Source organism: Wolffia australiana, chromosome 3 (assembly GCF_029677425.1).
Source record: "Wolffia australiana isolate 7733 chromosome 3, ASM2967742v1".
NCBI classification, from domain to species: domain Eukaryota; kingdom Viridiplantae; phylum Streptophyta; class Magnoliopsida; order Alismatales; family Araceae; genus Wolffia; species Wolffia australiana.
In genome coordinates, this window is record NC_135837.1 from 9,741,283 (window position 1) to 9,813,012 (window position 71,730).

General features: G+C 42.1%; 5 protein-coding genes and 1 long non-coding RNA gene across 12 annotated transcripts; 3 read left to right on the plus strand and 3 right to left on the minus strand.

Moving 5' to 3' along the window:
* The first annotated feature begins 10,256 nt into the window (after positions 1 to 10,256).
* EMB1923 (embryo defective 1923) lies at positions 10,257 to 12,032 on the plus strand. Its single transcript, XM_078572454.1, has 2 exons — positions 10,257 to 10,702; positions 11,278 to 12,032. Exons 1-2 carry the CDS (start codon positions 10,357 to 10,359, stop codon positions 11,970 to 11,972), a joined length of 1,041 nt encoding a protein of 346 aa, XP_078428580.1. The 5' UTR covers positions 10,257 to 10,356; the 3' UTR covers positions 11,973 to 12,032.
* An 11,504-nt stretch (positions 12,033 to 23,536) lies between these two features.
* LOC144700888 (Transcription initiation factor TFIIE, beta subunit) lies at positions 23,537 to 28,062 on the plus strand. 7 transcript variants are annotated; one of them, XM_078572456.1, is made up of 6 exons: positions 23,537 to 23,667; positions 23,792 to 23,904; positions 24,067 to 24,330; positions 24,960 to 25,091; positions 25,214 to 25,330; positions 26,446 to 28,062. In XM_078572456.1, the coding sequence occupies exons 3-6, from the start codon at positions 24,076 to 24,078 to the stop codon at positions 26,791 to 26,793; spliced, it is 852 nt and encodes a 283-aa protein (XP_078428582.1). In that variant the 5' UTR covers positions 23,537 to 23,667; positions 23,792 to 23,904; positions 24,067 to 24,075; the 3' UTR covers positions 26,794 to 28,062. The 7 variants fall into 7 exon arrangements, with proteins under 7 accessions (XP_078428582.1, XP_078428588.1, XP_078428584.1 ...); XM_078572462.1 differs by having other exon boundaries at positions 23,815 to 23,904; XM_078572458.1 differs by having other exon boundaries at positions 23,537 to 23,663; positions 23,748 to 23,904.
* Positions 28,063 to 41,974: 13,912 nt separating this feature from the next.
* LOC144700889 (uncharacterized) lies at positions 41,975 to 42,872 on the minus strand. The gene is made up of 2 exons (XR_013580890.1): positions 42,597 to 42,872; positions 41,975 to 42,512 (listed from the first exon to the last, which is right to left on the minus strand). It is a non-coding gene; the product is annotated as an uncharacterized LOC144700889 (long non-coding RNA).
* A 5,066-nt stretch (positions 42,873 to 47,938) lies between these two features.
* Positions 47,939 to 50,504, minus strand: LOC144700891 (pentatricopeptide repeat-containing protein At2g33760-like). The gene has a single exon (XM_078572464.1). The coding sequence runs from the start codon at positions 50,384 to 50,386 to the stop codon at positions 48,647 to 48,649; it is 1,740 nt and encodes a 579-aa protein (XP_078428590.1). The 5' UTR covers positions 50,387 to 50,504; the 3' UTR covers positions 47,939 to 48,646.
* LOC144700893 (putative pentatricopeptide repeat-containing protein At1g03510) lies at positions 50,491 to 52,749 on the plus strand. Its single transcript, XM_078572465.1, has one exon. It carries the CDS (start codon positions 50,492 to 50,494, stop codon positions 51,740 to 51,742), a length of 1,251 nt encoding a protein of 416 aa, XP_078428591.1. The 5' UTR covers position 50,491; the 3' UTR covers positions 51,743 to 52,749.
* On the minus strand, positions 51,740 to 59,910 carry MOS1 (modifier of snc1). Its single transcript, XM_078572463.1, has 9 exons — positions 59,774 to 59,910; positions 58,890 to 58,968; positions 56,273 to 56,347; positions 56,160 to 56,204; positions 55,738 to 56,080; positions 54,982 to 55,078; positions 54,757 to 54,831; positions 53,478 to 54,637; positions 51,740 to 53,348 (listed from the first exon to the last, which is right to left on the minus strand). Exons 2-9 carry the CDS (start codon positions 58,916 to 58,918, stop codon positions 51,846 to 51,848), a joined length of 3,327 nt encoding a protein of 1,108 aa, XP_078428589.1. The 5' UTR covers positions 58,919 to 58,968; positions 59,774 to 59,910; the 3' UTR covers positions 51,740 to 51,845.
* Between the last annotated feature and the right edge of the window lie 11,820 nt (positions 59,911 to 71,730).

Here is a 71,730-nt window from a genome sequence, read left to right on the forward strand (position 1 = left end):
AAAAAGGTCGTCGTTTGGGTCGGGAATCTGTAATACCGGTTCCTTCGAAGGAGCGACCGCCAGATGGGGCCTCGGGTAACATTCTGTTGTACTACTACACCAGTACTAAATCAATCAGTAGCGCCTTTGTTTTATGTGAAAATATAACATAACATTATCCAACAGACGGTGTGACTTTAGGAGCAAAGAACGTGATGCTAATATAATAAGTAAGAAATCACTTTTTTTTGGTAATTCGGGAAGTCCTCGGAGGGACTTCCCGAATTACCGTACCGGGGAATTCTACCGTACTCTGTGCAGCTATGGTTATTGATCCTGTGAAGCCTACCCAAAGGTTTAGGCCAGATTGTAGGAAGTGGGTGATACGTTTTTGTGTTCCTATGAGAAGCTCGCCAGACAGAGAGTCAACCCTGCCCTTCCCATTCTTCGTGTGTAAAGTTGAATAAGCAGCTTCATTCTACGCGGGAGCAAGAGTTCTTCAATAAGTAATCAATAAAGGTGCGAGGGAGCAGAAGCGACGGCGGTACAAAGTAATGAAACGAAGGCGTGAAAGCAGTTCATATATGAGGCGTGAGGAGCCTTCAGATTAAGATGAAGACGAGCGAGGGGGTTACGAAGTGAAGATGAAGATGCTAAGAAGTCAATGAAGATGAAGATGAAGAAGGCGCGGAGCATTCTCGCTGATAAGAAAACTGAATTTGATGTCGATTCATCCACATTTCCATTCCTTGAAAGCTAATTTTGAGGAGATGTGTCCCAGAAGATGAACATCGAAATATCTTAGAGTTATGTCGTTCATCTTTTTGTGGTGGACATTTTGCATCAGAAATTATAGCTTCAAAAATTCTTCAATGCAGTTTTTTCTGGCCTATGTTATTTCAAGATTCATACGAGTTTTGTAAAAGTTGTTTAAAATGTCAATCCATGATCAATCTAAGAAAGACTGATGCCATGCCATTAAAACCAATTATAGAAATTGAGATCTTTGAGGGGTATAGATTTTATGGGACCCTCTCCACCATCCTTTGGACATGAGTATATGTTGATGGATGTGGATTATGCGTCCAAGTGGGTTGAGGCAATACCCACAAGGACAATCAATCATAAAGTAGTACTGAAAATTTTAACTCAATACATATTCTCTAGATTCGCATGTCCAAGAGCAATAATTAGTGATGGTGGATCCCATTTTAAGAATTGTCCATTCAGATATCTACTTAAGAAATATTGAGTAGATCACAAGATGACCGCTCCATATCATCCTCAAGCTAATGGCCAAATTGAAGTAAGTAATCAAGAAATAAAGAAGATCATAAAGAAGATAATATGGCCTGATGGTAAAGATTAGAGTGAGAGATTACCCGATGCTTTGTGGGCATATAGAACAGCCTATAAGGGACCCATTGAGTGTTCCCCTTATGGACTCGTATTTGGTAAAGCATGTCATCTTCATGTTCAGATTCATCATCGAGTTTATTGGACAATTAATGGTAGGAGCTATGATTCTAGAACTATGATCTATTCCTAAGTGGTTAGGATATCTGGTAGGGTGAGGAACAGACATGAAAATAAAAAGGGTTGAAGTACTATTTTCTAGGTTGAGTGCCAAGTGAACCACCCATCATATCACTTTCCACTAGCTTAATCTCTCAAATGAAAGGGATCTTTGTTAACAAGAATCTTTCTTGGGTTAGGGGGGATCATTTTTTCAAGGCTTAGAGCACAAAATTACTTTTTTTGATCCACCTTAAGCCATATTTGAAATATGTCAACTTCACCCAATTGCCTACCCTACCTTGAGCAATTACTGGTTATTGTTATCCCTATAGGAACTGATAATCTCAATTTTAGGGTTAAAATTCGTCGTTGGTGATTCAGATTATTCAACAAAATATATTTAACCGTACTTTAAAAAACTTATTTAGTGATGAGTGTGGATCATCTCCACAGGGAACGATGATTAAGGAATTACATTCTTATACTAATGATGATGGACGAGAGGATCGACGAAAGTAAGATTTGAGGACGTGAGCTAGTGATATCGATAAAAGATATGTAATTATAAGCTAATTTAACTTAAAGAAAAGAGTAAGTGATTGTGATGGATATGACGATGAACGACGGTATGAACGAGGATAGTGGTTGGATATGGAGTGGTACGATGGCAAGGATGGAGAGATGAGAGAATGGGGGATGTAAGTAAGTGAAGTGATAAATGAAACGTTGACAAAAAACTATAACTATGATAACGATGATGTTGGGAGAGAAACAATGTAAGGCAAAGACACTTACCTTAGATACTTACGTTCCACCATGATCACGGTGATTTGCGAGTGCCGGTAAGCTCCGCCTCTTCTCTTTCGTCTCTTCCCATACACCCAAGACACCGAGAACAATCTTGATGGATCTCAAAACTCACTATCTTTCAATAAGACCACAAGAGTAGGAAGCAAGTTCAAGATGATTTTTACAATGATCCAGGCCTCTATTTATAGATCAGAGGGTATGGATATAAAGAGGAGGGGAAGATCAAAAGTTATGGCCGTTGGAAGTTGAAGCAATCCTAGCCTTTAATTTCTTCTCTATCCTCATCAATGTCATCGATTTCGTGCATATTAAGAAGTCAAAGCGCTTGGTATTCTGTGGCTTTTCATATCATGTGGCTTTTCGTATTCTGTGGCCTTTCATATTCCGTGGCTTTTTGTATTCCGTGGCTATTTGTATTCTGTGGCTTTTTGTATTCCGTGTCTTTTCGCATTCCGTGGCTTTTCGCATTCCGTGCTACATGCACATGACAAAAGGGCAAAAAACAAAGACAAAATCTCTTTCTCGATGCTGACGTGGCGGCGCATTGGCGCGCCACATCACCCTATGCCATAAAAAAACCAAAATACTTAAAATTTCATATTAAATAAAATAAAAACCCAAAAACTACGTATAAATATATATATATTGACTCAGAAAAATCATATCTTTCCAAATTTAATATCACACAATTCCAGAAAAATCATATTTATTGTCAAAACTTATATTCTTTTAGAATATATTGTTATAAAATCCTAAAAAATACATAAAATTCAAAAGTTTGTTCTAAAAATAGATTTAATCATTTTAAGCTTTATAACATACAAATATGAGTAATTTAATGCATAAAAACACGTTAATATGATAATATAAGGCACTAGAAATGCATGCTATCAAAAACTCATCTATGCCATAAGACCGTATTACTTCTGATATGCTTTACTCCCATACATTTCTCCTCTTCCCTTTGTGATATCATTCTATCACTGTTATCCTTCTCTGTGTCTTCATCTACGTCATCTCATCTCATCATTGTCATTAGTAGCATGAAAGTAGTTTTCTTTGAGATTACTTGATCAAATACCTCTTTTTTTATAAAGCTTCCAAATTTTGCACCCCTTTACAAAAAAAAATAGAAAGACAAAAAAAGAGAGAGAAAATGGGGTTTGTTCCGGAAGCTATAGTTAGAGGAATTTATTGATCACTACACACATCATCTTATACTTACGAGACAAACACTTATGTAGTCCACACTTATGAAGATTGTCCTCCACCATCATCATCATCATTCTCTACTTCGTTCTAGTGTATTCCACTCATTCATCTGTTATTGGGAGTAAGCTATCTAAGTATTACTTATCCACCTGACATCCCTTACCTGTCCTTACCCATTCTTTTGAGCCTTCCACCATTCGTTTCTTTCTTTTCCCTTAGGTAGATAAGACTTCCACTAGCCATGATTTGTTGATACACAGTTGATATTCTATGCTCAAAGAAGAGGAGAAGAATGTTCACCTTTTAACTTCAAGTGGGAGGAAGGTTAATAGGGAATCCCAACAGTCAACATAACTGTCACAAGTGAGAGAGTGCCCTAGACTGGAAGGAAAGGGAGAGCACCACCTTGATTATAGTACCATAACCTGCGAGAAGTAAGCTTCCTTCTTCATGACCACCAGCTCTTTCAAAAACCATGAGGGACTTCATCATTTGTGGTCCAGCAATGCATAGAAACATTCTTACTTAGACTAGGGGACTACCAATGATTTAAGTTGGGGGGTCTAATAACATGCATTTTTAGCACCTTAATCTGATCATATTTACATTAAATTACTGATATTTTCATGTTATCAAGTTCAATATGATAAATTCTAATTTTAGAATGATGTTCTGAATTTTATGCATTTTTAGGTATTTTTGGGGATTTTATGATAATAGACTCTAAAAGAATATAATTTTTTGAGACAGAATATGATTTTTCCAGAATTTTTAGACATTAAATTTGAAATATATGAATTTTCTAAGTTTAAATATATATTTATTTGTATTTTTTGGGATTTTATTTTATTTAATATGAATTTTAGAAGATTTTATATGCTTTATTTTATCTCGCTCCGCACGTGTCGTCGTTCGATTCGTCAAACGATGACGAATTACAGCTATCAGTGATGATTAGCGACAGCCAATTATTTAGCCGTGCAATCATGGATTCGCGATTCGCGAAGAAATGATTGCATTTATGACTAACACCAGTTTTTGGACTTTTCTGACATAAGGGCAACATGGACGAATGAAAAAAAGAATTCATTTTTTGCAATAAATACGTGCATGGGCCAAGACACAGAATGACAAAATATAACTTTTCTTCTCCTTTCTATTTTTTCCTTTTGAAATAGCGGTGGGCGACGTGATCGCACCACATAGCGCCACGTGTACACATGGCCCACGCAAGTATACATGGCACACAGTTGTCAAATTCTGAGTGGATAAAAGGAAGAAAGTGATGATGTGGCATGCGCTAACGCGATGCCATGTCAGCTGAGAAGAATATTAAAATATAATCTTTTTAAAATGTTCTAATTAATCTTCTCTTTTGTCTTTTTCTTCCTACAGGTACACGTGGCGACTCCAGAAAAGTGCACACGCGGAAGACGAGAAGACAGAATTTCAAGTGATGTGACAGTTCAACCGAAATGGAAAACGAGGAAGCACTAGAGACGATGATGAGGAGAGAGAAAAAATAAGGGCTAGGATTGCTCTAACTTCAAACGGCCATACCTTACAATCTACAAATCCAACTGAGCTGAAGTTTTCACCACTGCTTCGTCCCCTCCTCTTTCCATCCATACCCTCTGATCTATAAAGAGCTTTCTGGATCTCTGTGAATGTCATTTTGAACTTGCTTCCTACTTGTGTGGGCTGATTGAAAGATAGTGACTTTTGAGATCCATCAAGTGTGTTCTTGGTGTCCATGGTGTGTGGGAAGAAGCATAAGAGAAGAGGGGGAGCTTACCGGCACTAGCAAATTGTCGTGATCCTGGTGGAACATAAGGATCTAAGGTAAGCATCTTTGCCTTATGCTGCTCTTTTTTCAACATCATTGTTAGCTTAATTAGAGTTTATATTTATCTTTTCACTATCATTTCACTCCCTTATGTACCCATTATCTCGTCTTCCCGCTCTACCATCACATTTTTCACGCATTTGATCACTATCATATCTGTCATGTCTTCTTCCTTATTCTCGTAACACGTCTCATAATTCTACTTTTATTTCCTCTTTTCTTTACTAATTTAAATTGAATTATAACCATTACATCCATTTACTGGACATCACTAGCTCGCCTATTTTATTATCGTCTTTATCTCTTCTCGTACTGATAATCACTATAGTACGAGAATTAAATCCTTAATCATCATTCCCTGTGGATATGGTCCGTACTCATCAATAGCTAAATATTCTGAAGTAAGGTTAAATATATTTTTATTGAATAATCTCAATTACCAACGATGAAGTAAAACCCCTAAATTTAAGATTATCACTTAGAATGAATTAACTTTACAAAGTGATTTGGTTTTATGGACTTGGTTGATTGTCCAAAAATAATATGCAGTATAACTAATACCAATCAAGTTCGATTAAAACAATAAAATGAGATCCTGGAATCATCTTTTGTGAAAACCATTCCACTCTCACTTTGATACCTAGAAGAGTACATCAAAGTTTTTCATATGTCCAACCACTAAAAGTATATACGTGATTGCTTGAACAATTGATCTCCTCTTAAAGTGACAAAATCCTCCATGACGGTTCAGTTGATCCTCTCATCATCCAGTCTCATAGAAGAGGGAATTTTGAGAAAGGGAGAAGATAAGAGGGGCAGCTAGATCTGGATGGCATGGGCATCTAAACTGGGTGCCCCCTGATAAAACACTAATTATTACATTATAATCATGGATTAAAATGATAATATTTGCATTTTACCAAGACTAAATTGATAAGATGTATTTTTATAAGGATATTCTGATGTTTTGGTATTTTTTACAGATTTCCCCATCATCATAGCGGCCAATCATTTGATGATGAATAATTATTTATTTAATCAAGATGACAATGTGGACCAATTAAAAAGAATTTGTTACAATTGCAATAAATGCAATCGTGGAGAATGAGGAAAAAGTAAATGAGTGAGAGGTATGAAAAACTCATTGAGTTTAAGGCAATGAAAGCTAAATATGCCAAAAGTAACAGTTGGTTACATGGTGCTATCAGATTGTCTGAGATGGGAAAACAAGTATCCATGGTGTCGGAAACCACATCACCACATTTACTATTTAATTCAATCATTAGATGCACTTTATTTTTATGTGACCCTATTTTAATGGGAAAAGTACATAAGGCATAAATGTAGCACGTGTTGATGTGTTGCCACCTCACATGTAAAATCATCGACTTATTTTATTTCCATTTTCATATTATTCCACATGGGGACACGTGGTACTATCAAAGCCATCGATAACGATGATGTTGAAAATCATGACCAAGGGTTGGAGAGAATAATTTCAATCTGAAACAATAGAGGCCCTAGAAAGGAGACAGAAAACCTTGTCTTAAACTTACTTCCATCAAGCTTGTTCTTGGGCCCTAGATGTTTGAAGAGAGCCAATAGAGAACATAAAGATTAAGATTGATTTAATCAAACCAACAACCAATATTACTCAAACTTCAAACCTTGATATCTAATGATTCAAAAGGCCGATTGAGTTGAAATTTTTGGTGCACATTTGCCTTTGTCCCCTCTTTCCATCTATTACCTTGGTTTATAAATTTATTGTGCCAATTTTTGTAAAAATCAATCTTAAACTTAATTCCATCAAGCTTGTTCTTGGGGCCCTAGGTGTTTGGGGGAGCTTACATATACTCACAAGTCCCTGGTGTCCCTATATGACATAAAGACCTAGGATAAGTGTCTTTGCATCACAATATTTTCTCATCATCATCATCATTGTTAGGTTAAAACCATAATCCATATCATTACACCACATCCATCCACTTTCTATCACATCTTGCACCTTTCAGATCACTGTGTCTTCATCATCCCACTCACCTAAATTGTTGTATCATCACATAATTATCTATCTTTCTGTACATCTTATTAACTCATCATTGTCATTTCATATTTTAACTCACTCATATCACTCTATCCTATCTACTATCCTTTATATTAATCATCTTGATATGATTAAAAATTAGGTATCACCTATTACCTCACATTTTTAACATCTTTCTACCTCTTATTTTATAAGTATCTTTTCTCATATTTTAATCACCATTTTAATAATTTAAAGCACTAGGTTTTTTCTTATACTCATAACTACCTAGATTATTTCAAGGACTATAGGCTTTTATAAGTTTTTAACTAAACTCAAATAAAACATCAACATTAATCAGCTGCCTATTTATAAGTGTTCTAGATATTTTTCAAAAAAGTCCAAATAACTTAATTTTATCCACCAACGTTCATCTGTCATGTGTGTGATACTTTAGGCCTAGATATCAGCCTTGTTAATAAGTTTAATGGCATAATAACATTAGTTGACCAAAATTATTAATTAAAAATATCAATGTGTAGATTAATTAATCAAGGATTTATTGAACACAATTGATAAGTTCAGTTTGTAGCCCTTACGATGCCAAGCTACGCATCGTTCTCTAGAAGATATATAGTGATTGAACACTCTAATGGAACCATAATTATCTTCAGTTTCCTGTAAATAAAATCCTTCATCTACACGAGAGTCCCTTATAGCTTACGGTATGCTTGACTGTAAAACCTTACTCTGTCATTCTAGTTAGTGTTGAAGTGCAACTGATATCATTGGAGAATGTCTAACCCAATATCTGCCTACCCTAGCCAAGGAATTTGATGCATCTTCTTCCTTGACTCAATCTCTTCCTATAATGAGGGCGATGATCCCATCTTTATATACCCAAGCTAATACTCCTTTGAATCATGTGATATGAGACTCGTAAGTTGAAGTCAAAATATAGTCATACATTCACAATATATCTTTGGTAACTCAATTTCTAGGATCACTTATACGACCATGGCATGAATCAACCTGATTGTCATTTATGTATAATACCATTTAGGGATTTATACTGATCAAGGGGAACTCTTTTTTAAATTGCAACCATCATTCATCCTTAGTCTCTCTAAACTAATGCCTACATGCCATGGAGTGTTTTTCATTCTTATCACATAAGTAGGGTCATATAGTGTTATTCTTTCGTAAGATTCTGATGTATATCTTAATTTTCTTTTGGATAGAACTATTTGGAATACACGTTTAAATACGACTGATAAATGTATTATGATATTATCATAATTCACTTAGTTATTATTTGTATTCAAGAAATTCATTATACACGTCACTTGAGAATAATAATGAATAAGCATTTATTTGAATGAACTTAAGCATGACATAGAAGTGTGATTGGCTTGATGTCTACATAATATATATCAATATCTAATGACATAAAAGAGTCTTGGGTGAAAACTTTAGTGGCAGATTCATCTCTCTCTCTCATGTCCTTCCGTAAAATTGGTTCGATGAATAGATTTTGAATCCATGTAAAATTTATCTCGTAATGGCACCTACATAGGTAAGCCAATTGAAATAAAGTAATTTTGAGATCCATCAAATGTTATTGGTGCAAGTTGTCGGTAGAAATTAAAACACAAAATATAAGTGGATGGAATCTCTTGTCAATGCAAATTGCCTTGATCCTGGTAGAATATAAGGATTTATGGAGAGTTCCTTGCACTTATGGGGTCTTCTTCACAATATCCATCCATCATATCCATTCATACATCCGTATCCATTCATACATCCATATCTAATTTCTATCATTCGTCATCATCATACACCGTGCCCCCTTATTCCATTTTTATAAACATTTATACACATTAATTATTACATATATATCCTTACTTATTAGCTTTTCACCTCACTGTATTTCTTTTCTAATAAAGTATCTCTTCTTATCCCCTAAGTACTATTAAAAAATGCATTGAGAGAACTCTTGATCATCTCTAGCTAATCACATTTTTTAGAGTCAATGTATTATATTAATCATAATTATTAACATAATTATCATGGACAAATTATCACCAAAAATTGTGTTCACCAACGAGCGAGAAAGAGATAGAGTGGAACAAAGAGTAGGGAAAAAAGGATGAAGAGTGATAATAGATTATTTTTATTTTCAAGAGTATAATTCATGATACTTAAAAAAGTGCAGTCATTTAATATGATAACAAATTGTATATAGTATTCATTAAAATGGTTAAGTGGAATGAATCTTGATCATTATTTTATATCGAAATGTTCATAATGGGAAGTAATTCGGAAATTCCACTCCTCGATTTTTTAATAATCCTTAATGAATCATCCAAAATGAATGTACTTTCAGATTTTTAGTTTCTAGGATCCCATATAACATTAAGACATTAGGAAAATTCAGAGTCATGAGCTGTAGATAAATTGTAAATCAATTTTATTTCCTACGCTATTTAAATAAGATATCATTCACGTTATCTGGTATCCATTCCATTATCGATATCGTCATCATTATCAATATCAGCTAAATGATGTCATTATCTTGTCCTTTTTTCATGGTTTTCAGTATCCATTATCTTATCCAATTCCATCTGTAATTAATATCCAACATTAATATAAATTTCGATACCGCAGCATGTTTTTTTTTAGGATAAGATACAGATATCATTTAGTAGCACCCATTTCTCTCAGAGAAAGAAGCTCTCAACATTTGGATACCCATAGTTCCAAAGTTTTCTGATGCATTCACAGAATGTCTTCTGAAACTTTACCTTAATGAGTAAAGTTTAAAATGAACATAAGTTGGGCAAAACTCATTCAAATGTTTTCTTTATAGAATTATCTGAAGTCCCTCTCCAAACTCCTCCCCGGCAACGACGCCGCTTGAAACCCTTACCTGCAAATCTCTTCTCTTCTCTTCTCTTCTCTCTCTATGTCGCACTCTCTCTCTCTTCTGCTCTCTTCAAGCTGGAGCCCCAATTGGGGGCGACGCCACCTTCCTCGGCAGCGCCTAGCCTCGTCCGGCGCTCTTCCTTCTTCCGTCGCATCCTTTGCGTCTCTGAATTCTCCGGGGAAACAATTTTCGTCGAATTTCCCATCTTCCAGGTTTCTAGGGTTTCCTCTGAGGGCCTCCAATGATGAAGAAATCCAGCCGGAAGACTCCTCCGCTGCTAAAATCGATGTCCCAGATGCGAGAGGATTGAGCACTCTGCCGGAAAGATTCCGCGGTCTGACCAGGGAAGCTCCCGATCGCCCTTTGAGGTGGCCTTGGCTTGTGGGTATGTGATTAAATGGGCAAATGTGGTTTTTTTTTTGCGTTCTCTGGTTGGTTTGATTTTATTTCCTGTAATATTTTTATCAATTCTATGAAGAATTTGTCAGATTGATCTATGGGTTTCGATGTGGGCTCGTTCAAATTGATCTTCGTAAAGTATGCGATGAATAAGGATTTTTTTCGGTTATTCTGTTCTTTAGACCTTAGTGGATTATGCTGATCTTTTTCGCTGCCTACAAACATGATCTTGTTCATCACAGGCAACCGTAATGCCGAATGATTTTCCCAAGAAACGTGTAGTTCAGCGACATCCGAATGTTGGCTGGCACCATTTCAAGTTTCGAATTCCGTGGTAATCAGTTTCTCAGGAACATGCAGACGAACTGAATCTTTTTGTGGTTTTTATAAACATTCCAGTCTAATTAAATCCAAATTTAAGGGCCATTAGAGATCTCTGAATTGTTTGTTCATCTATTTTTTTTGCAATTCTAGTAAATATTTCATTGGCCGCATGCAGATGAATTGAATCTGGTTAGAGTTGTGAACAAAACTGACCCTTCTCTGATGAACTGGATGCAGCTTTGGGCTTTGCGGTTTACACATGGCGAGCAGTACTTTGGGAACTTGGCAATTGGAAGACTGCCGCCGCCGCCATTGGCGGTGCTGTGTTCTACCTATTTAAGCTCTTCCTTGCCCTCCTCTACCGAATCATCGGCCCTCCAATCACAGCCATCCTATGGTGCGTTGACTTTGCGGTCAACTTCTCGATTTCCATCTATTCCTCCATTGTAGCCGCCACCCCCGTGCCAGAGCTGCTCTGGGTCATCGTCCTTGCTGCAGCTGTAATGGCTGCCGCCGAGGCTGCCTCGCCGGGCTCGGTCAACTCTCAGCAGCATATTCTCACAGCCGCCGGTGTGTTGGGATACGTGGCTGTCGGAGGAGCACTCAATGGGCTGGTCTTTTGGCTGCTCGTCGGCGCATCTTTCGTCTTCTCGAGGTTTGTCCAGAAGAGAGACATTGTGACGGCGGTGTTGCCGCCGGCGGCACTGCTGGTTTCAATTGGGGAGCCATGGGTGAGGGTGTTGACCTTTGCTGCCTTCCTCGGAGTAGCCGTTGACCTGAAGTCAACATCTTCAGCTGATGTCGATGCCACCGGCGGGACAGCAGTGGGAGTGGCGCCACCTGTCCCGTTGCAGTTGGTGGCGATTGCAATCTGTGTTCATGTGGCGGCAAAGTGGCTTCGTCATCGCCACTTGACTTGGATGATTGTCTGATGTAAAAGAAATCATTTTCCCTTGGCATGGCAGGATCTCTTAGAGAGTTTGATTGCGTGATGATGATTTTTTGGGAGAGAATGAGAGTCAATACGTTTCTCTCTCTACCCTCTTACCTGATTTTAGATAATCAATTTTTAAGTTAAATTAAGATCATAGCTAAAGGACAGTTTCTTAAACAAATGACAATTTATGTATGCTAATGTTTACAATAATTTTAGAAGGATGATGAAGAAAGCTGTTCCTTCCACCTAGGAATCTTACAAGATTTGAAATGGCTTGCATCTAGGGTCCAAATTTTCAATGACACATATACGTTTATATTAAGACACTTACAAATTTTTGCACTGATGATACTTCTACCAGTCATCATCTTACAAATCCCAGTATTTAGGAGTGAGTAGATGTGATAGTTTATTTAGCAAAAGAAAATACATCAAATAAAGAAACAATAAGCTCATCTTGTGTCTTTGATTTCTGTCTAATAATCATATAGAAAACTAGGCAACTATGTGCTCAAGAGAAGGTAAATTAGTCCATCTTGGAACAAGCCAACTCTGGCCATGGACTAATTATGTTGCTTGTTATTACCAGTTAAATTTCTTTTCTATTTGACTTACAAAGGGACCCGCTTATGAGGATTAATATTGCACAAATTAGAAAAAAAAACTAACCAAAATTATGTTAATTTGGTCCTTTAATCCTGGAGCTTATGGAAAATTATTTAAAATTGTGGTCATAGAGAAAGTTCAATAAAGTGGTCATCCGAAAATCATCACATTTAAAGTTTTGGTGTTTACTTTATTAAATATGTACAATTTGGTGTTTAGCCAAAGGATTGCAAAACTTATTAGCTAGGGTTTAAAAAACGCAGTGATATGGCTTTTCCTACAATTAAATTAGCTAGCTATGCTGATATGTTAGGCATGATTTCATATTTTAGGAGCTGATTAGTATAATTAATTTTAAGAGCTGATTTATCTGATATCCATAATGCTGAAAAGTTCACCAATATACAATCGTTATCATACACAATCTGATAAGTTACGTATGATTAGATGATTTCTCAACATACATTCAGTAAAATAACTAAAGAATATTTATAGAATATGGAGTAAATCTCCAAAATATATGGGCAAGAACCTTACTTGATTCACACGCTTTACTTGATTCACATAATAGTTATGTGAAGTTCAATAAGGGCTATGAATTAAATAGATTTTATTTTTAATAGGCCTGAAAAATAGCATAAATAAATTGTTAATCCCCTGTCAAACATATCATGGAAAGTGAAGAGTTCCATACAATTCTCATAAATTTCCCAAGCATAAAATTGTGATTTAAGTTGTAGCTAGAAATCATCAAGGAGATCTATAAACTAAAGTTTATAATTATTGGGAAATCTTAAATAAAAGTACCATTTTTTTAGCAAATGAGATTTACTGATTGTTATGCCTATAGATGATTCTTCATTAATCCAATATTGAATGCCTAAAAAAGGTGCAGAGCCGAATTCAAATCTTTGATTTGACAGTTTCTTGAAATCATTAATTTCATAATGATATATTAATGCTTTAAAATACATCATAAACATATTCCGCAACTCTACTTGCACCAACGCCATACACATATTACCTTTTGATCAACTGGTGGGAGTATATAACATATATGCTTCAGTTGATCAGCACATGTATAATCTTTTGAGAAAAAATGGATCCATCCGAAAATCAGAATGGTTGCTCAGGCCCCTCCTAACAATCGTCCTATTTTTTGTGCAATCAAATGGCTAGGACAAACTCTTCATTCTCATCCTAGCCACAGACAACCTATCATGATGATGACACCACATACTTGTCCTTGTTTGCTCCGAATGACGAGGCTAAAATCGTCATCTACATCCTAGTCACACACGAATAATCATTGTCGCCATCATCCAAGCTACACATGAATCACACACAAAGCATTGTTGCCATCATCATTATCGTCATCATCCTAGCCGCACACAAAGCATCATCGTAATTGCCGCTTGAAAGAGCAAAAATAGAGAAAATTAACAAAGAAGAATCAAAATTGTAACCAACAGGACGTAGGGCATGATGATGTCAATATTATCATCGCTGTCATCTTCTAAGAGGGATGATGGCTGTGACCTCACATCATCATCCTTTTTTGCTCCCAAAACAATGATGACATAATCACCATCATCATCGTCGTCGTCGTCGTCATCATCATCATCCTACACATACATGTATCGTCACCATCATCCAAGCCACCAGGAGTCATCAAAGTCATTGTTATTGTCATCATCATCCGAGCTATACACGAGTCATCACCATAATTGTCATTCTAGATACCCATGGATCATCATTGCCAATGTCATCTGAATGAAAAAAATGGTGAAAATGAACAAAGATGATTCATTATTGTCATAATCAGGATGGAGGAATAGGGTTTGATGGTACAGTTTCTAGTAAGGACCTAAACCTTATCTAAATTTTGGTCTGGTTCTGGTCTGGCTCGTCTGGTCCCGGTCTAGTCATGTTGATTAATCAATGTCAATGTCAATGTCAAAGTCAAAAGGTTTAAAGATGACACGGAAGAAGAAAAAAAATAATAATAATAGAAGAAGTACAAAAGAAGAAGATGAGAATAAGAAGAGGATAAAAAGAGAACTAGACAAGAATGATATTAGAACAAAAAAAGGAAGATGAAAAAGAAAAGTACGAGAAAAATAAGAGAAAAATAAGAATGGAAGAAAAAAATGGCAATAGAGTAGAAATGACGAAGAAAATAAAAAGAGAAGAATATGAAAATAATTAGAAAGGAAGATGAAACAATTAATAAAAGAAGAACGGAAGGTTAAAATATTAATAAAAGAAGAAAAAGGGGATAAGAAGAATGGAAGATGAAAATAAAGCAATTGAAGAATAAAAGAAGAAGAAGAAGAGAATAAGTGGAGAAGAAGAGAAGAGAAGGGATATGGAAAAGAAGAAGAAGAAGAGAAGAATAATACAAGAACAAAAAAATGACATTACAGTAGAAACAAAGAAGAAAAGAAAAGGAGAAGAATATGAAAATAATAAGAAAGGAAGATGAAAAGATTAATAAGAGAAGAATAATAAGAAAATAAGAAAGGATGATGAAAAGAAAATCAATAGAAGAGGAAAATAAAAGAGAAGAATAATAAAGGAAGATAAAAGACTAATTGAATAAAAATAAGAAGAGAAGAAGAATAAAATAAGAAAAAGAGAAGAATAAAACAAGATGAGAAGAAAAGAAGAAGAGCAGAAGAAAGGAAGATTAGAAGAAGAATAAAATAATAAAAATATAATAATAAAACAAGATCAGACGAAGAAGAAGAGCAGAAGAAAACAAGATCAGAAGAAGAAGAAGAAAAGCAGAGAAAACAAGATCAGAAGAAGAATAAAACAAGAAGAAAACAAGATCAGAAGAAGAATAAAAGAAAATGAAAATAAGATCAGAAGAAATATAAAAGAAGAAGAAAACAAGAGCATAGGAACAATAAGAGAAAAAACAATAAAATAAGAAGAGATAAAAAAGGAATGAAGAAGAAGAAGAGAAGAAGAGAAGAAAACCAATGGGAAGAAGAAAAGAAGAGAAGAATAAGAAAGAAAGGGGGCGGCGGCGAGCATGAACACCTGGGAGGGGGGTGGCGGTGAGCACGAACACTGGGAGAGAGGGGGAGGTGGCAGCAATTGCGAGCACTGGAGGGGGCGGGCAGTGGCGAGTAGGACCCATAGCAGGAGACGGGGGGAGAGAGTGAGCATGTGAAGGGCAGGTTGACCAAAATTCTGTCCCGGCCCGGTTTGACCCTTGGACCAGTTCTGGTCCGACCAGCCACTCCACCCTGAAATGGCAGACCAATGGTCTGGCCTAATCAATCCCAGTCCAAAATGGCGAACCCCATGGAGGACAATCTCGTCATCGTCGTCGACCCTATGGAGGACATATTGTCACCGTCATTGTCATTGATCCTATGGAAGACATATCGTCACCGTCATCGTCATCGGCCCTATGGAGGACATATCGTCACCGTCATCATCATCGGCCCTATGGAGGACATATCGTCACCGTCATCTCATCGGCCCTATGGAGGGCATATCGTCACCATCATCGTCATCGGCCCTATGGAGGACACATCGTCATCATCATCATCATTGACCCTATGGAGGACATATCGTCACCGTCATCATCATTGACCCTATGGAGGACATGTCGTCACCGTGATCGTCATCGACCATATGGAGGACATATCATCACCGTTGTCATTGACCCTATGGAGGACATATCGTCACCGTCATCGTCGTCATCCCTATGGAGGACCTATCGTCACTGTCATCATCATCAACCCTATGGAGGACATATGGTCACCGTCATCGTCATCGTCATCGACCCTATGGAGGACATATCATCATCGTCATCATCATCGTCATCGACCTTATGGAGGACATGCCGTCACCGTGATCGTCATTGACCGTATGGAGGACATATCATCACCGTTGTCATTTACCCTATGGAGGACATATCGTCACCGTCATCGTTGTCGTCCCTATGGAGGACCTATCGTCACTGTCATCATCATCGACCCTATGGAGGACATATCATCATCTTCATTATCATCGTCATCGACCCTATGGAGGACATGTCATCATCGTCATCGTCATCGACTCTATGGAGGACATATCGTCACCATCACCGTCATCGACCCTATGGAGGACATATCGCCATCATCATCGATCCTATTGAGGACATATCATCACCGTTACCGTCATCGACTTTAGACATGGTCGTTCTGTTCTGTTTGTTTAAAATGAACAAAAAATTCGCACAAACGAACCACATAGGGGTCTGTTCGTTGTGCTGTTCTTTTTATGTGCGAAAATTAGAACAGATGTTCGCACAAATTCGCACAATCCGAAAAATTCGCACGAACCGAAAAAATTCGCACAAACCGAACAAATTCGCACAAACAAACATATTCGCACAAAATGAAAAAATTCTCACATAAAGTGAAAAATTGCATATAGTTGCTCATAAATGGCATGAAATTGCGCAGAGTTTGAAAAAAAATGTTCTGGATTTAGCAAAGTATAATAAACTAAAAAAATTATAAGTTATTATATATTATACCGATATATATAATAGGGGGGATAATTATTTAAATGGAGAGTTCAGTAGGGTGTGTTTGTTATCATGATGAAATAGTTTACTACGATGTTGGCAAATTCCAGAAGATGACAAGTGCTCAGAGAAAAATTAATTAATAATATATAAGATGAATACAAATTTAGTAGTAAAGATATTATAAATTTTTACATAGGAGATAATTTAATTAAAAAAAGAATTTGAGAGTTTTAATTAAAAATGAGTAAAATGATAAAGAAACATCCATACTAATTTATTTATATGTAGAGCAGGTCATGTGGAAAAGTACTATTTACACTACTCTGGTATATGCAAGTATACCACAGTTGTTTAATTGACAAAATTAAACTTGGCATTTTTAAGTTTTAATTTGTGAGCTTAAAGTTGTTCACTTTTAAGCTTGGCATTACTCACTAGAAGTTTAAAGGACAAAATTAATGAGTCCATGCCAAACAAAAATTAGTACTACAGGCCTAACGAGTCAGTGAGTGTAAAGTTTTTATGACTTAAACTATGGATGAACAAAATATATATGTAATGTGTAGGTAAACAGTCATAGATACCTAACAATTCAATATTCTGTAAATCTTATTACAAACATTGATAGATGGAAAAGTCCAAGTGCGTTTAGGAAACATAAAAGATGTTCTGCCAAATTAGTTTCATAAACATCAACGGAGCTGGGAGGCGCAACGACTAACGTTTTTATGGACAGCATCAATCTTTGTTGTCATCCCATTGAGTACTCACGACTTCTCCTCCATGTGTCTCAGGGCTGAAGTCTTTTGACGGGATAGCAAGAATTTCTGTAATGATGCGCTTGGTACTTATACCAATAAATATTTCTTGAAGTGGGCAAAATTGCTCTGCGTTGCATCCATCTGTATTGTTTGTGTGTGTATTGACGTCATCACCGTCTAGTTCGGAGTCAGAGCAGATGACAATGTCAGTCGGGTCTTGGGGTTGCTTTTGCAGTCGCCGTCGGAGAAGCCGCACACTCCTTCATGGTGCGCACCTATTTCTGGCTCATGCGTCCTCCATTGCCTCCGCGTGGCTGTGGATGTACATGCATTTTGTAGGAGATGTCATAATATTTTTGTGATGAATGATGTTCCAAGGCACTCAAAAAATGTTCAAAAAGAATTGTGTTTAAAACCAACGGGGAGAGTAAAAGAGAGAGGACCAAACCATAGTAGACAAACGTAATTGTCGAGGAGCATTTCAAAGATTAATAAATGAGTATGTAGAAATAAAGAACTATATATATAGAGAGAGAGAGATCAAGCGAAAACAACATGAGTGAAGCAAATGTGAGAGATGGGTTCTCAGATGGAACACAATAGTCATCAAATCATTGATGTATGTAGATGAGATTCGTGGCAGACTTTCTGATAGAGGGAATTTCCTGAGACAGAAACACTCACGTTTCAGTTCTAGGGTGCGTTGACACGAATGTCAAATGGCCCATCATCTTCATCACCGTCCTCGTCCTCATATGCTCTTAAGTCATCGTTTCTGTACCATGACTTCAACATCATTTGGACTTTAACGCTCTCTGGCGTGAGCCGCAATCACCTATAGTTGATGACACGGCGACCTTCAAAGAATAGACGCTCACACGCCGCACTCGTCGCTTGCACAGCTAGGAATTCCTTCGCAACCAATGCTAACGTGGGGTAGGAAAGCAGACCTGTTATGGGGGTAAAATTAATCAGATATTCAACCAAGAAAGCAAGAGTAAGACTATGAAAAATGCAAATTTCATGCTACCTGTCGTCTTCCACCAATGCAACACCTCCGTACCGAAAGCTGGGGGGCCGTTGCATATACGTCGAGCTCCTCAATAGGATCAACTCTTTGTGGTAGTTCTGACGGATCTAATAATTCTTCTAGCTCCATTTGTATGAAATCACTCGTCGTTGATAGAGCAGATTGTTCGGTGGGTTGACTCACAACATTCCTGAATACTGCATGGGACTCCATGATATTGCGAGCGGTAGATAGAACATCACTCTTAGTCTGTGGATCAATCAAACGAAGCTTCATGGATGGGTCAAGTAGAGAGGCGATAGTGAAAGCCTCATTTCGTGTCAGTAAGGACACATATTTTTCTAACTTTGCCCGCATAGCAGAACATACAGTAGATAAGGCATTCCTTTGCCTAGCAGACATAGCATTTCCAACAAGAAGCATGGAGGAGACCATTACTCCCACTCTAATGTGCTCAAGGTGCCTCATCAGTCCCTTAATAATGACTATACCCTCATTTGACGTCGGTGACTTGCTCCGAATAGTGACAGAGGTACCATGTTAGAGAGGTTTGAGTAAGTCGATAAATTTTTCTATTAGGTCCCATTCTGCGACAAGTAAAGAACGTTTGCAAAGAATATTTGACATCATCATATCTATAACTAATTTCTTCTCAGTGCACCCGCGTAGCATTTTGAAAGTTGAGCTCCACCTTGTAGGGCAATCTATCGAGATCCTCCTTGTGTTTGACATATTTAACTGTTGGCAGTAGGAAAAATATTTCGCCTCTTTCTTCGATGATCCTCCTATAGCGATGACCACCTCTCTTAGGCACCGAACAACGTCCACGAAGGAAATTGCAGAAGGATCCGATTCTTCTGCATCGGACACATTGTCAAGGTTTGTGACATCTACTTCATTAATGAAGCTTGCCTCGGGCCCATCGTCGACGACGTCGAGCGTCTTCAGTCCAGCCTACATAACTAAGTTGATCACGTGCGCAATACACAACACATATCTCTTTGCAGTAAAACGGGGGTTCACTGCGCGCAACTCTCGTTCTAATGTCGCCATCATTGTTGAATTATTCGAAGCATTGTCTGTCGTAACTGCACATACCTTTGCGCTCAACTTAAAATCTGCCAAAACCTCCGACACAATCTCGCTCAAGCACTCCCCACTATGCGAGCCCTCCAACTGATGTATAGCGAGGACACATTCACACATTTTCCATTTTGTATCTACCCAATGAACGGTGAGTCCTATGAACGAGATTTGATTGGCAGAAGTCCAGCAATCTAGAGTAATGGCCACTTTATCGACACTCTCCAATCGGTCACAAATACCGCTCTTTAACTCAGTGTAAAGCTTGAAAGCTTTTTCCTTCATAGCCCTTTTTGATGGAATCGATATCTCCTCATGTGCGATGTATCGCAATAGTCGTATGAAGTATTTTTTACATACAATATTCCATGGTGCGGCTTACTGACAAATGAAGCCTACGAGCTCTTCTTTTGTCGTCTCTGACGTGCAATGAGTGAAGTATAATTTTTCTGTACTTTGTTGGTCAAAGATGTTCGCCACTGACGGTTGGTTAGAAGAGCTCCCTTCTTGAACCTTCAATTCGTTATATTCTTTATGGTGCACATTTAGCAAATGTCGCCATAGGACCGTACTGCAACTATACTTGTTCTGCTCTACTGTCACTGCATGACCCCTAGTATGAGTCGCACATAAATTGCATGTGAAAACCCTAGGCGCCACCTCTATGAAGTGTATACGTGCAACACATTCGTTCTTTCTCTTTCTCTTCTTTTGGTTGTGGCCAACACTCCCCTCTATCAATGCAGAGCTCTCGGAGGAAGCAAAGGTATGCGATCGAGGTGTTCTAGGCATCTTAAACTACAAGTTCATCCTAAATTACGAGAAAGATAAATAAATCAATTGGGAGACAAAGATAGAGAGAAATCAGCAGAAACATTTCCAAATATTATTTTTTTGAAAGAAACATTTCCAAATATTATCTGATCCAATTTTACGCAATACAGGACAAATACGTTGGTTTATCCAAGAGATCATTGTTTCATGGATCAAACACAAATACCATGGTTTTGAAATTTTAATCAAGGGTATAGCAACCATTCCTTCGTAATACGACTCAGACATTAGTACTGAAAGACTTCAAGACAGCAGTAAAATAAAATCAAGAACAGATGACATACTTCTAGCATTTTTTGTGACAGAATATCCTTTTGAGATGAATATGTCCCATTAAGCGATGATCAATACAGCCAAAAATTTACGCGGACATAGAGAAACGGTGAAATCAACATAGAGAAGAGGAAATTATTTGAAAAACCAAGCCAAATCAGTACAAACCGAAATCACATTCAAGAAGGAAAACTTACCAAAAACTAAGCAACCCCAATTCGGGAGGACTTCAGAAATACTCCCTATACTCCTCAGCCGAATCCGCACCAGAACAGTGAGTCTGCCGGGTGCCAACGGAAACCGTATAGAGAGAGTGAGAGTTCGGATAACCGCATGACCAACTGTATAGACAGGGCATTGGAGAAAAAGAGGGAGAGTGAGAGGATGTGTGTGAAGAAAGAAGAATAGGGAAAGGGGAAGGGAGAGGGACAAGAAGAGTGATTGAGGGAGGGGGAGATGGAGAATTGGAGAAGAAGAAGGAGAGGGAGAGGGAGAGAGAGAGGGGGAGACAGAGAATTGGAGAAGAATAGAGACCGTGAGAGGGAGAGACATAGAAGTGGAGAGGGAGAGGGAGAGGAAGAGTGATTGAGAGAGGGGGAGACAGAGAATTGGAGAAGAATAGAGACCGGGAGAGGGAGAGACATAGAAGTGGAGAGGGAGAGGGAGAGGAAGAGTGATTGAGAGAGGGGGAGACAGAGAATTGGAGAAGAATAGAGACCGTGAGAGGGAGAGACATAGAAGTGGAGAGGGAGAGGGAGAGGAAGAGTGATTGAGAGAGGGGGAGACAGAGAATTGGAGAAGAATAGAGACCGGGAGAGGGAGAGACATAGAAGTGGAGAGGGAGAGGGAGAGGAAGAGTGATTGAGAGAGGGGGAGATAGAGAATTGGAGAAGAATAGAGACCGGGAGGGGGAGAGACATAGAAGTGGAGAGGGAGAGGGAGAGGAAGAGTGATTGAGAGAGGGGGAGACAGAGAATTGGAGAAGAATAGAGACCGTGAGAGGGAGAGACATAGAAGTGGAGAGGGAGAGGGAGAGGAAGAATGATTGAGAGAGGGGGAGACACAGAATTGGAGAAGAAGAGCGACCGTGAGAGGGAGAGACATAGAAATGGAGCGAGAGAGGGAGAGGAAGAATGATTGAGAACGGGGGATACGGAGAATTGGAGAAGAAGAGGGAGAGGGAGAGGGAGAGACATAGAAATGGAGAGGGAGAGGGATAAGGGGAGGGGACGAGTGTGTGAGGGTGGGGGACAGAGAATTGGAAAAGAATAGAGACCGTGAGAGGGAGAGATATATAAATGGATAGGGAGAGGGAGAGATAGAATGATTGAGAGAGGGGAGACAGAGAATCGGAGAAAAAGAGGAAGAGGTAGAGGGAGAGACATAGAAATGGATAGGGAGAGGGAGAGATAGAATGATTGAGAGAGGGGAGACAGAGAATCGGAGAAAAAGAGGAAGAGGTAGAGGGAGAGACATAGAAATGGAGAGGGATAGAGAGAGGAAGAGTGATTGCGAGAGGGGGAGACAGAGCATTGCAGAAGAAGAGAGACCGTGAGAGGGAGAGACATAGAGATGGAGAGGGAGAGGGAGAGGGAGAGGAAGAGTGAATGAGAGAGGGGGAGACGGAGAATTGAAGAAGAATAGAGACCGTGAGTGGGAGAGACAAAGAAATGGAGAGGGAGAGGGAGAGGAAGAGTGATTGAGAGAAGGGGAGCCAGAGAATTGGAAAAGAATAGAGACCGTAAGAGGGAGAGACATAGAAATGGCGAGGGAGAGGAAGAGGGAATGTGAGAGATGGAAAAATGGAGAAGAATAGGGAGAAGGAGAGCGAGAGGAAGAGTCAGACAAAGAGAGAAGAAGAGGGAGAGAGAGAGGGAGAGAACGGGAGAGTTCGTAACTCGCAGAGGGTGATCCGACAGCTGGAACAACGAGCGCAGGGGGACTGGGAGATCGACGGTCGACGACGAACGGAGGGAGCAGCCGAGAAGGGAGACAGGGAGAACGATGGCCGACGAGGGACGGAGGGAGCAGCCAAGCAGGGAGGCCTGGGAGAGTGTCCACGGACGAGGCACGGAGATATAAGGGGGGGCCGAAAAAGACCTAAAAATCGAGAAAGGGGATAGCCGAGAGCGACGACCGACGAGGGGGTAGGTGACTCATACATTTTTATTTTATTTTTTTCTAGAAAATAAAATTCGCACAATTCGCACAATGCGAACCGCACAGGGTTCTGTGTGAAGTTCTGTTCGTTTTAGACTTTGTTCTGTTCGGAAATCCGAACAGAGCGCACAAATGGCTCAAATTCGCACAAAGCAAACAGAACGACCATGTCTAGTCATCGTCATCTAAAGTGACCAATAAAGGCCCATTATTGGCCCACTAAAGATTTATTTCCCTATAAATACGAAGACCTTCGCCTTTTTCGGTGAAGTCTTGGACTTCTGCCCTCAGCTGGACGGCCAACGCTGGTGTCGATCGACAAGAGAGAAGAAGAGCAAGGAGGCCGCTTAGGGTTCGAGATTTCAGATTAGAGATTTCTGATTAGAGTTCGGTTGACAGATTACGGTAGGTACGCGCCACGAATCATGATTTTCCATCTTTGTTGGCCAAATTTTCGTGCATTGACTTCCATTTTCCTTTAATTTCAAGCATCATCTCTAGATCTGCTAGTTTTTGCTGCTTATTTTCAACAGTGGCAATCAATATTTCGATCCAGTTCACAAAGATCAACTCCACTAGCTTCCTATATCTAGTCCTCGACGAGTGCCAAATCAGTCGTGAAACAAGGCCATCGAATTGAAACTAGGTAACCTATGGAAAAAGAGGAATTCGTCATTCATTATGCTTGCAATTAGGGATCGGGTGCCTGATATTAATTTTAATTGTCCTCCTAATTGCTTGCATTAGATTACCTACCTTGGAAGTCTGCAATCATCGTCTCTGATCTCGTCTTCGTTGATCTTTCTAGGGTTTCGACATGTCGCTGCAAGAGCGGCTAAACCGATTCAAGCAGCAGCAGGAAAAATGTCAGACCATTCTCACCGACGCCGTGTCTCGGCCTTCATCATCCAACAGGACATCAGCAGCACCGCACAGAGCAGCTCCCTCGGTGGCTGTTCCAGTGGCACCGGTGAAGTTTTCTAGTGATACAGAGAGGCTTCAGCACATCAACGCCATCCGCAAGTCCCCTGCTGGCGCACAGATCAAACGCGTGATCGACTTGCTGCTACAGGTGAGAATCCAAAGGCATGAATGCGCTCTTGTTAATTAATTTTTGGGTTGTAATTGATTCCAATTTTAGGGCTAATGAATTTGGGTTCTGCTGTTCCTGAGAAAATTGGAAAATTGGGAAATTGGGAAATTGGGAAATTGGGTATGATTGCAAAGCCGTCATTGTTATCATCTCTCGAGCGCGGGCGGGATGAGAAGATGATGCCTGATATTGTCTCATTTTCATCGCTTACCTCTGTTAACCTCATTCAGTTTGTGTGCCTCTAGGATGATGAATGATGGGTTTGGACTTGATAGAATACACTAATATACTCATAGGATAGAGGAATAATCTCTCCTACAATTTTTCCGCGTATGTTGTTATTATTTTTTTTGAAGATAAGGGAGATCACACAAAATCAGTGACCCTCCCAAATTCCACATGTTTAGCCGATAGCAACCATATAGAAATTATTTCCTCTTCTCAGGTTTGTTAGTGGAGTTCAAACTCTCTTAAAGCTCTGCATTCATTTTTAAATATGTTTCCCATATCTTTATTTAACATTAATGAAGACAATACGGTTCCTTTTCAACAAAGACATGCCAAAATGACTATTCTCATATTTTTGACAATTTTTACGCCTTCATCAGACGAGGCAGGCACTGACTCCAGGGCAGATAAATGAAGCCTGCTATGTCGATGTGATCGCCAATAAAACCGTGTTTGAGAGCTTGAAGAACAACCACAAAGTCAGCTACGACGGCTATCGCTTCGCTTACAAGGTAATTTTCCTCTGAAATAAACATTTTTTTCCTCTCAAATATATGCCTTATGTGTTTAGAGAGAGAAATGTTCGTTAAGAGAGATGGATTATGATGAGAAAGGGGATAATGTATACGTGCAGTCAAAGCACAATCTGAAAAACAAGAAGGAGCTGCTCGAGTTCTTGCGCAAGTTCCCTGAAGGCATCACCGTTGTGGACCTCAAAGATTCCTACCCGACTGTCATGGATGACTTGCAGGTTCGTCTATGATCCTTCTTAGTTAATTTCTCTGTCTTCCATGTCTGATATTTCATGATGCTGATTAATTCTGAGAGAGAAAAAGAAGTGATGCGGATGATCATGGTGATGAGTAGATGGCATATAGTGAAGATATTTGGAGAAAAAAGTTATCGCTTCTAGATAGTGATAAGTAAGTGGGTCGAGGAAGAAGTGATGATGATGTTGGTGAAGAATGACTGGGGAAAGTAAAGCCATTGTGAAGAAGTTGGTCAAACTCTCATGGATAGAGAGAGAGATGACCATGTTGATAGGAAGTGATGACAAAGGTGTAGGTGGGATGATATGAACCGACCTTAGAGAGGAAGAAAATATGAATGTGATGTTTATGGTGTGAATACGACAACATTGGTAATGGTCATGATGATGTTGCATGGATGCGTGGAAATGGAAAGAGAGAGATTAATGTGTCTTATTATCCGGAGGTGGTGGTGAGATAGTCTGATGCAGATTTTGAGAGAGAAAAGATGACAAGGATGATGATGTTTATGGTGTTAATATGATAACGATGATGATGGTCATAGTGATGTTGCACGAATGTATAGAGATAGATCCATGTGTCGAATGATCTGAAGGTGATCATGATGTTTATGATGTTAAAACTATAACGATGATGATGACCATGGCGATGTCCAACGAACAGAATGAGAGAGAGAGAGAGAGAGTTTATGTGTCTTACTATCTGGTGTTGTGGTGATGTTAATGATGATGACGAATTTTATGATGTTAATATGATAACATTGATGAGTGGCATTGTAATGTCGCATGGATGGGTAGAGACAGAGACTGATGAAGGTGTGGGAGGGATGAACTGATCCATATTTTGAGATAGATAGATATATATATATATAGAGAGAGAGAGAGAGACAGAGACTGCTGAAGGTGTTGGAGGGATAAACTGATCCATATTTTGAGAGAGAGAGAGAGAGACTGCTGAAGGTGTGGGCGGGATAAACTGACCCATATTTTGAGAGAGAGAGAGAGAAGAAGAAGATGATGATAATGATGATGACATGGTTTAGATGTTAATATGATAACAATGATGTTTGTGATGATGTTGCATGGATGGATGGCAGAAGCTGAAGGCAGAGGGGGAGGTGTGGCTGCTCTCGAACATGGACTCGCAAGAGGACACGGTGTACCCGAACGACCCACGAGTGGGAATACGGGTCGACGAGGACCTGAAACAACTCTACAGGGGGTTGGAGCTGCCGAGAGACATGGTCGACATCGAGCGCGACCTGCAGAAGAACGGCATGCGGCCTGCCACCAACACGGCCCGGCGCCGGGCGATGGCCCAAGTCCACGGGCTCCCCCCTCCCAAAGCCAAGCCCAAGAAGAAGCGCGACATCTCCAAGCGCACCAAGCTCACCAATGCCCACCTTCCAGAGCTCTTTCGCAATCTCAATGTCCCTGACCTATGAACCTCTCCACCATCTCTCTCTAGCTCCTGGCCCCTGCTTCTCTCTTTTTCTCTGTAGGTCCTTGGCCCCCGCTTCTCTCTTTCTCTCTCTAGGTCCTTGGCCCCCGCTTCTCTCTTTCTCTCTCTAGGTCCTTGGCCCCTGCTTCTCTCTTTCTCTCTCTAGGTCCTTGGCCCCCACTTCTCGCTTTCTCTCTCTAGGTCCTTGGCCCCTGCTTCTCTCTTTCTCTCTCTAGGTCCTTGGCCCCCGTTTCTCTCTTTCTCTCTCTAGGTCCTTGGCCCCCCTTTTCCTCTCTTCCTTTCTCATCTTGCCCCTGTGTCTTTCTGGGTCCATCTCCTCCTTTCCTCTCTCCATCACTTTATTTGCCTTTCTCTCTCTTGCTACTGCCTCTCTTCTCTCTCTCTCTCTTTCTCTCTCTTGGTTATTTTCCCTCTCCTTGCTTCCTTTCCTCTTTCTCTCTATCTGGGTCCTTCTTCCCTTTTGCCATTTCCTCTCTCCATCTCTATTTATTTGCCTTCCTCTCTCTAGGTCATTGGCCCTCTCACTTGCTTCCCTTCCCCTCTCATCTTCCCAACTTGTCCTCTCTCTTTCTCTCTCTTTGTCTATCTCTCTCTGTCTATCATTATCTCTCTCTCTCTCTCTTTGTCTATCTCTCTCTGTCTATCATTATCTCTCTCTCTCTCTCTTTGTCTATCTCTCTCTGTCTATCATTATCTCTCTTTCTCTTTGTCTATCTCTCTCTGTCTATCATTATCTCTCTTTCTCTCTGTCTCTCTCTCTCTATCTATCATTATCTCTCTTTCTCTCTGTCTCTCTCTCTATCTATCATTATCTCTCTTTCTCTCTCTGTCTCTCTCTCTATCTATCATCATCTCTCTTTCTCTCTCTGTCTCTCTCTCTATCTATCACCATCTCTCTTTCTCTCTCTGTCTCTCTCTCTATCTATCACCATCTCTCTTTCTCTCTCTGTCTCTCTCTCTATCTATCACCATCTCTCTTTCTCTCTCTGTCTCTCTCTCTATCTATCACCATCTCTCTTTCTCTCTCTGTCTCTCTCTCTATCTATCACCATCTCTCTTTCTCTCTCTTTGTCTCTCTCTCTATCTATCATTATCTCTCTTTCTCTCTGCCTCGCTCTCTGTTTATACATTTATTATTGGGCCATGGAAAATTTTTATGGCTGACATGTAAATGCATCAGAGCTTGAAATTGTCTTCTCTTGGGAAGTATTTATATTGTCGACCATCCTTATAACAAAAATTATTTGACGCATTTCTCTAGATTGAAAAAGTTCGATCTGGTCGAGTATTTGGTGAACAATTCATGAAAAATCTCTTTCTTAATGTATGAATAATTATTAGAATATTTTAAGTTCAAAACAGTCAGATCAATCTCTTAGGTTTTATTTTTGACGTCAACTTAATTTCAAGATTTCAATCCAAATGATGTGCAAATACTTGGAAATAATTTGTAAGAGTCCGATCAGCATTTTGGTTTTTTATTGTTCATATCCATTTATTTTTTCTTAAAATTTGTATTTTCTTTTCACTTGCAGCATGACGAATCTTAAGCAGAATATAAATCCTGAATTTCGTTTGGAATTTCAGGCCTTAAGCAGGGTATATGATTCATTTTGAATTTCAAGCATAGAAACCAAGTCACTGCGAGTTCCCACGTTTTTTTTTTTCAATTTCAGTTCCCCTCTTCTACTATTTGTTCATTCTACTGTCAACATTCAGTGTCTGAATTTTATTTTGCTTATCTTGCAATCTCAGCTCTGTGTTTCTCGCGATTACTTTATGGAAAAAAATAGTCAAACATGAAACGGAGAACAAAATATAATATTCTTAGAAAATTATTAGTGAATCGAGAGTACCTCCATGAATCTTTAAAATATGGGCATAGTCTAGAATGGAAATATAAGAATGTAGAAAGCTTAAAAGATTACAAAAGGCCCAAGTACCGATAGCATGTGAGGATTTTTTGAAAACAAATGGGATAAATGACTGATAGATAAATGACTTCTTGTCCCTCTCCAAAAAGATCACGCAACCTGCACCAAAGCAGATCAGTTAGCCTCATAGGTTGGCTCCTAAAATTTCTTTTGCTCCTCGCGCCTAATTATAAATAATGATGGCTCCTTGCTCCTAAAGTCGCACTAAGCGCCTTTGTCAAAACCAAAGGCATGAGTTTACGAGCGATAAGCTATAAATTTTCCATAAAAAAGAAATTTTTGAACAAAGGGGAAATTTTTTTTAAAGAACTCCAAAGAAAGTGGGTATATAGAGAAAATGTGGTGGGATAAGATCTTACAGTCAGATTGTGTACTAGATTTTCCCATGGTCCTCGGCAATATTGGACCTGATCCAGTCAATCTAGACCTTTTCATCCAGATTCGACCGATCATTCAATAAATCAGACCAAATCAAACTGTACCTCACTTTTGGTTTTGTTTGGCCTTTTAAACCTTAGTCTTCATATAAATGTACCTTTTTAAATACTATGGATAGGATAAGCATGTAATAGATATCTATTTTTAATTTTTAAAATTTGAGCTATTAAGCTCATTCAATAAAAAAAATTCCCATTAATACTGGTATAGTTCAGGGATGCGGACGGGACGGGACGGGGACGGTTCGGGACGAAATTCATCCCGTCCCACGTCCCATGTTAGCGTAGGGACGAAGGACGCGACGGTTTTTCATCCGCGGTCAAAAAAACCGTCCCGTCCAATAATCCCGGGACGATTTTTCGTCTCGTCCAGTCCTCCCGGGACGAATTTTCGTCCCAAAATTCTTCCCGGACAAAGAAATACATTATATATTTATAATATACTATAACATATTATAATATATTATAAATTGTCCTTGCGAGGCCACGTGTCAACATCTCAACCGTCGGATGTGAATCCGCCGGTTTCCCGTACAGTTTCGTCCGTCCGTCGTCCAGAGACCTCCGGACGGACGATTTTTTCTTCCCAGAGGACGAAAAACGTCCCGTCCGGTGGTCCCCAGGACGAATTTTTGTCCCAGAACTCGTCTTCGCCCCTGGACGGGACGATTTTTTTATCCGGGGACGAAAAAACCGTCCCGTCCGCGTCCCGGATCTAAATACTGGTATTCTCCATTAACCATTTTGAATTATTCTTCTCAAAATCTATTTTTAGGACTTAGATCTGTTGAAGTGTCTCTTGGTTTACTCTAGGTTGCCTCTAGGTTGTCTCTAGGCCTTACTTCCATGTTATTATTTTTAATGATATATTATCAATGCATTCTTCATGAGCAAACATTTGATCCATGTTAGAGACAAAAGACTGCTATCTCATATTTTACTATTGAAAAAAATTCAACAACCCGACCAGATGATGTGTCATCTATCTCATCCACTCGAAAAAGGGTTGGTTGGATGATCCAAACTGTCTTAGCTTGGATGTAGCAATTAGTCAGCGAAGGGGATTGTGTGCCCAAGATAAAATCATATGCCCTGTGTATAAGAGGAAACAACTAAAGGAAAATATTGTGATGTAGTCTTTGGGCCAAGGTAGAGGAACATCAGAGAATTACTAACTGGAATGACTGATTAGGTTTTGATAGTTGGTGATATTCAAAGTCATCCTTGGAGAATCAACCAGATGAGGTAATATACAAGCACGATAACTGATGATCCTAAGGTTCCACAAGAGAGTTATCATACTCATATGTATCTATTAGCACCCCACAGACCAGCAAGTTAACCAAAGAAATTGGGTTAAATTGCTACATGATTAAATCAATCGATATGCTGATATAGTTAATTATAAATTTGGCTTGTAAAAGATTAATGAAACCTTAAAGTAATTAAATTGACTCATACGTTGGCCTAGAAGGTCACACATAAGATTTTGAAAAATTCAAGGTACACATACTCAAAGTTCAAGGTATCTTATGAAATGTTCCCGGATTTTGAGACTTCTATGAAATTTTCCCGATGACTTTTTTATGAAAAATAGAGACCGGCACCCTCATTTGATACCCATGCAAGTCATTGCTGAGTGTCCTCCTTTATTCTCTTGGTCTTTCTTCCTTAGTGTTGCTTCCAATGAGACTTAATGGTCAGAGAATCCTCTGAGATTTCTAACAGCCAAGTTTGAGGGACCAAAGAGGAGATCTGGTCACTATTAGATTAATATCATGAAATTTACATGTTTTCTATAATTGAATAATTATTTGTGCTATCTATACTAGAATAATTAAATATATTTTTTAAGTGATATTCAAATATTTATGGGTTTATCAATATTTTAAGGATATTTCCGACAGCATATTATTTGAGAATTTTTTTAGTTGAAATATATTTCTGAATGTTTTGACATTATATTCACTGAAATATTATTTATTCAAATCGGAATCTATATTTTTAATATTCTTACAACTTATATTTTATTTAATGGGATTAATGTAAGGTTATATCTATTTTATTTCTTGGCATGCCATGTGCCACCATTAGATTTGATCGAATGGTGACTAATTATCACTCTCCAATTATTCGTGTAGTTAATCATTATGAAATATGCCATAAAGACCAATGATGAACTGAAGCTTTTTCATTTTTTAGTCAGTATGCTGACATGGAACAATTGAAAATAAGATGGGATTAAAAGCTATGGTAAATGGAATGGAGCAGAATGCAAAAAATATTGATTATTTTATGTGTTACTTGATGCTTTAAAGTAAAAAATGTAGTGTGCCTGTGGCATCACTTCACTGGCATAGAACTAAATTACATTCACATAGTGCCAGAATTCTTGTCACCATGATTTGACTTTATTTTTTATTATTATGTACGCATTTTGGTGCACATATCATTAGTCGAATGGGGAAAGGCATTGACGTGGTGCATAGTAATACACCACTAAATCACACATTTAATAAAGACATTATATTTATACCAGTTTCCCACAATATGTGTGACAAATGTCATTCTCAGAGTCGTCAATTGTGGATGACAAAGAAAATGGCAGCTGATGATTGAGTGAATTTAAAGGTTGTAAAACCATCAACCTTTTGGTATCCATAGTCTTTGATTGAGGTGAAACTTAATCAATTCAAGACGCAGAAGACAAAAAACAAAATCTTAATGGCAATTACAAAATGATGATCAATCATCTGTGCACGGATCGTATCAGTGATTCCTCAGACCCTCGAACATGACAGGATGATTTGTTTATGCGTCCAGCTTCTATATGAATGCATGTGATAAGTGGCACATCTAATATCATCCACCTTTATGAGAATTATTTGCACTCTACCATCATTGTTATGTTTTTGGAGAGGAGTGAAGGGGAGAAATGAGAAAAAGGGTAGGGTCCTAAACAATTCTTTCCCCAGTGAATTTCATTCAAGATCTTCCCTTATTTGTACTAAGAAAGAATTTCTTCATAAATCCCTAAGATTTAAGTATATCTTCCAATCTTCAAAAGACCATTTGCGAGTCGCCCACTAGGCCCATGTATCCACTAGAAATGATTCCAATGGCCCAATAATTATTCCAAATTAACTAATTATATCATCGTATGGAATAACTAGTATCATATTGATTTTATCCATTCGATAGGTCAAGTCTCCAGCTCATAAGGTTCCAAGCTACACCTAATGTTATAGAAAACACGATTGGGTATATTTACTAACTAATGTAACCTTTTTGTCATCAATTATTGTGTATGTATATTCTCTCATCTGCTTGACACTCCTAGGATAATTCAGGGTACGATCAACTATCAAACCCTAACAAGACACCTGAATTTAATACTGATGCATTGATGCAGGATGACAAGTCGGGATCGAACGACTGTTCTAGCATCAATTTGGCGGGTGAGGTGCGAATTAATTTTGATGCATATGTGATGAGAAAATTAATGAGAAGTACAAACTTGGCATCGATAGACACCAGCAGCCCATAAAACATGATAAGGGGGACCTGGAAATGCTACTAAGCTCCCCATGACCCGGTCATCAAGTTGAAGGCCGATGATGCAAGCACGGCTACGGCGGCTAGAGGGGGAATAGCAAATGCGTAAATTGGGTGTGGTGCGAGAGTATCAGGGTAGGCGCGGCCTTATCATTTGTGATAGCGACAGCGGGAGTCAGCATGGGGCCCGTCGGTTTAGCAGATGGTGGGCAAAGTGGCGCGCACGACGTTGGCGTGGACGGTGTGCGACAACAACACAGGCGGTGTGACGGCGCACGAGGCACACAAGTAGATGTACACGAGGTGCACAAATAGATGCATGCAAAGCCCGCAAGTAGATGCGGGCGGCCGCGAGGACAACACAACTAATGATGGTGGAATTCAGGTGCACTGACAGTATGCAGTTGCACAGATAGGGTATGGGCATGCCGGTGGGCACGCATGACAACGATACAGGCGCGAGGGACATGCACGGCGACCGAGACTGCAGTGGTGGCACTAACAGTGGTGGTGGTGGCCGCGAGGACATCAGCGACGTCGGTGGCGATGGCAACGACGGTGACAGCAGCAGTGGCAACGACGACATTGACGGTAGAGACACGATGAGCAGACAGCTTTGGCAGTCAAGGTGGGTGGCGCACAGGCAGCGTCAACGGTCACGGCGCAAGTTGTGTGGGCGACGAGCGATGCTGCAGCGACAAAGGCAGGCGACACAACGATTTTGCACAAACGATGAGTGGGGTTGCTATAGGGACACGTGGCACGACAGATGTGTGCAGCAACACAGTGGTCAGCGGTGCGCAGCGGCGATAGTGGTTGCAATGGCAGCTGGTGGTGATTATAGCGGCAATGTCAGAGATAGTAGACGAAATCGGCAACTGCCGATAGGGTTTCACAAAGGATTGCCAAATTCAAGATGGTGATTTTGTAAATATTTACTAAAGATAAAAATAACAATAAAAATAAAATAAAACAGACTTTGTCTTCCTTTCTTTTTCTTCTTCTCTCTTCAACGAGAGGAACACCCCCCAAGTTACATAGGGGGTAACTATGGGCTTTCACCCTTAGAAATGAAGGGGTGATAGTGACCATGACAATGCACCACTGAAGTTGATGACTCCACTTTCACATGGGACGTCCCGCGTCATGACATGTTGCCAACACCAACTTCAGAACCGTCCATTGGCATGACAAGTCAACACGTCGCCAACGTCGTTTAATATTAGAATTTTCAATTAACAATTATCTTCTTTTCTCTTTCCTCCAAGGCCTATACATAGGCCAATGTTGTAAGAAAAACTTGGTGAATTTCTTTTGGAATTGAATTTTCTTCTTCTAAAGGAAGTTTTCCTTAGCCGTCTTCCCTTCTAAGCCATCGCCGATGCCTCTTTCCGTCATTGTAGCCTTGAGAAAAAACCACTTGCCCTCCTGCGCCCGCGCGCGCACAGCCACCTGCCCGCATCCGTCATGCGCCCAGCCGCCGCCCACGCCCGATGCACGCACGGCTGCCTGCCCACGCCCGCCGCGCGCACGACCTCCTGCCTGCACCTGTTGCGCGCACGACCGCCCGCCTGCGCCCACCGTGCACACAGCCGCCCGCTCTCCCCCCTTAGCTGCGCGCACAGCCACCTATCCGCCCACCGAGCGCCGCTTCCTGGCCTCCCTGTCGCCACTTGCCGTCTCCCACCGCGACACCCTATCAAAGTGCACGTCACTCACCCCCGCCAAAAATGCGTCGAGAATCACCCACACCGCCACAACGCACTGCTCTACTGCCGAGGTAAATTCTATCCTCTTTGGTTTCGGTGTACTTCATCCAGTGTTCCTCGATTGTTTTTCCACCGCCGTCGGATTATCTGATTTGGATTTTGAATCTTCCAGCGATTAGTTGATTAGGTCTTTGAATCTTCTAGCGATCGACCATTCGATTTATTGAAATTGTTGCTTTGTTTTCACCACGGTGGTTGTAAGACAGTACTCCCGCCCTCGAACGAGGAAAGGGGTTGCACCACCAGTATTTGTATCAGACTTAAATCTTTGAATTCAATCGTGTGAATTGTAGTCTGATCTATCTCACCCTACACTAGATAGTCTTTCCTACCCAGTCTCTCGTAGTCCTCCTGCATCAAGGGGAAAGGCCCACATGTTCGATCCTATGGGCCCCTCTAGAAAGGAGGCCCGCACATAGGCCCACATGGGAGTACACACACACACAAACATATGGGGCCAACACATATAGGCCTAAACATACAAGCACATAGGCCCACATACAAGGCCTTCAAAATAAAAGTAGTAAAAGTACGAACAAAGATAATGTCAACCTTCGGGGGCCCATTGACTAGGCTGAATACTCGAAGGTCAGGTTTTTCACCTCATCCCTAACTCCTCAAGCAGGTTGGGACCGATATTCCGGGCTAGATGGTCCCCACCATGCATCAGCCAATCATCAGAAAAGTTTTCTATGATATTCCACTACCTCGACCGAGGACTTCTGATGGAATATATGTGGTCGGCAAGCCAAAATACATGTGATGCTTATAATGAAATATGATGAGATCGTAATACAGAGATCACTAGTCTTTAAACATGTGTTCTAAATATTTCCTATTCGAGGGATATGCGAGAAGGACATCGAAGTATCTGGATAGAATAATACTATCTAGCCTCACTAATATGATGAGTATGGCCGGTCCCGTAGTCATTAGTGTGGAGACACTAAGGATAGATAATGGGTGCTCTTTAGTGGAAAGAGTTCACTGAATTGATCCATACGAATCCCTAAGTGTAATTATACAAAACTATCAATCAGGTCGATTCATGTCATGGTTGTGTAAGTGGTCCTTAGACCTGAGACACCAAAGACGTCTTGTGGGCAAACAGTTGTACTTTGGCTATGGCCAATGAGTCTCTAATCATGGGGTTGTAAACAGTCTTAGTTTGGGTACATCAAGAAGTTCACGAAGACGACTAAGTAGTTAAGATGGGATATTCCACCCTCGGTATAAGAGGTGACAGCTCAAGGAAGATGGTGCGATGAAGTCCTTGGATGAGGCAGTGAATTATCTAGAGAAGAGTTCTTCGATAATTTCTGAATGCATCGGTACCAATTCGGATGATCGATTAGGGTTTGATAATTGACCGTACCCTAAGTCATCCAAGGAGCGTCAAGTGGATGATGAAAAGGTTCCATGAGTGAGTCGATAGACACTCCTTTGTATCTTTTAGATCACGAGGTGTAGCTTGGCACCCCGCATGTTGGAGACTCAACCTATCTATTGGGTTAAATCGATCCGACATTAATTAATTTATATGATGATATAGTTAATTAATGTATAAGGGCAATAAAGGTTATTGGGCCACTAGAGTCATTAACTAGACTGATACATGGGCCTAGAGGGTCACACGCAAAAGGCCTCTTGGATGTCGGAAGATATACTAAGGTTTTGGGGGTTTTTATGAAAAATACCCGTTGAATATAAATAGGGGAAGGCCCTGAACGAAATTCACCCAGGCCAGAATTGTTCTGGGGGCCTTCCCCTTCTTCTCCCTTCTCCCCACACACATTGTCCAGGCCCGATGTGATTGGGACGACGTAACGACGACAATGGAGATAGAACGGGGCTCGGCAATGAGAAGGAGGAGATCCGATGTGCCGAGGATCGCATGGATACATCTAGAGGATGTACATTTGAGTAGCTCGACTCGCCTCACTCTGGGATCCAAGAAATCTCAGATGCGATCCATGTAAAGGTATTTCGTTTCATGGTTTTATCAATATTGTTCGATTCCGTTAAAGTCTTCCATTGCAGAATGTTTTGATTTCCCCATCCATATCAAGGCCTCTAGAACCCAAAAACTCCATCATGTTATCTTCATTGAGTTGTCTCCATTTATATTGAGGTTGTATGATACCATCTTGAACACTGAATCATCTAAGCTTGTTTGGAACTCCATGAATATAGACTCCCATGTCATACTCAAACTATAAATGTCCATCCACGAGAGGTCTTTAAAAGCTCAAGTCTAATGACCAATTACATAATAGTGACATGAATCAAACTGATTGATAATCTGGTATAATGCAAGTCTGGGATTCATACAGACTGATTTAGTGAACTCTTTCTACTAAGGGACACACACTGTCCATCCTTAGTGTCTCCACACTAACTGTTATAGGATTTATCATACTCATCATATAAGTGAGTCTATCCAGAAATTTAGATCTCATTCTCGAGTATTCTTTGTATAGTTATAAAACATAATTAAAAACTAAAAATCTCCATATTATGATCTCATCATATTTCTCTACGTTGAATCATGTATTTGTGGACTTCATTCTAAGCATCACATATGCACTATAATGAATACATTGTGAAAAATGAGCAATGTAAATAATGTGTGATTAGCTTCGCAGCACAAATATTTATTTCACTATAAATAAAGCTAAAGTGGCAATGAAGCTGACAAGGAGAGAAGAAACATTTCATCAAAGCAACCACCAAGATTATTCCAACTTCAAACCTTAATATCTCACAATATATGAGGCTGATAAAGCTGAAATTTTGAGGGCAGTTCAGTCTTTCTCCCCGTATCATTAATGCTCTCAAATCTACAAATTGTGTGAAAATTGTTGTTAAAATCATCATTGAATATTATTCCTACACTTGTGGACATTTTCAATAACAGTTCCCAATAGATATCCATCAGGCTTGCTCTTGATCTCCTGTGGGGTTGAGGAGAGGCAACAGAGAAGAGAAAGAGGTTACTTGCACTCAAAAATCATCGTGGTCCTGGTAGAATGTAAGGTTCTAGGGTAAGCGGCATTGCCCTAATTATTTTATCTTCTTCATCATCATTCCATTAGAACCATAATCCATATCATCACACAATTTCCTTTCCCTTTCTATAATGCATAATGTCTTTCACATTATTGTGTCTTTCATCATCTTTCCATCATCCCACTTACATAAAGCTTTATATCACTACATTATTATATATCTCTCTATCAATCTTCTTATCTTGTAATCATCACTTCATCCTACATCTCTCTCTTTCCTCTTTATTGATCAATTTAAGTCTTCTTAAAATTTTAATTATCACCTTCTTGCCTAAAATTTTGTTTGTCTCTCTACATTTTATTTTTTAAAAAAATCTTTTCTTATCTTTTCAATCATCACATAATTAAAATAAAATTCCTAATGACTATTCCCTATGGAGATGATTATTTGAGTAAAGCTTTTATAAATTTTATTGAATAAAGTAAAAAATAAAAAATAGAAAATTAAAACCCTATATTTGATTTAATCGAGATCCAATTCACTAAAGATTTCATGGATAAATTTCAAGGTTGATGATAACACCCTAAATTCGGTCTTTATTTCATGCAATTAGCACAATTTTATGCATTTAAAGAGCTTAAATGGGCTTGTTATCATATATTTACATAAATTTAATGTTTCCAAGTGATTTCTGATTTTTACCTAATTTTCTATCAATTAAATGAATCTTTGGGGATTTATTTGAGCTTGAAATAATTATTTTTAAATGAAAATGGCAGGTTTAAAATTTAATTTTGAGCTTATTTATTATGGGGATGCAATACTGAATTTTCTAAATTTTTCTGAAATTTTCTAGAATTTTCTGAAATTTTCTAGAATTTATTTAGGATTTAATTGGATTTTTTGAGATTTATTTAAGTGAGAAATGAATTTTTTAAAGAGGAAAAGGATATATTTATAGTGAGAAAATGAGTTTTAAAGCAATTTTTATTCTTCCAAGGGCTTTTCGTAATTACGAGTTGCAATTATATCCTTAAAACAGCTCTCAGTAGTGGCATAGGCACATTACGTAACTTTGGCAGGGACTTATGAGAAAATATGCATGGTATTTTTGTGATTTCAGGAAAAAATCAGAGGAGAGAGAATGCGCAAGGGGCATATTCACAATTACTTTTAGGCGGCGTTCAGGAGCAATTCTGGGCTTTCTAAAGGACTTTTCTGTAAAAAAGAGAACTCAAATGCGCCCGCCAATGAGAGGGCGACACATCATGGCGTGTTAAAAAAAAGAAATGAATAAACAAATGAATTTAAATCCAATGGCTTAAATTGGTTTAAAATTCATTTATTAATAACTTTTGATCCCGAAGTCTGATTGAGATGATTTTTTATGGATTTTCTCGTCTTGATCCACTCTTTCTATCTGTATGGTTGGATCATTCAGATCAAGCCTACATTGATAGATAAAAATTAATTGCTAAATGGGGGTGAAATGGTAATTTTTACCATGTAACCTAAGTATAAAAGCTAAATTTCGAGAGGGGGAGCTCATTCTTGATGGTGCTCCATCACAGCTGCAAGACAGAGAGGAGCTCTAGCTTGGATCAACCCATTTGGTACATTTTCCTTCTTTGTATTTGAATTGTTGGTGTATTTTGGATGATGTTGGTTTAATTTCTTGACTGTTCTTCTTGATTCTGGTCTGAACTTCTAAATCGCTTGGCTTGAGCGGCATGTACAAGCCCTTACTAGGATTGAGAGGAGAAATTGAGAGATTTACCTAGCTATTTCAAGTGCACATTAAAACAAAACTATAAAAAACTTCAATTTCTAGGAGATTAAATTTCCCTTTTCATTATCTAATAGTGTAGTTATTTCTGAATTATCAAACCTAAAACCAACCAAACCAATTCAAAATTTCCTTCTCAACCTCTCTAATTTACCCCTTTGACCCTTCTCTTTGGATCAAAGAAGCCAATTTAGAGCTCCCTATTTCTTCTATTCATCCCATCTCTTCTACCCCCCTTTCTAAATTTCTCATCTAATTTGGGTGATTTGATCTTCATTGAAGATGAAGTTAACTCTAATTACTGTCAAATTATTCAAGTGTATCATCAATTTAATTAACTTAGTAGCTTCTCTTGGACAATACCCTTTACTTATCACTACACATCTTAAGTAGGGTTTTTATAAATTTTATTGTATAAGCTGAAATTGACAACGACAGGGGATTAAAATTTAGTAAAATTTACCCCTATTTTTGGCTTATCAGTTGGGAATTTTAATGGCTTCAAGAAATTCATAAAAATTTTGAAGTGATTGCAGAAGTGGTTTCACGCCAGTGGATATGATCATTTGTTATGGTTTTATTGTATTATTTATTCATAATTCTGTTGGACAAACGATTTTGGGTCTGACCATAGCTACAAAGTGCAACAGTCACATCAAAAGGGTATTTGTACACTTTACTTTTGGTGCCCTATCAGACTGATCAACTTTCTAATAAAGTAATAAAAATAGCACTGATTTTTATACAATGAGCTAATTGGTTCAATGAATATTTAATACCTACGCATAAAATAAACTTATGGATCCATTTGAAAAATAGTTGTAATACTCAAATACTCTAATTCATAGTCAATTTATTGTGATTTCTAAGATATATAATAATAGAAATCTAGTTGCATTATGAACTGGATCATTATAATCTACTGCACCCCAGGACAATTCAATTTCTTTAGATTAAATCTTGTAAAACGTGAATGATTCTTGGAAACAAATATTCAACAGGTTAGACTGGAGACCAGGTGGAAAATTAACATGAAGGAAATTTATACAAATGTAAATTATAGGGATGATAAATATGTTGAGATTCAAAAAAATGATATTTAGTTATAAAACCACCCAAAGATGTGATATGTGTTGATAATCATTACTAAAATGACATCCGTACTATCTTTAAATTTCCAATTTCTGTCATACTATCAATGCCAACGTAGGAAAGATTCAATTTAGTTTCATGAGTTTGAGTAAAATATATTTTTGGAAATGAATGTCATGTAAAGATCAGGAGTCGGATAAATATTGGTGGAATTTGAAAGAAATATGGAACTTAAAATATTTCTATAATAAAAATAGGATAATTGAGCTTATTTTATTTCACAAACTTATAAAGTTAGAAAAGAGTCACTGGTTTGGGGTCTTCACAGTGACTTCAGGGAAGATACTGACTGACATCTAAATATTTTAAAAATAATATAATTGAAGTAAAATCATGCCTCAAATTGTAAGGAATTGGAAAATATGGATGTATATTCGGAAAATATTCATGTTTGTGTAACTCTTGTAAAATATTATTTGGAAGTAAGCTGTACGGATTTGTAATAGTTAATCACTTTCATAAGAAAATTATGATCTGAGGATATTTTAACTCCATGGTTAAAATACAGTGGATTAAATACTTAGAACAAAAAATGAGTTTTACTATGAATAATAAATATTTATGATCATTAGGTTGATAAAAAATGATGTGATTTATGATGGGAAAACTACTAAAAATACTTTATGGCTGATAATATTTACTACAAATTTTTGAATAGCTAATACCATTTTATGTATACTTGACTGCGTCTTAATTAAACATAAGATGAAGAAGAATCCTAAGTATTAAGTAGATGAAGCCCAACATCATACGTTGGATAATTAGACTGTCTATTTTACATTTTATTTAAGAAACTATAAGTCCTATATATAGTAGCTTCTCTTTTTAGCTGTTTTATAAAGGCATGTGTGAGATTTAATTCTTGAAAATTTTCACAAAACATTTGACGAGTAACGCATTTTTATATGATTTGCTGAAAGTTAAGGTCTTCGAATGCATTATATGTCTGTTGAATTCACCTTCATCAAAATTATTGTCTTACTTCAGGAAAACATTGAATTAGTCAGAGCTAAAACTTACAGGGAGATTTATTTTTAATAATTCATACACTTGAAAGGAAGATGCTCCTGAAATATATCTTAATGTTGTTGTATGTTGATATTTTTATTCATTTCACTTGGAGGTTAATTCACCTTTCGGGTCTAATAAAAAATCAGAAAATTCTCTTTCTGCGAACGCATTATCTAAAAAAAACAACCCAAAAAATGAATCAATGATTTGACATCAACTAATTAGTCCGAATTCTTTTACAGATTAAACATACCAATTACATTTGCCCGTTATTTACTGAGATCTAAAAAAATCACAGTTTATAGTAAAATACCTTTAAACGAAAGCTTGAAGAGAATTACATCAATTAATCAGTTACAGATGTACAAATTCAACCGGCGAAAGTTCGAATCGCTTGAAACTTGAAAGTATAATGAAACGCTTGGAAAGGTTTACATCAACTAGTCAGTTGCAAATGTTCAAATTGCACAAGCGAAAAGATATGATCTCTTGAAAGGATGATCAAAGCGAGTGATTGGAAACGAAATATTGAAGAAATTTACATGAACTACATGTTTTAGGAATGTACAGATTACACAGGCAAACTCGCAATATGCACATTCTTTTACAGAAGCAAACGAGTTCTTGCCTCTTTTCCGGCGTGTTCTTGCATAGCAGATCAGCTTCCTCGAAAAAACTTCTTGGCGATGGTCGCTCAGCTCGGAGTCCAGCAGCTGGAGAACATGGCCTTCTGTACAGACTCCTCGGCCTGTCTCCTTCGCTCTTCGCCAGGAAATTGACTCCGCACGGCTCCGGCGGCCGAAGAAGACGAAGATTCGGAAGAACACGACGAGGTAACCGGCCGATCCAAGCTCTTCAACGCCGTTACCGTCGCGGCCATCCACGCGATGCTCACGTAGCTCATTCTCCAGCGAGATCCCAAAAACTCGAGCCTTGCTCACGTAGCTCACTCCGCCGGTGAGATCCGAAAAATACGAACAAGCACTTCGCAGATCGCGAATCGAGAAACAGCAAACAGATCGCTACACACGGGAAGAACAGCCGCCGATCTGGAAAAAGAGGAAGAGGATCTCAGAAACTCTGATCAGCAGAGACTGGTAGATCAAGAAACTACAAACGAATCAGCTACTTACGCGAAGAGCAACCGCCGATCTAGAAGAAGAGGACGAAGATCCGATCGAGGATCTCAGAAATTCCGATCAGTACACACTGGTAACCTTACTCTCGTAGCTACTTCCAAGAACAACGAACAAAAAATTCGCAGATCGCAAATCAAGAAACTGCAAGGAGATCGCGACTTACGCGACGAGCAATCGCAGATCTGGAAGAAGCAGACGACGATCTGATCAGAAATCCCGAGAAGTAGAGAAGTGATAGCGTAGAATTGGGGGAAGAGGGATAGACGGGAGTATTTATAGGGAGAGGGGTGGGGCGGTTTGGCGGGGCGGTTTTCGGTTTAAGGGCAAGCGCGCTCTGGTCGAATCGCAATGGGCCAGTATGGGCTCTACTTGCTGACGGGGACAGATGTAGGACTTATCCAGAAGGCTGACGTGGAATGCTGTGGAGCTGACAGCTGTCCCTTGGATCTTGGCAGCTTCTATATAATATCTAGTTGATTGTAGTGTACTGAATTATTTAATGTTTTTGTGCATTTTATGATAGTATAATATTGCACTAGTCATTCTTTCTCTCTCTCTCTCTCTCTCTCTCTCTCTCTCTCTCTTTCACTCATTCTCTCTCTCTCTCTCTCACTCTCTCTCTCTCTCTCACTTTCTCCCTCTCTCTCTCTCTCTCTCTCCTTCTCTGTCTCTTTCTCTCTCTCTCTCTGTCTGTCTCTCTCTCTCTCTGTCTCTCTCTCTCTCTCTCTCTCTCTCTCTCTCTCTCTCTCTCTCTCTCTCTCTCTCTCTCTCTCTCTCTCTCTCTCTCTCTCTCTCTATCTCTTTCTCTCTCTCTCTCTCTTCCTCTCTCTCTCTCTCTCTCTCTCTCTCTCTCTCTCTCTCTCTCTCTCTTTCTCTCTCTCTCTCTCTCTCTCTCTCTCTCTCTCTCTCTCTCTCTCTCTCTCTCTCTCTCTCTCTCTCTCTCTCTCTCTCTCTCTCTCTCTCTCTCTCTCTCTCTCTCTCTCTCTCTCTCTCTCTCTCTCTCTCTCTCTCTCTCTCTCTCTCTCTCTCTCTCTCTCTCTCTCTCTCTTTGTCTCTCTCTCTCTCTCTCTCTCTCTCTCTCTCTCTCTCTCTCTCTCTCTCTCTCTCTCTCTCTCTCTCTCTCTCCCTCTCTTTATCTCTCCCTCTCTCTCTCTTCGTCTCTTTCTTTCTTTCTCTCTCTCTCTCTCTCCCTCCCTCTCTCTCTCTTTGTCTGTCTCTCTCTCTCTACTTCTCTCTCTCTCTCTTTGTCTCTGTCTTCATGTATCACGCCATTTATATGGTTTTGTCTTGAGTGTGGTTTGGGGCTAGTGGTCCAAAGTTGTCCTGACCTACCCTCTTGGGCTGATCAGGTTGGTGGGACCCACAAGAATTTGTCCTGACCTGACCCCAGATTTATCTGACAGGCAGACTAGTAGGCTCAGGTTAAAGGACACTCTCAATCTCACTCACCTTCCTCTCGTTATAGTAACCCCTTCTCCTCATTGGCCCATTCTTCTTGGATAAACTAACAACCCTATTTATCTACCTATATTTATGTATATCTTTCTATACATATATATATATATCGCGATCAATCTCTATCTATCTATCCCTCTATCCATATATTTATCTGTCTTTCTATCTCAATGTCTATCTCTTTGTTTTCCTATCTATCTCGCTGTCTGTCTGTCTATCTATCTCTCTGTCTGTGTATCTATCTATATCTCTTTCTGTCTATCTATCTATCTCTCTGTCCATCTCTTTCTATGTCTATTTATCTCTATATCTATCTATGTATCTACCCATCTATCTATGTCTATCTATCTCTGTATCTTTCTATATATATGTTTATCTATGTATCTATTTATATGTTTATCTGTGTATCTATCTATATGTTTATCTATGTATCATGCATCGATCTATCTCTCTATCAAGCTATCTATATGTTTGTCTTTCTGTCTATCTATCTATTTATCTGTTTATATGTGTATCTGTCTATTTGTATATTTGTATATTTATAAATATATAGCTATCCATCTATCTCTCCATCCATCCTTCTTCTTTGGAACTGTCAGGTTGGACTCCTCGGATTTTCCTTTCCTGATTTGATTGTGAGTTGAATCAATTTGGTAAGCGTAATGTGCTACACACCCTCATCATGGTCTTTTTTTAGTGTAAAAACTTTTGGTTTGATTCTTTTCCATGCGTGGGAACCCTCAAATTTTACTTCCATTTTGAAATTTTGTTATTATATTGTGTTAGTTGATGACTACTCTATATTATATTGGGTGCATATCCTGAAAGAAATCGCCTCTCTATAATAATGATGCTCTTAAATTTTCCTCAGTCTACAATAGGTTAACATTGTGTTTCCATTGGCATTATCCATCAGAAAACTTAGTCTCAGACATCTTAGAAAAATGGCGTAATGGAATGAAAACATCACCACTTGCTTGTCATCACTGTTTCCTTTGAAATGGGTGTCCCTTGTTATTTTTTTATCTACAATCTTTTCACTGATATGTATAAATGGATGTACAATATTTTCAATGAATTTCCTTCATTCCTCTCTTTTGGGTGGTAAAGTTATCCTTAATCTCTATTGGATGGTGAAATTTCTCTTTGTCGTTTCCAGCAAGACCATGAAACCTTCTCTTTTCCTCCTCGAGTCTTTGATGGTGTTGTTTTTGTCCGAGACCACATCCCCAAGTTATTAATATTATTTCCACATACTTGGAACGGGTATAACATCTAAATTACATACCACCATAAATATGTCATGTCTAAGATAAACATACCATTCTATGAGAACACTTCTTACTTCACTGCCTTCCTTCCTTCATCTCACCCTTGTTCATCGACCTTTTCCTCTAACTCCATTTCTTTTCTGCACCATCATAATCTATGACATCTACTTCTGCTTGTCTGCTGACAGATCATGGCCTACATCTCCACTTACCAATTCTTCAACCTCGTTTCAAGCATGGCATTAGTAACATCTCTACCTAGAGACCTTTATTTTCCCATTTCCCAAATAAATAATGAATGCACTTTCCTAGTTAATCCCATTTCTCGTTTGTATCTTATGATCATCTTTGTCCCTTATACCATGCCTTCACCTTATCCCTCGCATGTTTCTCCATTTTCAAGCTGTATTATGAAGCTAAGAATAAATATACTGACTGGAAAGCCGTGATGGACTTGGAATATAATGCCACCATAACCATCACATTGCAATTTCAGCATAAAATATCACCATCTCAGCATAAAATATGAACTCAACATAAAATATCACCATGTGCACTAGGTAAGCGTCATTGTTTTACTAGTGGGCTATCACCATGTGGCAGTGAAAGAATAAAATATAAAACATTGCGATTTCAGCAAATAAATGCACTTTTTTGAGTTGCCTCAAGATAGAAATACAATTTTTCTCCTCTCTTCCCTTAATTGTTCCGTCATCTCAGCCTCCAGATCTCCGTATGGGTAAAGATGGTGAATAAGAGGAACTCCAACCAGATGCATCGCCACTTTTCAGCAGTGCTCATTTTAAGATACAAAAGCTGTTTCTAGAGACAATATATTCCAGACATGTTTTGTTAAAGGGATTTTCTCAATCAAGACAACATTTAGGTCACACTATTCTATGTATCACCAGTGCTAGTTTGGATTCTAGTACCATGTTATAACAGAGAAGCCAACAACAAAAATTCAAGAAAATAGCTCCACAATATATTCCTTCTTTGGTATTTATCCTTCTGAACTCTTATGAATTACGTGCTCAGTTTTCTGCTCAATCAATAACGAAGATAGTGAGTACATGGTAAACACCAAGGTGTTTCCATTAGTCGTCCCAAGTAGCTTCCCTCCGATAACCTCTATCACTAGATGAGGGAGGGTCTCTAGATCCCAAATAACCTTTCAACTTGATGTCATCGAGTAAAGAATATGCCTTTCACTGTAAATTGGGATCGGCAATCGTCACGTCACGCCTCACCGTGACCGTCACGTGACGGATGACGTGACGGTGACGGATCGCTAGTGATGGTGGCGTGACGAACAATCCGTCACGGATGACGTCCGCGATGGAATTTTAATACTTGAGTGTCTCTCTCTCTCTCTTTCGTTCTCTCCCTCTCTCGCTCTCTTTCTCTCTCCCTCTCTCTCTCTTTCGTTCTCTCTCTCTCTCTCTCTCTCTCTCTCTCTCTCTCTCTCTCTCTCTCTCTCTCTCTCTCTCGCTCTCTCGCTCTCTCTTTCGTTCTCGCTCTCTCTCGCTCGCTCGCTCTCTCGCTCTCTCTCTCTCGCTCTCTTTCTCTCTCTCCTGATCTCTCTCTCGCTCTCTCTCTCTCTCTCGCTCTCTTTCTCTCTCTCTCCTGATCTCTCTCTCTCGCTCTCTTTCTCTCTCTCTCCTGATCTCTCTCTCGCTCTCTCTCTCTCTCTCTCTCTCTCTCTCTCTCTCTCTCTCTCTCTCTTTCCCGCTCTCTCTCTCTCTCTCTCGCTCTCTCTCTCTCTCTCTCCTGATCTCTCTCTCGCTCTCTCTCTCTCTCTCTCTTTCCCGATCTCTCCCTCTCTCTCGCTCTCCTTCTCTCTCTCTCCTGATCTCTCTCTCTCGCTCTCTCTCTCTCTCTCTCTCTCTCTCTCTCTCTCTCTCTCTCGCTCTCTCTCTCTCTCTCGCTCTCTCTCTCTCTCTCGCTCTCTCTCTCTTTCCCGATCTCTCTCTCTCTCTCTCGCTCTCTTTCTCTCTCTCTCTCCTGATCTCTCTCTCCCCCTCTCTCTCTCTCTCCCTCTCTCTCTCTCTCTCTCTCTCTCTCTCTCCCCCCCTCTCTCCCTCTCTCTTTCTCTCCTCTTCTCTCTCTCTCGCTCTCTCTCTCTCTCTCTCTCTCTCTCCCTCTCTCTCTCTCTCTCCCCCTCTCCCTCTCTCTCTCGCTCTCTCTCTCTTTCCCGATCTCTCTCTCTCTCTCTCCTGATCTCTCTTCTCGCTCTCTCTCTCCCGATCTCTCTCTCTCTCAGTCCCTCTCTCTCAATCCCCTCTCTCTATCTCTATTTGGGGAATTTCCCGTCACTGGTGACGGTGACGCCGTCACTGTGATGGTGACGTGACGAAACGAGAACGGGAGGACGAGTGACGTGACGATGACGGATTTTTGGAAAATTCTCGGACAAGTGATGTGATGGTGACGTGACGAACATTTCGTCACATCACCATTCGTCACAACCTGTCCCGTCACGCCCGGGGCGTCACGTCCCGGACGTGCTGTTCCCTAACTGTAATTGGCAGAAACCGAAGTAGGCAGCCCCGCCAGAGTCCTCCATTGCCAGGTCTTCTTGTCGTTAGGATGAAATGGGTAAGTCAAAAATTCGTGGGTAAGTCAACAATTGGTTGGAAAGAAGCTCCATCTGATAGGCAAAATATCTCAGTCTCTCCGTGAGGAGAAACCAAACACTATCTTCGTTTTCTCCTCACACTCATAATCATCTGATTGGAAAAATAGCATGAGATAAAGCCATGATAATGCTCGTCCCCATCTTGGTTATATGTACCATTGAGTTGAGGCTTCACCCAGCCTTTCACACCTCATACTCCCCCCAGGTTCGAAGAAGGGTATCGTGCAAGTTGGGCTGCTATAGAAGACATTTGAGGAGAGCCGCAGATATTATCCCTTGATCTCAGAGGACCAGTTCAAAGGCAATGAAGAGACATTTTTGGCCAATTGAGGCATTTGCATGATGCTTCAAATATTCCTCCAAGATCACACTGGCACGCGCTGTCTCTATAGAACATTGTGGATGGTGGATCAAAGAATCTTGCAAAGCATAAAGGTCAATCAAAGACAATAGAATCTGAGATTCCTCCAGGCTTGATGACCTTGATGACTCCCCTTCGCAGGTCCCTCAGAAAGATAGCAGAGTATTTGCAGAATCAGAAATCCATTGAGCTGTTAGTGGAAGGAATGGCTCCATGCTGCCATCTGAATGCCACTACTCCTGCTTGTCTTGTGAAAATGTGACATGGGCAATGAATATTGTCTGATACTCACTCATCATACACAAATCCACAAGACCCATCACCAGAAGTCACTGCAAGAGCAAGACCCATCTTGAAACCGGTGGAACCGGTGCACGTCCCTCACAATAATCTCCCTCCTGACAGCTGCTGAAATGAACTTGATTGCCGAGTGGCAGTCCCCACACATTCTCAAATTCTTAGTCACTCTGACTGGTTCCCCCTCACCACTGCTCATTATCCCAAAGGCCACAGCCAGCTTCTCACTGTGCAGCCCCAAGGCCGACTCCACCGCCTCCTCCTCCTCAACCTCGTGCATCGCCTCGGCCGTCTCCGGCACGTACCCCATGTCCCTGATCCTGCCCATCAGCCCCTCCAAGAACCTCCTGATCTCTGCTGCTCTGGGGTGAGCCCTGTCCCCCATGAGGAAGACATGGGTGACTCCACTAGCCTCCACTGAGCTGTAACCAGTGGTCTTCTTCAGCCCCCGGCCCGCCATGGCGGCTCTCACCGCCGCCACCTCCCCCATCCTCCCTGCCTGGGCATACAAATTCGACAGGAGCACGTAATGGGCCGGGTTTTCCGGCTCCATGGCGATGAGCTCCGTCGCTGCCGCCGCCCCCAGATCAAGCCTCCGGTGCCTCTTACAGGCCCCGGCCAGCGCCGTCATCGCCGCCACCCCGCCACCGCCATGCCGGCGGAGAAATTCAAATGCCTCCCCCAACTTCCCCACTCTTCCAAGCATGTCCACCATGCAAACCACATGCTCCATCCTTGGCTCCACCCCATAGTCCCTGGCCATGGACAAGAAGATCTCCTCTCCTTGTTTGACCAGCCCTGCATGGGCACAGGCAGAGAGCACGGCGACGAAGGTGACAGAATTTGGCGGCGGCCCGCGAGCCGCCATCTCCCGGAAGAGCTCCACGGCGGCGGCACCGCCCCCATGCATGCCATACCCGGAGATCATGGCAGTCCAGGTGACCACATTGGGGCGGCGCAGCCGGTCAAACACCTCCCGGGCCTCGGCCAAGCAGCCGCAACGGGCGAACATGGTGACGGCAGCGCCTCCGGAGGCGGCGCCACCGGCAATTCCCTCGGCTGCGGCCCAGCCGACGGCCCACCGGCCCGTGGCGAGGTCCCCAAGTTGACCGCAGGCAGAGAGGAGGCTGACCAGGGTGGCGGCGTCGGGTCTCCGGGCGTTGACCATCTCCCGGAAGACGGCGACGGCCTCGGCGGCGAGCCCGTTCTGCTCGTAGGCGGCGATCATGGCGTTCCAGGCGACGACGCTCCGGTCAGGCATTCCGTCGAACACCCGGCGGGCGGCGGCGACGTCGCCGCACTTGCCATAAAGGGAGACGAAGGCGGCGGCGGCGTGGGCGTCGGCGGAGAGCCCGAGGAGGACGAGGTGGGCGTGGAGCTGGCGGCCGGGGCGGCGGGAGGCGGCGGCGGCGGCGGCCTTGGCGGCAGCCGTGAAGGTGAAGCTCGAGCAGGGGAGGCGCGCGCAGCGCATGCGGCGGTACAGGCCCAGCGCGGCGGCGGCGGCGCCGCCGTGCCCGGCGGCGCGGATGAGGGAGTTGAAGAGGAAGGAGTCGGGGGATGGCACGTGCGGGAGGAGGGAGAGCGCGTAGGCGACGCCGCCGGGGGGAGGCCCGGCGGCGGCGAGCGCGGCCAGCTTGGTCAGCAGAGACCGCGACGAGCCGAGCCCCGCCGCGAGTATCCGCCCGTGGACTTGCTTCAGAGGCCCGAGCCGGCTCCCCGCCTCGACCAGCCAGAGATAGATAGACGGGTTTCTCGAACCCATCTGACCGAGACCGACCGACTGAGCCGCTTCTCTTTACCGACTGACCGAGACCCATAGAGAGGGGTGGGTGTATTGATGGCGGCCGCGAGGAGAGGAAAGGGGGAGATGGCGGCGCTGGTGAGGGCGGGGCGGCACGAGGCGGCGCTGGCGGCGCTGGGGAGGATGCGGGCGGCGGGGATACTCCCCCCCGCCGACGCCTTCGCCGTCACCCTCGCGGTGACCTCCTGCGCCGCCCTACGCGGCGGCGCCGCCGCCGCCGCCTTCCACGGCCACGCCGCCAAGAGCGGGCTCCTCCCCGGCAGCCACTTCGTCGCCTCCGCCCTCATCGCCGCCTACGCCAAGTGCTTCTCCGCCGCCGCCGCCGCCCGCCGCCTGTTCGACGAATTGCCGCACAGAAACGCCGTCGTCTGGGCCGCTGCCGTCGCCGCCCACGCCCGCGCCGGCGAGACCGGTGCCGCCGCCGAGCTCCTCGCAAGCATGCCTGACCCGCCGCCGGCCTCCGCCTTCAACGCCGTCATCGCCGCCGCCGGCGGCGCCACCGCCCCCCTTGCCGCCACCACGCTCTGCCGCATGCACGCCCTCGGCGTGGCCCCCACCCTCGCCACCGCCCTCACACTCCTCCGCTCTGCCGCCGCCATCCACGTCAGGCAAATCCACGCGCTGTCCCTCCGCCGCCGCCTCCTCGCCGACCGCCGCCTCTGCAGCGCTGTCGTCGAGGCCTACGGCCGCTGCGGCTGCCCCGCCAGCGCCGCCCGCATTGTCGACAGCGCCGTGGACCGTGACGTGGTGACGTGGAGCGCCCTCATGTCTGCATATGCCGTCAATGGCTGCGCCGGCGCCGCCGACGCAGCATTCCGGCGGATGGTGGCGGCGGGAGTCCGGCCCGATGGGCTCACCTTCCTGGCCCTGATCAAGGCCTGCAGCCACGCCGGCAGGCCCGATGAGGCCCAAATTTATATGGCAGTGATGGTGAGCCACTACGGGATCCAGCCCCAGCCTGCCCACACGGCATGCCTCGTCGACGCCTTGGCACGAGCCGGGCGGCTCGAGGAGGCCCGGCGCGCCGCCAGCCGCATGCCGTGGGAGGGCTCCGCCGCCGCCTGGGGGGCACTCCTCAACGCAGCCCGGGTCCACGGCGACGTCAAGGCGGCCGAGGCTGCCGCCCGGGCGCTGGCCCAGAAAGAGCCCCACAACGCCGCCAACCTGGTTCTCCTCTCCGGCGCCTACGCCGCCGCCGGGATGGCCCGTGAAGCCGAGGACGCCCGCGGCGAGATCCAGACGCGCCGCCTCGCCAGAGCCCCCGGCACCAGCTGGGTCCTCCTGAAATCACAGGAGCAGGAAAACCGCAAGAGCTGACATGGAGTCGCGCTAACTTCGGCCAATAACGGTCAAATGTCAAGGGCACTACAATGTTTGACTTCCTTAAGACGAGGGAAATGCTTACCCGGGTCAACTCCCATCACTGAGGGTCGACGCGGGCCGTGAGTTGGCTTTGACGAGGTTGGGGTTGACCGCGGTGCGCTCGCTCCCGATACCTGAGCCCATCAGGCCCGTGCTGGGGCCGCGGGCGAGGCTCGACGTCCTCAACCTGCCGCTGGCCCTGATGATGATGCCGGCGCTGCGGCGGAGGTGGCGCCTCCACCGCTATCTTGTCTTTCTTTTCAAACGGCTTCCTCTCTGGGGACGAGAGAGGAGCTGCCCACGTTGACTCTTGGTCGGAGCCATTGACTGTGGTTGACTTGAGCTGCCATTGGGACTTGAGGTGGTCTACCCTCTTTCTGGGGGCTTCTTCACACGCATCCGGCCTGCCGGCGGCGGGCTCCCAATTTTCACTGGCCCTGTGGCTACGAAAGGGCGGCCTTCGACCCCTGCTTTGCTTTTCTCCGCCAGGTAATGGCGCAGGGGCAAGCTCGCTGGTCTGAAATTGGCCACCATCATTGCCGCCACTGTCACCTTCTCCGTCGGCATTGACGGGCTCGCCTCGGCGCCGCCAGGAGGCGTGGGCCTTGCCGGTATTCTTGTTGGGTCTCCCGGACTCCACTAGCTTCGGCGCCGCCGTTGACTGGCTTGTTGACCCAGCGTTCTGCTGGGAGGCTTCCTGTCCTATGGCGGGCTTGGGCACATACCTTTCCATCTCTGCCCTCTTGGACTTGGACCGAGCCAGCTCTACCACATCCTCGGGTGGCGGTGGCGGTGGCGGTGGAGTCGGTAGCGGTTCATTTTTCTTGCTCCCCACTGGCTTCACAGGGGCCCAGACGACAGTCGCTTCGGTCCCATGGAATTGATCTACGGATCTCGCTGTCGAAGGGTTTCTCGTCACTTTCCTTGAATGTTGAGGCTTCCACTGAGTCCCAGCTTTTGAAGACCCCTCTTCCACAGACACGGCTGTCGCCAATGCCACTGTTGATGCCACTAAAGATGCCGCCGCCAATTTTTCCTTTCGAGTGGAATCGTCGGGTCTGTTCCGGTTCCTATGGGTCTTCTTCTTGTGCGGCGCTGGAGATGGCAATTCATCAGGTTGCTTCTCGGCAACAACAGAATCTGCAGCCAGATGCTTTGTGCCGACGACGATGGACCCCACCAGGACACCGCCGGGGATGATATCACGCTTCTCTTCTCCACTATTATGGTGCCGCCTCTTCTGCACCGACGAAGGCTTCGGCTTCGCGACAACTGAGCTCTCTGCAGCCGACTTTTCCTGCACTTCGGAGACGTCTGGAACTGACTTTCCCTGCTCTTCGGGGACGACGGCCACACTGCCTTCGTTTTCCGTAGCTCCGGAAACGTTATCCGTGGGTTGATTTGGCAAGTGCTCTTTTGAGTTTTCGGAGGGGGCCGAGATCCGTCGGTTTAACTCCTCCAATTTGGCCAGCGCCCTGGCTTTTTGTTCCCTCGTCCGCTCTTCCTCTTCTCTCTGGAGCTGCTGCGCTCGCTGCCTTGCCATCTCCTTCATCCGAGCATGCTAGAACCGATAAAATAGTTCCAGATCAACAAAGATTTCACCAATAAAAAGCATCAAAATCAGCAAAACCATATTTATCACATAAATTATTTCAAAGACTGATGTCTTTAAAGGGAAAAGAAAAATTACCTGAGCCTTAAGATCTTCAGAATCCGCCACGGATGGAGCATGAGGCTTCTCGCTAACTTTCCCCTCATCAGAATCTCCCTTGTCGGTAACATCTTGAAAAGGAGTCTGGCAATTGATGGCATTCCGGGCAATGGGTACCACCGACGACGAGAGGAGTGACTTGTTCTTTGATTCTTCACATTTTTTGTCACTCAACCTCGACTTTGACAGCCCGTGAGGGCGATGGCCCTGTGATGGAGACCCCACTGCCGAAGAAGTAGAGGAAGAAGCACTGGATAGTTCAGATTTCTCTTCCGGTACTGCCACAGATTTCACTGCCACCTCAGCAACATTGGCACGCTTCTCATCTATGTTCTTTAACAGCCCTTCTTTTGCCTGGTTCTGCTTGCCTGACCGGCCATCAACAGCACGGGCTTTACTATTCAAACCTTCGATCTTCTCCATCAGTAAGGAACTTCTTTTAAAAGACGGCAACCTCTTCGGATCTTCAGCTCTTGGATCACCGGCTCTTTCAGACTCTGACGATGGCCCAAACTTCGTTTTTTCACTATCAGACTCATCCTTAACATCATCTTTTTGAGCAACAACAGGATCAGCAGCAGGAGAAGAATCCTTCCATCTATCGTGCTGTTTCAATAGAACCCTGAACTTCGGTCTCTGCCCATCTTCAACCTCTATGTCCGCCTTTGAAGGAGCTGGAGCAGTAAAGAGCTCAGCTTGGACGTCCCCAGAATCAGGCTTTGACCTTGGCCCATATGAGGCGTTGCGGAGAGTTGACTGAGGAGGAACGAAGCCCAGCACGGGCCCATCAAAGACTGCATGCTGAGGCGGGTAGGGTGGCCCATTCATGGGGCCGTATGCAACTGTCGCCGAGCCCGGCATCGGCCTTGCTGGAATCTGAGGGTAGAAAAGGTATGGATCAACAGGGTAGGCGCCGGGCCCACCTGGTCTGAACATCCCACCTGGAGGGGGCCCTCTGTACCACAACCCTTCAGGAGTGTTGACCATGTGAGGCCCTGGCCAATCCAAAGGATATTGAGGCACTGCAATCATGTTTTGATGTGGCGGTGGTGCGTGCGGTTGATCTCTTCTCCAGCTATCATGAGGAAAAGCCTCGGCCTTCCACGTGTTCACATTTCCTTTGGTTGGGACCTCGCTCCCTGGAAATAGAAAATATTTGTTAAAAGAAATGGAAATCATCTGATCCACAGAGGTCAAGTCAGTAATTGCGTGGATAGGAAACGAGGGAAAGGTGAAAAAGCTTTTCAGCAATGCCCACCAGGAGACGAGAAGTCAACGGTTTCCTTTTCCACGTTGACTCGACCAGATGCAGAAGCAGGGCGCGAACTATCACCTGTATTTTAAACATCGTAATGAGAAGAAATTTATGGATAAAAGTCTGGATGCTTTGAGATATTATATTATGCTTTTTTTCTCAGGGGCCGAGAGTGGTTTACGAAAATCAAGAGAAAAAATTTCGAAATTTCTGAAAGGAACAACTTACTCTCAGATAGCACAGATGACTTGGGAGTTTTCTCAGCACCAAGGGTCGGGAAGTCCCCCGAACTTAAATTGAAGGCGTTAGGTTTTGAAGCAAAAGCCTACATTACGATTCATGTAAGGAGTTTTCATAGATAAGATTTAAATTCACCATAAAAAAATGCCAAAACAAATTTGAATTAAAATGATAGGTCCACAAGACTTAGGTAAATGGTAATAGGAAAATGATGATTAAATTAGTATTTTAACTCATGCGAATAGAAACTATCATTAATTAAACAAGAATAAGCTCCCCGAATTTATATTGAAGGCATTTGGTTTTGAAATAAAAACCAAAATTATACATGAAGGTTAGAATTTTTCATACATAGTTTCCTGTGACAATTGGACTGGGTAGAGAAAAAACGAACATTCGTGAAATTAAAATAACAATTTCCAATGAGTTAAAGCAAAACGGTGAATGGAACTAGTATTTAAACAAGTAATTAATTCATGCGGACAGAAATAATCACAAATTAAGGAAGAATAAAGAAAGAGCCTGGAACTTTAATTGGCGGCCTTTGGTTTTGAAGCATAAGCCTACATTAGGGATGCAGGTTAGGATTTTGCTTACGAATTTTTTGTGACAATTAAATTCAACAGGAAAAAAATATTAGTTCACATGAGTTACGGCAAATGGTAGAATGGACTGTTGATTACATGAATAATTAACTCATGCAAGCAGAAGTTATCACAAATTAAAGAAGAATACTGAAAGTACCAATCTCTCAGGGATTCTTGATGGGGCCCATGCAGAGCTCTCTGGAGCAGACTCGCCAGGGTGAAATCGCTGCGCACCAGTGTGCCTAGTTTCAGCACTTCTGGGACGAGATGCAGCGACTAGTATCTGATCTGTTGGCAAAACTCCCGAGGCTGATGATGGCCGTGAATTTGGGCCCCATGCCGCGGAGCCGGTTTGATGGGACTTGTCACTAGTTGCAGTGGAAGGCCGGCTGAAGCTTGGCGAACTTCCGTCTCCATCAGTATTAGGAGACGATATGGACGAAGAGCCCCACACATTTGGGGTGGCCAAGGCTGGGCGACTCCCCCAAGTAAGCGTTCCCCTAATAGAATTGGAGTTAGGTTATACTTTTATATTAATACATAGAATTAAAAGTAAAAGATCTGAGGGAAGATGCTCACTTGGGAACTATTTCGACATTGGGATCTACACCATGATTCTCCAACCTTCATGACACAGAAATACAAGTTCAAATAGGTCGGTCAAAGATCTGAGAGAGTAGTTAGTTACTTACCTTTGGCTAGGCAAGTTGACAGGTTTTGGAACTTTTCCCAGAACGGTCATTCCCGACTTTCGAGTTTGGCCCCACCTAAGGGTGAAATGAATGACGATAAATGATAATCACCCTTAAAGCTTACAGATGCAATTTGATCTAGTAGTACATAGATACAATCATTTGACACAGAAGTAACTACGATCGTGAAGTAATTACAGTCGTGAAGCACACGACACATCTTAGAGGGGGAAAAAAGTGAAATACTAAAAATGCAGTACATTTGTGCTACGGGTAGGCATCTGCATCCACCAAGGTAATCCATACTAACATGGTTATAAAAACTGAAAACAAATATTATTGATAGAGACGATTTTTAACTATGAACATAAATGAAGCATAAAACATTTCCACACACGTGAACCATTATCAAACTTTGCCATACTAGTAAGAAACTTTGATTCTAAGGGATAATCGTCGTGCTCGGAAGAAAAGGGTCATTAAAATTTGTGAGAAGCTCCTGAGGGACGGGAACTGCTCGTCTCCAGGTGGCAGCTCACTGTTGACTCTTAGAGTCTCGAAAGAAGACCATACACAATTCATGTTTAAGAGGGGTTTAAATACCCACATAGAATTTAGGCAAAAAATTCATTACGAAATAAGGAAGGTCTCACGAGACACAGAAAGGGAAAACGTGAGACATTTAAGAGAACTGAACGGGCATTGTCTAAATAGGCCCACTAGGGTACTTCACATAAAAGAAAGATAGAAGAGAAAGGATATTGCCGAGTAACAATATCCCTAAATAGGTTCCATAAAACTAAAAAAAATCTCGAAATCGCCAATAAGTATGTGAGATAGTCTATTCCCAAAGTTAAAGAGGAAAAAACTTCGGTGAAAATTATCAGAAAAAAGAAATAAATTTTGGACTAGGAATTTACTTCAAAAAATAAATTTGGACGAGGAATTAATACTTTCAAGGAATGTGATCAGAGATCCGGAGTTGCCTCAAAAATTTTTTATGTTGGTTTGTATTATTACCTAAAATTATTATCCAATCTCCTAAACTTAAATTCAATGCTCCAATGAATATGAAGTTGCAGAAGGGCAGAGAGAAACAAGCACAAAGTTGGTACTGAGGGGAAGGATCATAGGCTGAGTGCGATCACTATCCCTCATAATTGGTGAATTGCAAGTTCCATAAGAGAATAAGGCAAGATACAGAGATTGACGGCAGGGAAAATAGAAAGCCGCACTAGAACTGAAAAAATAAAAGTGGCGATTCTTAGGTAATATAAGTAAAATGAAATGTACGGCAGATTTGGCAAAAATCCTTGGCCACCTAAGTGACTAGAAGAAGCAAGAAGGCTTAGGTAAATGTCTTCTACAGTAGCAACGAGATTAGTCTTTTTTAATGCATAGTCTCCCATGGATTATCTGTTTTATGAAACGTAGGCAATATATTCCAGTCAAGTGACATGAAACGGAAGCATCTTTCAGGAGAACCATTCTTCTATCCATAAAGTTTAACAACTATCATTCTCAAAGAGTAACCATACAAGAAATGTTAATGAAAATATCAGGCCAGTAAATTTTATTAAGTTATTCTTCTTCGGGAAATTCTTTTGGAAGAAAATAGGGAAGATCACCCAAGAACGGTGATCAACTATTAAAATTTTGGACGTTAAATACACCTGATGACCAGAATTCAAAGAGCTCAGAAGAAATAAGCAGAAAGAATTTCAAGTCATCAGTTATGGGAGAAACCGCAAAAACCTGAAATCTTTCTAAAAATGGAATAATCTTTTTATTATTGAGTGTATATATACTACATAAAAACTTGAGTACATAGAGGCAGCACCGCAACTCTAAGAATTTCTATTAAATGGGGTTTTCATCAACCCCAAAACCACAGATAAGCTGAGATTCAAACTTAAACAACGCAGATGGTGAATTTCTTTCTTTTGTATCACGTGTAATCTTGACATGATATAATATCATTTTCAGTGATCGATCTGCAAGCTGGAAGTCAGTCGCATATTATCTACGGTTGATATTCTTGAATCAAACATGAGGTCCATCAGCCGTGACTTGGGATGTATTCATACATATCAGACCATTGCCTATTCTAACACATTTCAATGCAAAAGGATCACACCACGACTATTTTTTTGACGAAAATTTTCAGAACTATTTTTGACGAAAAAGATGTCATCAACTATTTATACTTTATTTCTTTCTTTGCTGAATAATATAAATTTAAAGAAACGATTACAGCTGATACATGAGGCTGGAAAGAGTATTCACAGAAAAATAAATTTACCAGCAAATCATTGACCAAAATAATTCGCACAACTCAAATTGTTCAAAAAAAAAAATTCGCACAACTCAAAATACAAAATATACATACGCCCCAAAAAGAAAACCCAGGTAAACTTTGTATATTCAGACACAATGCCATAACTCTAAACTTTGGGACAGATGAATCCCACTCAGAATCAAGACAACGAATACAATGGTACCAAACGCAGGCTGATCAGTACAATATACTAACAGCTGAAATGGATGCGAATGAAATATTTTGAAAAAAATAACTTAAATACAATAAATAAAATGCGACTTGATAAAAGAAACAAACCTCCGGTCTCCGGATAGCAATGAAGCCATAGCTCTGAAGGTTTGGCTTTAAGCTCGTCAATCACGCAGTTATTACAAGCCTGAAAGTTTCCGATAAATAAAATGAGGCATAAGTGTTTGGTTTCGCTTGCGTAGAAGTTAGGAATGGTAACTGGACGAGAAACGGAATTGGTGGGGAATCGATCATGCTATCTCGGTTGATGGATTGCATTGTAACGTAAAACGACTGTGTACTTTCGTTAATGAGTCCAATTAATGGGAAAACCATCCGTAATTGTATAAGTAGCTAACCCTCTTAGTCTCATATCCCAGCTAACGTAGATGAAATAAGGGTAGAGATCAGCTTGTTTGCATTTAAAAGCCAAGATTAGGTCCTAAATGGGATAAGATTCGCATACTCCCCGGAAGATATGATAGAACGATGCATTGTAAATAAAGAAACAAGGTTCATCATGTACTAAATTAACAGAAACTATTCCGATAGAGAAGACATAATCGCAAGAACTAGAGAAAGAGGATGCACGAAAGCAACCCAGGCTCACTCCAAAGTAAGCCGGCAACAAACTATTCAACTGCTTTGCACGCAAGTTCTAGTTACAACAACGCTGTAATCACCGAGCAGTAGAAAAACGAATAAAAATGAAGGATAACTCCGGCACACAAAAAATCCCCAGATACACGGATCCGGCACCGATCCTGATCAAAGATTGAGAAACACAACACATGACCACGAGATTTCAAAAACTCCAGAAATAAAAATAAAAATAATAAAAATGAATCATCCGGCCAACAAAGAATAGGGTATTGCCACCAGGTGGGGGCGACGGAGAAAGAAGCTGAGATCGAGGCGGAAAGAAACGAGAGGAACGTTCTCGGTTCGCGTACCTTGTCTGTCAGAAACAATCTTCAAAGGGGGAGAATCTTCGAGCCCTAATTTGCCTCTGCTCTTCTTCTTCCTCTTCTTCCTCTTCCTCCTCTTCTTCTTCTCCCCCCTCCGCCCTCCCCCACCCCGCAACTCGTGGTACTCTCTGAAAAACAAGGAAGAGGGAGGACCGGGGTTTATATAGGCCTTGAACAATTACACAAATGTCCTCGTATTCTTATCTTATAACATTAGGTCCGTCATCCAGTCCGTCCTGAATAACGGGACGGGACGGAACGGAACGAAATCCTTCGTGCCTACCCGTATGTTCCATCCTGTACGGACGCGGACGGGACTGTTATCCGTCCATGAACGAAAGTGTCGTCTCGTCCTTAAGATAATGGGATGTGGAATTGTCTGAGGCAGCCGACGGCAGATGACGGTTCCTTCGTATAGTTCTGGATCGTCCCTGACGTAGACTATGGACGGGATGGGACGAATTTCGTCGCGTCCAACGTCCTGATTCAGTGCAGGGACGAAGGATGGGACGAGTTTTCGTCCAACGGTTAAAAAACCGTCCCGTCCAGTCCTCCCAGGACGAATTTTTGTCCCATCCAGTCCTCCGGGAATGAATTTTAGTCCTATCCCTCATCCCGGATTAAAAAAAACCCATTTAATTTTTTTAATATATTAATATAGATTTTTCTAAGTTTTTTAGGAAATTACGGAGGAGAGAGAAGGCGAAGGGCCATATGTACTATTATTTCTGAGCGGCGTCCGTTGGCACGTAAAAAATAGGGACTTCGATGCAAACTGTCATTGTGAGACCACGTGACTACATCTCAACTATCGGATGTAAATCCGGCAGTTTTCCCATCTAGATTCGTCTATCCAATGTCCAAGACCTTCAGACAGATCATTTTTTCGTCCCATGGGGCAAAAACCGTGGCGTCTGGTGGTCCCCAGGTCCAATTTTCATCCCGAAATTCGTCCATATCTTTGGGTGGGATGATGTTTTCGTTCAAGGATGAAAAAATTTTCCCCTCCGTGTCCCTGCACTATATTCCTTCGTCCCATGGGAGTCAAGAAGGAGCCGAGAGGGAAAGCCGAGCAAGAGCTGAGGGGGAACTGAGAGCCCCAGAGAGAAAGTTAAGGGCGAACATAGAGCACAAGAGGGAAAGCCGAGTCCGAGCCGGGGGATAGCCAAGAGGGAAAGCCGAGCATGAGTCGGGCGTTTATAAGGGTGACATATTTTTGTCCCATACGTCAAACATGACAAAAAATTGGGACTATCTTGCACTATACCCAAATGTAAGACCCCGAAGTATGCGGCATTCCTGCACAAAGGCATGGGTGCAAATTGTGGGGATATCCCACGGGCTGGACTCACGATTTGGAGACTGAGTGCTCATGTGCGACACTACAACGGCATAGCGGGTAGAGACGCCCGACACTAATCTTTTAGGCCATCGCCGTCATGGTGCTTGTGCCCTTTGGCACTCAAGCACAGCAGATCAGGGAGGCCTGCGTGTGCTGGGTGTGTGGGCCGCCGAGAACGCCCACGCAGGTGCCAAGCGCCATGCGTGCGTGTGTGGGACGTGAAGGTTGGGCGGCAATGCCACAGCGCGCAAAGTCGTGTGGGTATACCGTGCGGCCACGTGTGCGCTTCGCGTGTGCGGGGCGTGGGGCGAAATACATTCTGCCACGAGACTAAGGCTTTGGCACATAGAGGGCATCGAGACGGCGCGTGGTACTTGGCACCCCCCCGGTAGGGCTGAGCGCGCTACATCCAGCTTGAGGTGTCGAGCACGGTGGCGTCCGTGTAGACCGCGCATGATAGGTGTCAGCGCGGGTATTGGTGGCTTGTGGGGTGTCAAGGCTGGGATGGGCAGTAGATGGCCAAGCGCCATGCCCACAGGCGCGCGGGACCCAACCCGGGGACATGCGTGTAGTGGCGGGGCCGGCGGCTGCACACGAGGAGCGGCGGGCTTCAAGGCATAAGGGTGACACTACCAAGGTAGGTGGTGCCTCGTCTTGTTACTTCGGTATCATCCCTCATCTTCCCCCTTTAATGTCCATGACCACGATGTAACCTCTTTACGATATCAATGCAATGATAATACTCCTCGATGGGGCTCCATCCGCACCCTCTCTTCTAACCCCTTCTATGCATAATTAAGCTATTGCAAAGGCTTCTGCTCCAACAGAGCAATGTTGCCCAATGTTCTGCTCCAAGCACTGAGCTCGGCACGCGCCAGATTTGAGCATTGCTTCCTAGCTCGTAATTTGACTGCGTGACACCAAAGGTTGGGCATCAATAGTTGTCACTCGTTTGTTGTATGTCTATCATCTATCTGCCTATGATGACTTTACTATCATGACTTATGTAATTTTTCTACTAAAAAGCACCCCGTTGTCTATCTTTAGTATCTACAAATGGCAAAGATATCGGCCATACTCATAATATGAGACCTCAATGTCCTTGTCAAGTAATCTTCGAATAAGAATACTAAGAACATGAGCTTATAGACTAGTGATCCTCTGTATTGTGATCTCATCATAATTCACTAAATTGGATCGTGTATTTATGGGCTTCATTACAAGCATCACACATGCACTATAATGAATACATATTATTGATGAACAATGGATGACATATGGCATGATTGGCTTTTCGTCGCATATATTTTCATTACAAGCTATGCACCATGCCCTAAAAGATATCAAGTAGGGATTGAACTCTCTTCTAAAATCTTTAGCGCCATTTGTCACCATTTATGTATAACCTTCTATTTATGTATGTCTTGCGAATGAGTTAGCTTATGGCTGACCATCAAATATTCTAATTACTAATTATTATAATTAGTAATGATATGTAATGGGGATGAATTGAAAACTTCTCTTATATCTCCTTATCTGCAGTTTAATTGCATCTTCTTCCTCAAGTTAATATCCTATACTACCTAAGGTGAGCGATCCGCATCTTGACCGGTTGATTATCTTTGTGCACTTCTTTTTAAATATGAACTGAGAATAAATTATTTCTCTTCATTAGGTACTCGTCTGTTGTAGTCAAAACATCGTCATCCATCCAAAAAATGTCTTTGGTGTCTCAAGTCAAAGGACTAATTATATGATCATGACATGAATCAATCTTATTAATGTCAATTCAATACCATTTTATACTCATACATGTCAATTCAATAAAATCATATGTTTAAGATTACATGATCAGCCATACTTATCAAACAAGTAAAATTAGATAGAGTTATAATTTTGGAATAGTTAGATATACATCTTCGAGTACCCATCAAAAAGGAATTTTTAGATTACATATTTAAAGACTAGTGATCATTATTTTTAAGATATCATCATAATTTACTTAGTGGTTGTGAGTATTCAAGGACTTCATTATAATCATACGCAAAATAATAATGAATAAAGATTTGTATCAATGAACTTAAACATGACACAGAAGTGTTATTGGCTTAACAGCCATATAATATACATCATGTGAATGCTGATCAGTACAATAGTGATCGATATCTGATATCTTCAACCTACATTGATATCGATAAAGCCAAATTTAAGATTTCCCATTTTTGATATCCGAGAAAGCACTTATCCCTGTATCATCATTACATAAATGTTATGTAGCCATCTAGTGGAGTTTATGGGCTCTTGAATCCAAATGAGGGAATTTTGAGCTCAAGTTTCAGTAAAATTAACCATTAATTAAAAGGGAAACTCTCCTTCTAAGATGTATTAATATTTTTATAATACTTTGACTCTCCCCTCACTATCTCTCACATTGACATGTACCACATAAACCCCATTGAAGAGAATCCTACCAAATACTTAAAGGAGTAAGAAATTTTCAAACTTTGTTCCGAACTTGATACTTTGTGATAGTTTTTTTATGGATTCAATGGTTTTTTTTGTGGTCTAGTTTTTTTGAGCTGCCCTCTTCCGAATGTTTGATGATATATTTAATCAAAGTTCTATTTATGTTAATTTCAAGTGGGCGCAATATGAAGCACAATATATTTTTTTCTAAAATTACCTAAAAATTATTGAAAGTAGTTTTTCTTTTTTTTGTATATTTTATAATTTATATTTGGTTGGTCAAAATAATGGTGAAGGTTCATCTCAATGGAGCCTCATTCCTATTGGACATCTTTAACGTCATAATTTGGAGATCATCCAACATTTTGACATAAATCAAAATTAATACCCTATGCATTTTCCAAGTTTGAGCACGATTAAGGGCTTTTCTAGGTCAATTTAGGTTTATATTTGAACCAGTTTCATGAAAATTTGAAGCATTCATTTGTGATAGTATTTTAGTGAATAATCTTGATTAAACACCACCTAAAACCAAGTTTAGAGTATATGTTAAAAGCTATGATATTGATCTAATTCTAAATGGCAACAACATGAATACAACATTTTTAATAACCCTATTAAATATGCAAAGACATGGTTTTTTACATCCATGATGCTGATTTCACTTAAGTACTCTATGCTGATTCGTGATTGAACTAATATGGTTGTTGGAGAATCACCATGAGCATACATATTCATGAATTGACTAATTAGTTTTTTATAAAATATTTTTTAAATAATTATACAATTTTCAGTTAAATTTTTTTTTTGGCTAAATTAAAGTTGATGTGTTGGTTACTATGCTTTTGGATTTTTGAGATTAAATTGTACTTTGGCACTAGTTCACTGATATCTTTATAGTGGCATTCACTCGTTCACAAGAAGCTTTATTCCATTATCAGAGAAATAAATTTGGATAGTATCGCTTAATTTTCACATAAATATCTTACCCGGTATTAGCATGTCATATTGCATTCCTTGATATTCCAAAAAACATATATTCACACCCATCATGATCACTGGGTTGTGAGGAAACTTGAATTAAAAATATTATTCCATTCATAAGATGATGTATCATACTGATAAAATTATTTCATATTAATTGTAACTGATGTAAAATACTAACATTTTGAAGATTTTTTTAAATAAAATTGTTTTACTATTTTCCCATATTTTTTCGATGTATTCACATGTTATGTCTTTGAAAATATATTTGAATGATTCAAAGCTTTTTATATTCTGTTGTATATGGATAAAGTAAATGTCTTTATGAAAATTTTCCTTTTTAAACCCCATGATCAGCTTATTAAAATTTATTGATCAAGTTATTTATCTTCATTTCATTCCCTAAAAGGTTGTGATGTTCCCAGGATCTCTTGGTTCTAACAAATAACCAATATTCACAGGATCTCTTGATGTAGATTAAAACTATTTATTCAGAATAAGCTCCACAAAAGCTTGCCAAGGCAATAAGTGAACTATATTTCAACTCTCTAATGCACGTCACCATGTGGAAATCAACTATTTAAAAATCTAAAAAAATGCTTAGGAGTGCCTCCAACCCATTAAACAAATTCTTAATATTTCATGGATGTCATCGACACTATCAACATTACTTGACACAATCGACATTGTGGAATTCATGATGTCATGTCACAAATAGGAAGTCAGAAAATTCCCCATTGATGGTGCTGGTGCACGCCATCAAAGATTGTCGACGACATCATCCGCGCCGCCCGAAACCATCCTCTAAGATCGGGTGAAATTGCTCGAATTATTGCATTTTGTTTTTCATCATCCTTGTGTTTTGTGTTTCGTTTTCCCGTTCTCGTTGTTGTGTTTTCGCTGCGTTTGCGTCATGTTTCGTCTGTCCATCATTTTATCGTCAAGGGAAAGGGGCCTTCCTTTGCCCCCTTTTTCCTATTTTATCTTGTTTTAAATCCCCCCCCCCTTTCTATGTGTAATGGGGGGGGCCCCAGTTTATAAGGGCCCTCTTATGGACCCTCTTGTTATTTTGTTGACTCACGAAGGGGGGAGGGACAAGGAACCGCCCCCGCCACCTCTGTGGGTTCTACCCCACCTGCTCGGGCCGTCACGAGCGACACTCCGGCCCACATCACTACCGTCAGTCTAGCACCACTTACGTGCTTCAAGTGCCAAGGGAAAGGGCACCGAGCAAGCCAATGTCCATCCTCGGCTCTCCTGATCGATACGAAAGAGGCCGAGCAGGACCCAAACGGAGAACTGGATCCGTTACCCGACGACGACTATCGTGCAGACGAGGAGATCGCGAACGGGTATGAGTCACCTGACCCCCGGGTTGGGTACATCCAGTTAGTGGATGCCGGTATGACCCTGTGTTAGGCCCCTAACTAGTCGGCATTCCTTGCCCAGAGGCCTGCGTGCTTATTGGGAAGGATTGCCCTTGTATTTGGCTCATGACATTTATAAGGACTGAGTCATCATGGATTGTGATATCCAAATACCTGATCTATTAGGCCATTGCCATTGCCGGTGGTGATTCACGATAGATCGACGCGCCGCCCACGCCAGGCGGGACGGATCAGGTACGCCCGCGGCGTGCTGGGCGCACGAGCTGAACGCCCAGGCGCGCTGCGTAAGCGCCGCGCGCAACGCCAGCGCTACGCTGGCGCCAACGCTACCCGCCACCGCCGAGCTGTGCGCGGGCGGAAGCACCGTGACGCGGTGCGGACGCGCAGGCCGGGCGGCATGCCGCGGGCGCAGCGCGCGGAGTTGTGCGGGAGACCGCGCAGCGACCGCGCGGGCGACGGGCGGCGGGCGCATTGCGTGTGCGGGGCGCGCGGCTGGGAGACATCCCCGCCAGGAGACTAAGGCATGTGGCGCACTGAGAGCGCCGGGACGGCACAGCGGGCGTGTGGCGCTCCTACGGGTAATGCTGGGCACACAACGCCCAGCTCTGGGACGCCGAATGCGGCGGCGCCGCGCAGACTACGACCAGAGTGCGGACACGGGTGCCGGTGGCGTGTGTGGTCGTCAAGGTAGGGGTGGCGTGTGTGATCGCCATGCCCGCGGGCGCACGGCGCCCGGCCCGACGCACGAATGAGCGGCAGAGCGGGCGCGCATGGGCGGAGCAGCGACCCTGAGGTGGTGTGGCAACATTACCTCGGCGCTAGGCACCTCGTCTCGTTCTTTGTAACACCCCTCGTCTTCCCCCATGTAATCTACGATGTAATCTCGATGATATTAATGCAATGACCCTATTCACTGACGGTGCCTAGCACCACCATCTCCCTTAACCCCTCCTAAGCGATCTTAAGCAATCACAAGAGCTTTCGCTGCAAGAGATCAAGGCTGCTCAGTGTTCTGCCCAAGCACTGAGGTCGGCGCACGTCAATTCCGAGCCGAGAGACCTAGCTCGAGATTTGACCGTGTGACACCCTGGCACCCGCTCCATGCCCTAGCACTCGGCGACTCGCTAGCATCGTTGCTGATCGCCCACGCACTAGTGGGATGCCTATCTCACTTGACGTTGCATCACAGGTTAACCTTACACTTGTCCCGTAGAGGACAGCCTCGATGGCCGACACGACGCTACGAACATCGGTCTTCTACACGTTTGTCCGGATCAACGACAAAGCGTGTAAGTTGAAGGTGGATAGTGGTAGTTGAGTCAATGCCATTTCGGACGCGATGGTCACCCAACTAGGGTTGGCAATCATGCCTCATCCTACTCCATTCGACGTGTCATGGGTTGATACTTCGTCACTACCAGTGAAGTGACACTGCCACGTCCTGTTAAAAATGGGGACATACGATGAGACCGTTCTGTGTGACATCCTTCCTATGAAAGTAGGAAGTATCATCTTGGGTTGTCCCTGGATCTATGATCATGACGCCACCATAGCCAGTAGAGCGAACACGTGTTCGTTTCTGCATAAGGGACGATGGGTCAAGTGATACCCTTACACCACGAAGCCAACAACAAAGAGTGCCCCGACAAAGATGGTCAGGCTAACGATCGCCCGCTATCCCGCACCCCCACGAAACTGGGATACAAAGACGACGATGTGTCCTCTTGCCCGATCGATCGCGCCACTCTCCGGACAGTCAAGAGACCCACGCCACTCATAGCGCCGCCCGAGCCGCTCATCTAGCTACAAGAGCTGCTCGCGCTAGTCGTCCGACCAGCCGCGTCGCCAGCCCAACTGCCTGCGCCATTCACCCAGCCTAGACATGTAGCGTCCCCGCCAACTTTGTTGAGTATTTTCCTCGACCCGGTGCGGACCACCCACTCTTCCATGGCCAGGATGATGAGCGACGGATGTGTTGCGATCGCCGTACCATCCGCAAGGTAACGGCCAGTCGCCTTTGCCCTACCCCATGCGCCGAGCATGCGCTTGTCTCACCGGAGGCCCACGCCCCCAGGTTGAGCCCACCCAAGATCGCTAATGACCAAGTCCCTCAATGACTCCATACCCTAGCACCCGTAGAAGGTCCTCATAATGCATTCGTCCAGCATGTTTTGTCGCTGCATCATGATCATCATGCTAGATTTCCATATAGGCATGCACAGTACAAGCATGCTGCCGACTCACAGAGCCGTTTCAAGTGTCCGATGTGGGAAGCCGAGTGTCCGTGAAAATTTGAGCCAGAGAGCTATTCTCCCGGGCCAGCTACAACGCTACATATTCGTAGCGCCAGCCCGTTCTCGACCCTCCGATGAGTGGGCGGATACGCCTACATCGCCGAAGTCCCTACGTCGTGGGGGACCAGCTCCACGTCTAACGTGGCGGGCCCGATCCCGTACCAAGCCCCTTCTCTCCCCTCCACCTTAGCCTTTCTAAGCCCCATCAATGTGAGCGAGTTTGCCACGACCACTTTCTTGGTGATTTCGCTTGATTGGCACGAGTCAGTCCATCATATACTGCTTGGGGTACTTAACAATGCAGGGGACAAGGTATCGCGAAGGCTTCTTTGTGCAGGTGTGGATGTCTCGATCACCACGGAGCGCGATCGCTGCCAGCGACAACCAGGCCCTCTCTAGTTGCCGCCATCAGCTACCCCAACTCGAGAGAGCCGAGTTCTTCCGAGTTTATAAGGGCCCCCTTATGGACCCTCTTGTTATTTTGTCGACCCACGAAGGGGGGAGGGCCCATGGACCTCTTCCCCTTTATAAGGGAAGAGGAGGGCGCCCTAGCCCCCTTAGATCAGGAAGAAGAAAAAAAGGATTTCGTTGTTTTGTTCATCTTGGTCTCCCTTCCTCGTTCAAGAGAAGATCAAAGAGGAAGGAGGAAGAGAGCCCAGAGGGGAAGGAATAGTAGGGAATTGGCCAGACAAGAGGTCTTCACGTCTTCATTTACCCGGGCTGAAGTCCTGAAGTGCTGCCCTCCGATCAGATCGGCCAGCCCCTTGCGACTGAAGCAGACTATTGCCGCCACGGCAATTTCGTTGATAAATCTTCCACGGCAACCACCGTGGGGAAGATCGATTTCTTTCCTGTGCAACTGGCTTAGGGAACAATCCCACCCATCGTCTCGCGTGATTGAATCGATCCTTTGTTTTGTGGGGGCATGCGACTCTTCAACTTACTGTCGGGGGAGCAGATCCCTTAGCCACCAATTGGTAACCTCTTGCGTGGCCAGAAATTATTTCGTTGTGGCCAAATTAATAGGTGGTAAAAAAACTTACCGAGTGCGCACTTCACCTTACGGTCGGGCAGATCTCTCCGCCATCGACCTCTTGTGTGGTTGAAATTTCCTTGCTACGGGATGACTAGCGGACATCCATTCATACCGGTGTGCATCGTAGCCCATTTCAAGTGCATGACCTATCCTCTTCACACCGCGTGGACGACGGCGCATCGTTTGACCATGCACCAAGCTGCAGGAGAAGACCGATTAAGGAAATGTAAGATTGGAAAACTAGCCAGTAAGTTACGGCTTACTCATTGTTGCACCTTATCTAAGGGTCGCCAAGTGCCCTCAACCTTCACGCCCATCAGGTGTTTGGCCTGGTGTCCGACAGTGTAGCAATCGACGTTGCCTCTTGGCACCCGCTGCTGCCTCGCCCAATCATCCGTGGAACAATCTGCACACTGCCGACATATCGATCGCGGCTACTCGCGTCCCCATTGCCTGATCTTGCTTGTGCTTCTCCGCCACCAGGAGAGCTTTCGAGACGACCCGATGCTTGAGCCGGCTCATTCCGGTCTCCCTGCACTCTCTTCCTCCAACCTTTATCAGCTCTCCAGCATTACATCGCCTGTCGAGCCGCCATGATCTCTCCAGCGACTCTCTACCATACCCGCTCCGATTTCCGCCAACCGTTGACAACACTACACGATGAGCCACCGCTGACGAGGTACGTCGTTCTCTCCCGTCGCTTGTTTATTTACCTTTTGTTGTATATTTTTGTCTTGACTCCACCGCGCTCAAGCTAGGTAGGTGAGAGAGGCTTTGAGAGAAAACTACGACGTATTTGAGTGTCTACCGGTACAGACGAGACCGTCCGTTACGTGCGAGCCCTACAGATTGATTCTGTTCGGCCGTGGACACCGTCGTCGCTCCGACGAGGTTCAAGAGGCCATGTAGCTTGGAGCTCAGCGCCTCCCTTGAGTTGGAGCCTGCATGTACGGCACGTAGGACATTCATTCGTGCATCGTAGTTACATCTACTCGTTAGGGTTTATTCGTCGGACGACGACACCGTCGACTTCTCGTCACCGAGCCATCATACTCAGTGTCGACCGGACGATGTCCCCGACGACGTCAGATGGTGTAACAATATTCGACCCACATAGATATTCCTAGTCACATGACATATTATCCTTTGACCATGTGAGTACTAAGTTGATAATTGTATGCGGATGTGTATGTATTAAATCCCTCGGATCAATGCATTCCATTTCAATGCAAGATACATTATTTTTTTGTAGTTTTACATAAATCGTGTATTTTAATGTCCCTAAAATTTTAGTTCATACTCTAGTCCCAATCAACTGAGGTAATCAATCATTCAACATTTGATGCTTTACTAATATAGTCACAAATTTTTATATTTATTTGATTTCTAAAATTCTTAGTTAATTCATATTCTAATCTCAATATGGTTATGTTGACATAATATTTCCCAACTATCCTTACTCAAATATAGTTATAAATGAATCCAATAATCTAAAGAGTCTCATTAAATTTTATCAAAGTGTTTTCTAGAAACTTAAATTCATAGATTTCTCAAATTGGTATATTTTCACCATAGTATATGATCACAAATTATTAAAACATTGATAAAAATACAAATGAGTATCTTGTCACTTGTTAAATGATATATGTATATGTATGTTAGTTATTTATCATTAACTTCTGCATTGACTTCAACTTGGGTTGATTGAAAGGGCAAGCTATATATATTTTTTATGATGGCCAAAAATATTAAAGTATAGAGATAAAATCATCATTCCTAGATATTTATCCAATTATTAATTTATCAATTTTTATATTCTTACACTCCTATCTTACTACAACATGGAAAGTCTGAAAGGGTCGTAGATCTCACGTCATTTTATGTTCTATTATTACTTTTGGGTTTTAAAAAACCTCATATGGATGATCCAAAATTAGGTTATGCGTATATTATTCACATTATTAAATTTTGCTTCAGCTCGTACACATAACCAGAAATTTCATCACGTTCCTTTGGACTAGACTACACAAAAAATCTAATGCGAATGTGAATTTGTAGTTCCTTAAACAAAATAAAGACCGTTACAAATCTTATGCAGAATGATATATTTTATAGCACATAAATTTATGCTGAAAATACTGTCAAAAGTATTACACTCGTACGCCCAATCATGTATTGAATATTTGCTAAATAAATGTTTTTGACTGTTAGTTTTTTCTCATAAGTAGACCGTTATCTATATGATGATGGAACACATAATTTCACTCTCTCCAAGAAAATTAATTAGTGTAAAACTTAGTTTTATGATTCTTGATATATTAAACTTAGAATGGTCACCCTTTTGTGTCAAGTTCCTTTGCCTTGCAGCATGACGTGGTTGTCAAAAGTCAACTTCTTAAACATCATTATATCAATACTAACTCCATTTTATT

Bases quoted from the DNA above. Each gene is read 5' to 3' on its own strand.
- LOC144700888 (XM_078572456.1), top strand. From the start codon at position 24,076: ATGTCGCTGCAAGAGCGGCTAAACCGATTCAAGCAGCAGCAGGAAAAA. The intron at 24,331-24,959 runs GTGAGAATCCAA...CGCCTTCATCAG, and splicing joins TGATCGACTTGCTGCTACAG to ACGAGGCAGGCACTGACTCC. The intron at 25,092-25,213 runs GTAATTTTCCTC...GTATACGTGCAG, and splicing joins GCTATCGCTTCGCTTACAAG to TCAAAGCACAATCTGAAAAA.
- LOC144700893 (XM_078572465.1), top strand. From the start codon at position 50,492: ATGGCGGCGCTGGTGAGGGCGGGGCGGCACGAGGCGGCGCTGGCGGCG.
- EMB1923 (XM_078572454.1), top strand. From the start codon at position 10,357: ATGTCGCACTCTCTCTCTCTTCTGCTCTCTTCAAGCTGGAGCCCCAAT. The intron at 10,703-11,277 runs GTATGTGATTAA...AACTGGATGCAG, and splicing joins GAGGTGGCCTTGGCTTGTGG to CTTTGGGCTTTGCGGTTTAC.
- LOC144700891 (XM_078572464.1), bottom strand. From the start codon at position 50,386: ATGGGTTCGAGAAACCCGTCTATCTATCTCTGGCTGGTCGAGGCGGGG.
- MOS1 (XM_078572463.1), bottom strand. From the start codon at position 58,918: ATGGCTTCATTGCTATCCGGAGACCGGAG. The intron at 56,348-58,889 runs GTTTGTTTCTTT...TTTCACCCTTAG, and splicing joins TTGCTATCCGGAGACCGGAG to GTGGGGCCAAACTCGAAAGT. The intron at 54,832-54,981 runs GTAAGTTGTTCC...TTTAAAATACAG, and splicing joins GTCATCTGTGCTATCTGAGA to GTGATAGTTCGCGCCCTGCT.